We start from the raw sequence: 59,214 nt of genomic DNA on the forward strand, positions 1-59,214 counted from the left end.
TTTAAAGTAGCAAATTCGTGCTACCGTATATGAACATGTGACCGTGACACAAAATCAAGAAATCCAGAATGAACATGGATCCTAAGCACATGACCTCACCGATCGATCACCACCAAAGCCTTTTTCCATTTGTGTGGCAATAATAATTAAAGTTTTGTATAGTTTAGTACATGGCGCCGGCGGGTAATTAAGCTGCAGCCACCTGCATCCGATCCATTCGTGCATATAACCTAACCACCCATTTCGCCTTCTCTCCACTCTCTCTCCTCTCCCTCTCTCTCTCTCTCTGTCTCTCTCTCTCGGGGTATTGCAAGATAGTAGCTAATTAACCAGCCTTTGGCCTTCAGTTTCCCCATCGGTTCATCAGAGCACGCCTTCAATTTCCTAATCAATCTCCCATATAATTCCCCTTAGCTTGTATGCCTATCATTAGTACTTCTTGTGTTGTGTTGTCTTCTTGCCTTCTTTGAGCTAGAGCTAGCTAGGTTTGTGACCTGCTGTACGTGCGTGTGTTAATTAGATAGATGTCTTAGATCTGGGAGAGAGCGAGGAGATGGGGAGGGGGAAGATAGTGATAAGGAGGATAGACAACTCGACGAGCAGGCAGGTGACGTTCTCGAAGCGTCGGAACGGGCTTCTGAAGAAGGCGAAGGAGCTATCCATCCTCTGCGATGCGGAGGTCGGCCTTGTCGTCTTCTCCAGCACCGGCAGGCTCTATGAGTTCTCCAGCACCAAGTAAGCAATCCATCGGATTTATAAGTATATATGTATATTTCCCCTAATTTAATTGTAGTTTCCTTAGTTGTTCTCGGATCTGCTTTGAAGTCTCCTTTTGTTCTTGATTTATTTTTGAAAGAACTCTCCTTGTTCTTTCACTTGATAGGTATATATATCTGGTTCTGGTAATCTTTCATCCTTTTAAGTTTGAGACGTTTTTATCAACAAAATGACCCAAGTATATGTCTGATCAGCTTTTCATCCTTTCAAGTTTTGAGGCATTTTTATCAACACAAAGACCCAAGCTAAGCATATATGTATGCATGGCTATTAGTCATTCTTGTGATCTTTTAGTAAGCTATAGCTACATAGCAATCAATATGTATGCATATAGTGTCAGTTTAATTGTGATATTTTCCCTCCGTTCTCGAAAACAATTGACACTTGGCACTACTAAGTTTTGATCACTCCTTTTCTTTCAAAAAATTTATAAACACTTAAAATATGTTATATTATTAAAGTATGTAGCGTAGAAAATATAACCATACAACTTCCATTCATCATCATATAATTATTTAAAAGTAATTTGTGATCAAAGTAACAGCCGTAGTACTCAACCGTGTCAACCAAGTCAGTTATTCAAGAACTGAGGGAGTAAATATTGAATGCAAAATTAATATGAAAATTTTTTCTTCTGCTATATATCCTTTTTCAGCGTACGTATGTTCACTCTTCTGAATTGATTACAACTTAGAAACTCAAGGTGGATATATAGCGAAGAAATATTAACATGTTAACGTTTAATAAAATTAGATGAATTTGTTCTCTTTTTTTTTGTTTCAAGTGATGTTGATTTGTACCAAAATCAGATGGCATGTGTCACGGTCAAACTTATTAATTAAAGAGATTTAGCATGCAATCTTGACAATCAAATCTTTACAGAGAATGGCATTTCTATATATGAAGCCTTACATGCATGTGCATAAATATTTTTTTGGAGCTAGAGTGTGGTAGCTTTACGTGCCACTGCATCAAAGACAGATAGATATTTCCAGATTTTTAAATATCTATTTATCTGTGTGTTTTGTCTAAGTAAATTGAAGGTTTTTTAATATAAGCTGTATGTTTTAGCTAAAAATGAAACAACTGACTCAACCATTTGGCTTTACTTGCATGCTAGCATGAAAACTGTGATAGACCGGTATACCAACGCAAAGGAGGAGCTACTTGGCGGGAATGCAACTTCAGAAATTAAGGTATGGTTAAGAAGATAAGCTATCTTGTTAATTGTTACTATACGAGAACACGCATGTGATCTTGATCTGACGACCAATGACAGCTTTTAGTCTCTTTAAGATTGATTTTATAAATAAGATGCTGATTGGCCAACTAGTTAAAGTGCTGAATGCACTGTGTTCTCATGCATGCATGCAGCTGGGCATGGTGCACTGCTCACGCTGAAGAATATAGTGAGAAATTATTTCTGAACCCCTCTGGCTGATGCAGGCATGCAGCAGGGGTTGTTACTGAATTACATATACATTGTTTACTGTATATATAGACGCAAACCTTTTTATAAAAAAAATTCATGAGAATTTTAGATGTTATCATTTCTAGGAGTTTTTTTTTTCTATATAGTCCTTTTTAAATCAAAATAATGAATTATATGAAATCTTACAAAATTCCTATGGAATGTCTTTTTCTCGTATAAGTTTTGGAGGAATTCTTGTGTTTTTCCAATGGCATAATCAAACGGTCATTTATATATTTTTTTCATGTGTTTTGTAATCATCTGTTTTACACTTAGACTTGCATTTCTGTGATTCAAAGCGCCCTCAACATTTTCCTATCTTCTCCTTCCAGATGCCATATATAAAAAACTGATGCGTGTTGTGCCTAATGCTGATAGTACCAACTCCTATAACTGGAGAACTCCAGCAAACTCCCCTCAAAGGAGCTGAATATGCGCACAATATATGCGCACAATCCGATAGTACAGAATCTTCTGAACTTGAGGTTGGCAAGAGCTGCAAGCCACGCATGGGCCAAAGGGGGCAGATTGCTGCAGGTTCCTAGATTAGGACACTGGGCCCAACCATAATCTAACTAAGCCCCTGCAAACTCCTCAATTATCAAGCGTGTTCTGGAGCAGGAAGAAGCACTAGTCGATCTCCCTCGGTTAATGCATCAACAGTAATGCATAGGACGAAAGTAACCGAGCAATTCGTAATCTCAACATAAGCAAAAACAAGCATACTTTAAACAAGATAAAACAGTGTACAATACAAGAGCTTGCAGAGTATTGTATAGGCAGGAGAAGCATTTGATGGTAGTGCAATATAATGCTGTACAAGTTGCTTGAAAATAACATGCTCAAGTCTTAATTTCTCAGTAATTAACTTTCTTCATAGTGGCCACACTGGTACTCACTCCCGTTACTCCACTACTTAGCTTCTCACGTTTTCATGAACCACACACTTCATCAGCATCTGAGGGCATCAGGGCAGGCCATCCTCAAGTTTGCAAATGATGGAAAATCCATGCACATCCTGACATCGAACGTTCAGCCAAAGAAGCGTATGAAGATCATAAGGCGATTCGCGAAAAAAAAAAGGGGCAGATTATAGGTGCATACGTACCTTTTGGCACGATAAGGACTTCGCTGATTGCATTGGTCCAAGATACAGCGCAGTAATTTCGCTGCATCTTATGACAACCACAAACTCAGAAAACAACACCCAACACATACTGAACCTGTCTGAGTATCTAACATCCATATTTCAGAGGGGGGCAAACTTACTCGGTATATTTATGCATTATGTGGCAACTTGGAGGTTAAAAACAGTTGGAGACTCGAAAGGAAATCTAAAAACTGTTAGAAAATGGTTTTCTAAATAACAGATGCCAATAGCGTAAGCAGAATGGCTGTAAAGCAACAAAGCCAGAACAACAAGGATACATAGCAAACCAAGTGATATTAACAGTTAAAAGTACCGTTGTTGCTCAATTGACCAGTAAACTCGACAGACAATTGTAAACATAAAAAATATATACCTTAAGAAACAAACCGTCTACGCATAAAAATTTCACTGCTGCTGATGGTATGATATTCATGTTACTGAATCATGGGGGAATATGAAGTGATATTTTCAGGAGTACTAGCTTATGTACTCCTTTATGAATTTCATTTCCATGTCATCATTTATTTAATGTTTATTCTTTCTATATGTTAAGGAAAAGGTCAAAACAAGCATCCACACCTACATGGTCTCAAAGAACTGTAGTACATAGCATGCCCCCACAGAGATCCTTCTCTTTCCCTCTATTTTGGGTTCAAAAATGCCATCGCTCATGAAAAATACAAAAAGATACCAAGCACCAAAAAGGGATAAATCTGATTTGCCCTGAGTTTACATTGGAGACTGTACTCATCATTACTACAGTATAACTGTTATATCAACAAAATGGTTGAAAACAAAGTCCTGATTAAAGATACAATTATACATAAGTACCTCCTATGTCTATGCGTAAGTTTTGTGCCAACAAAGTGATCAGCAGTTATGCATTATGCACTCCAATGGCCAGTCCATAATACAGATCAGCAAGGTTATGTCTAGATTTTTTTTTTCCTTAGAACACAGGGAAGTTCAGTGTGCAAATTTTTCAGCTAGGAGTTTAGGACCAAAGGTTTAAAAGTCTAATGATGATGAAACAACCAAGCTACTGGAGCACTAGACAAAAACAAGTGTCAGCTGAATTGACAAGTTGGTCCAAATTAATCTAGAATAATAAGTACTGAAGACTGAACAACTATAACACTCTGATGCACTTGTGCTACGCATATCCCACATCTTGAGATATTGGAACTATGTGAATCAGATAGCATTTTACCTCATCTCAAATGCATATGTGATTGAGTTGTGTGTGATTTTTGGCAACATACTGCGTTTCTAGATTAATCATATGTATATAGTTCAAGGAAACTGACATGATTTTCTTTTTTTGCTGATAGATTTGGCAGAGGGAGGCAGCAAGCTTGAGGCAGCAACTGCACAACTTGCAAGAAAGCCACAAGTAATCATCTAATGATTCTGCAATGGAAATTGATCATACATTAATATAAAATTCATCAAGAAAGTAGTTTATCAACAATTTAAATGCCACATGGAATTGTATAAGAACCACCAAAAGATGCTTAAATACTTGAAGGAAAACTTTAGGAATATAATCAGAATATTCACTGTCAGATTTATCAAGAAAGTAGTTTATCAACAATTTAAATGTCACATGGAATTGTATAAGAACCACCAAAAGATGCTTAAATACTTGAAGGAAAATTTTAGGAATATAATTAGAATATTCACTGTCAGATTTATTTTAATAGTATTCCTAAGTTTCTTTAACAAATAAGTTTGGCCTGTCTCAAACCATGTCGACAGAAGAGAGCTGTAGTGGCATATAGATTGGGACTTCTTGAACTGCTGAGATTACTCTTTTGCATGGTTGTAGGCAACTGATGGGTGAGGAGCTTTCTGGCCTAGGTGTTAGAGACCTACAAGGTTTAGAGAATAGGCTTGAAATAAGTCTACGTAATATCAGAATGAGAAAGGTTATATTCCTTGTGCTCTTCAATATCCGTATTTTTGCTTTTGATTTGCTATAGGCTAATGATGATACAGTAAACACCTATCAAACAGGACAATCTTTTGAAAAGTGAAATCGAGGAGTTACATGTGAAGGTTTACCCCTTGCACTTAATGTCATTTCATTATTTCAATGCAAAAGAACATGCATGGAATATTGTGAATTTTGTGTACTAAATATTAACTTTACTTCAGGGAAGCCTAATTCACCAGGAAAACATCGAACTTTCTAGAAGCCTAAATGTCATGTCGCAACAAAAATTGGAACTGTATAACAAGGTTCGATGCAAAATTCTCTTAGAAACTTGTGACTACATGTTAACACATTATCCCAAGCAACTAAAGGAACAACTTGATTTCAGCTTCAGGCCTGTGAACAGAGAGGTGCCACAGATGCAAATGAAAGTTCCAGCACTCCATACAGCTTTCGTATCATACAAAATGCTAATATGCCTCCTAGTCTTGAATTGAGCCAATCACAGCAAAGAGAAGGGGAGTGCAGCAAAACAGCTGCTCCAGAACTGGGGTAAGTATTTCTTATCTAGAATACATAAATTGCATTACTCAAAGAAGGGGAAGCTCAATCAAGCACGTATGTTTTCATATGTAGCAGACTTCATCTGCCTTAAGACTATGCCGTACAAGCTGGACGATAAGTGATCAATTTCAAACAAGCACAAAGCCTTTCAGATGCAAGTAGTATTTTTGTGATAGCTGAGACAATAAAAAAGTGTACAGACTACAGACTGGACAGATTATGTTGTCGGATGCTCATGTAATGACTGTGGTGTAATAAGAAATACGTAGTATAAGTTTGTAACCCTGCTTACTCTCTATTGCTTTCTAGAAAAGCTCAACCAAAACTCTGAAAAGTCTTTGGACTGAAAAGGTTGTAACAATGTTTACCAGGAAGGTGCTTTGGTGATGAAAAAAGAGTTGTCACTATGCCTAAGAAGGAAGGGGTGTGAGCTACTGGCGAAAACTGTTATGTATTGCACATGGTGAATAATGGCTGTTGAACATGTCTACTCAGACTTAACAGTCAGCCCTTACTCATGGCTGTTCAAGTGGTGTTACAGATGAAGGTGCATCCAACCCAATTCAAAGCAGCAACACTCATACTGGTGCTGCAAATACCGTGTATGCTAGAGAGAGGTGGTTGGATAGAAGGCCCATGTATCATGTCATGTCATTGATTCACAATTTCACGTGTCGCAACATTTATTATTAGTAGTATTCTACTGCAAGTCTGCAACTAAGAAATAAATCTTCTGTTAAACATGAACGGCTCCTGATGCAATACACTGGAGTTAACCACTAAAATCTCAGCAATTGAAAGTTCCACTTAGAAAAGCCCATACCACATTAAAATGGTAATGCCTGTATTTAATTGATTTTGAATTAAAAGTGGTGCTATCAACTTTGAGTTCCAAAACTAATTATTTCCAAAGAAAAAGGTAATTCAATAATTACCATCACTTGGTATAGATTGGTCTTCTGTGACAACCACGGAAGAATTACACAATACATATAAGAATGAGCTACATGAGTTTACTGTCTTACTTGTGAGAGGTCTTACTTGTGCCTTTCTTGCAAGTAATGCAGTTGTTGCCTCATGCTTGGTGCCACCATGTGCAATAACTAGTCAAGCAAAATATAAAAAAATATATATATTTGAGAAATGCACATTGAGTGACCTACAAAGCAATAAGCACAGAATATAGCGTAGCTGCTACTTGAAAATTGAATCAGTCATAAACAAATAATTGCCTATGCTCGAATGGATTCTAGAATGTCGATAAACGGCACAATGCTAAATACTTTAATGGGTCATCAGCATGAGGCAAATTCAGCTAACAAAATGGAGCATGCAAACTGGCCAATCTCAGTTAGTTTATTTCTTTTCCCAGAATACAATACTGGATCAAATCAGATATTTGAGTACGAACTATGATTCCGAAACAGATATCTGCAGTGCGGACTTACAGTTTGTAAGATCTGAAGGAATCTAGCAAATCATCTACAAATGTCGTTAGAAACAACCCGAGGTTTCCAACCCCTTGAAGCCCGGAATCCCCCCTACTCCCCCATGATAATCCAAACGCGAAACCCTAGAAAACCAGACCCCCAGATCTCCCAACGAGCTCATGATCACCGTAACGCAAACCACGCCACACACGAAATCCAAACAAACGAAACCGAGATCTAGCTGCAGCAGAAGAAGCAGAATGGGGGGTCTAGAAACTTCTCTCCGTACCTCGAATCCGCCGCGGGTTCCAGCCATGGTGCGGCAAGGGTGTGGGCGACTGCGACTGCGACCGCGAGCGATGAAGCGACGGGTGGGAGGCCGGCGCACTTTAAAACGGGGGCGGAGAAGGGTCTAGAAGGATCGAATCGATGTTTCCAGAATTCCAAGTGGGGGGTAGAAAAGGCAGGAAAATTGGCGCAGTGGAGTTCGGCTTTTTTGGCGAAGGGGACGAGAGGAGGGAGGGAACGGAGCGCGGCGAAAGGGATTAGGAGGGGAAGATTTGGGTTAAGCGGGGATTAGTTTAATTACGTCGCGGGGAGAGGGTTGTGGCCGCGCAGGCGGCCACGTCGGCCCGGGCGGATTTTAAATGGAACAGGTGTCGGATGCGTAGCGTGGAAAGAGAGATCTGTGCTCGTTAATCAATTCGGGTGTAACTTTTGTAATGTTGTCCTGGTGAAGGGGACTCTGAACTGATGAGGGGAATAGAAAGTTCCAGAACATCTAAGAATGCGTGTAAAAAACAATGGATTCTACTCTCGAAAGTTCGAGAACATATGGACATGAAATAATGTGGAATGACGAATCGTCGAATAAACTTGCCGCACTCGGGTTTAGTCGAATCAGCTGCTCCAATAACAAGGCCCGTTTAACTTGGTAAAATGAAAATTTTTTGGTGTCACATCGGACATTTGATCGGATGTTGGAAGTGATTTTTGGACACGAATGAAAAAACTAATTTCATAACTCGCTTGGAAACTGTTAAACAAATCTTTTGAGCCTAATTAAACCGTCATTAGCACATGTGAATTACTGTAGCACTTTATAGCTAATCATGGACTAATTAGGCTCAAAAGATTCATCTCGTGATTTACATGCAAACTGTGCATTAGTTTTTCTTTTTATATATATTTAATGCTCTATACATGTGTCAAAGATTCGATGTGATGTTTTTGCGAAAAGTTTTTGGGGAACTAAACAGGGCCGCAATGCGTCGTTTGGCTGTGGAACCTGAAAAAAATGCCCGTGTGTTGCAATGAGTGAAAGCTATTTTAATTTTATTATTGCTATACGGTTTAGCTAAAATGAAATTTACCATGTGAATTCACTTTTATATATATATATATATAGGACACTCATATGGGGCACCATGGTGCCCGGGCACCATGGTTTCAAATGCACAAAATCACTCAAATTTTTCAAAATTTTCAAATTGTGAGTATATACCTAGTTATAAGAATTCGATTCATACCTATACCTATCAACAAAACAACTCAAATTTAACTTTATTTCACAATCCATGATTACATACCTAACTAATTATATGTATGGATGCTATATACCTAGAATCAAAATCTAACAAAAACAAGTTCAAATTCAGTTCAAACTTGCTTTCAACTAGTTAGTAAAGTAGTTAATATTAATACCTAAATATATATATATTAACTACTTTAGGTATTAACATTAACTACTTTACTAACTAGTTTAAAGCAAGTTTGAACTGAATTTGAACTTGTTTTTGTTAGATTTTGATTCTAGGTATATAGCATCCATACATATAATTAGTTAGGTATGTAATCATGGATTGTGAAATAAAGTTAAATTTGAGTTGTTTTGTTGATAAGTATAGGTATGAATCAAATTATTATAACTAGGTATATACTCACAATTTGAAAATTTTGAAAAATTTGAGTAATTTTGTGCATTAGATACCATGGTGCCCAGGTATATATATATATATATATATATATATATATATATATATATATATATATATATATATATATATATATATATATATATATATATATATATATATATATATATATATATATATATATATATATATATATATATATATATATATATATATATATATATATATTCATGAGCTGCAGTCAGGAGTTCGATCGTCTCGAGTTAGCATGAAAGTTTTTTTATAGAGATTTATTATACGAGTTCTTCTGTATTTCTAAAAGCGGACGAACTTAAAAACCGACTGAAAATACGGATATATATTTCCTAAAGGGAACGAAATTAAAAACCGACTCATATACAGTTTTTATAACGGTAGAGAAGAAAAGGATTAAGTACCGCAGTTTCGTGGACTGGAGTTCGCCGTGAATGCCAGGCCGCAGTTGACGAGAATTTATTCGTGGACTTTGAGCCTCTGACTAGAACAAAGCCCAAAAGGGCCCATAATTCACAGTTTATACGGGCCATCGACGGACGCCATCATAGACAAGCGGACCCAAAGTAGTCATTTGAAGTTGTCCCGTTTAAATCTAGCCCATGTCCGACTTAAGCTGAGCTGCCAAGTGCAAAGGACTGAAGATTAGTCCTCCACTCACTCCCATACTGACGGTGGAGATAGCGATATAGGATCGATATTCATGTTAGATGGAGTATAGGTCATATAACCACACGACGATATCTGTTACCACCCGCACTGACCTAAGATCTTTATGTTTTTTTAATAATGGATTTAAATAAAACCCGGCCTCTACATCTCAAGAGATGTACACAGCCACATCTAACATCTTTATGTGTGGACATATCTACCACGATGCATGCGACAATCATGTTGTAAGATGATTTGATTTCTTTTTCTAATTATTTTTTAAGTTTAGTTAAGTTTATGAAAAAGTCAATAGCATCTACAACTGCAAATTAGATTCATTAAATCTAATAGTATTGGGTATGTTCGGTAGCCTGTTTTCGCAGCTGTTTGGGTTGTGCTGCATAGCCTAGCCGTTCGGTTGCAGTGGTCTGTCTGTGCTGCACAGCCCAGCTGCTGGGCTGTGGAAACGGCTGCAGCCCACTCCACTATAAGCATGTAACGATGGAGAGAAAAGGTTAGTTTCTGGCAAAAAAAAATATGACACCCCTCTTCTAGTTCACATCTCCCATCGCATCGCCCACACTACACCCTCCCTCCCACTTTTGAATGTGAACAAATTTAGCATTTTGCAGGCAACCGTTTTTGTCTAGTTGCAGCTAGAACAACTGTTGGCTGGCTGCTGTAGCCACTATAGCTGTTACGCTGCAGCAGTCAGTGCCACCGAACAGGCCGATTGAGTATACGTTGGATAGTATATCTGTTTTGTGTAAAAAAATGTTATTAAGTTCTTTTATAAACTTATTTGAATTAAAGAAATTTGATTTTAGAAAAGTTAAAATATCTTATAATATAAAATGGAGTGAGTCCCAACCCAATTACTAATTTAAGTACCCCCAATAATTTGTCACGATATCCGTAGTTTAGTTGACCTGCAGTCTACACTACAGACGTGAAACGTTGGACGACACAGCTCAATCTGTTCGCCTCCCAATATCATGGGAGACAACCAAGGTCCGTCCAATTAAGACGAATCATTTGTCCTTAAAAACGGCCACGACTACGAGGATCGCGGGTCAGATAAGATCATGGATCTCAACCACGCACAAACAGCCAAACAGGTGCCATCTTGAGGGTTTCCATGAACTATGTCGGCGTCCAAGCACGCGGCTCGTAAAGCGTAAAATATGATCAAAGACATAATTGGGGGATTACAGTAAGTTACGGGGCACTAACCTGAGATTATTTCTGTGTGGACGCATCTACTACGCGTCTTCAACAAAAAGGAGTAACTGCTGCAACTGGGGAGAAACAAAATGATAACTCTTCGCGTCCACGACAAGTATACTCCAAAGATCGGTTTCCTGCTCTGCAACGAAATGAGAAAGCTGCATCTGCACGAGAGAATTTTTGCACTGCAACATTTTAGGGCAGATCATTTGTCTTTACGATAAGCAAGATCGAGTAGCTCTCTAGAATCGCCGCGGAAAGTGAGCAAAAATCACATCCAATCAAGCAAAGCAGATGTGCAAAGCATCCGTGTGTGGGGAAGAAGCCAACAAGAGGCCTCAGGAGAGCAGAGCGCCCAATAAACTTGTGCATTTTTCTCTGCCCCCTGCCTCCTCCTAGGCGATCTCACATTTTTTGTTGCGTTTCTCCGCCCTTCGGCCACACCGGCCGGCTGGTTTACATTAGCTTACTAATCAAAGCGCGAGACCCTAGCTGCTGCCAATGCCGGGGAACCCCGGTCTCACGCGCACCCACCCCCACTCGCGCGCGCTCCCATGACAAATTAATCCGGCTGCACGTCACGAGCTCGCGCTATAAAACGCCACGCCGTGGAGGTCAGCTAGCGCAACTGAGCAGCTAGCTCGATCCAGTGTTCAAGGTTCAGCCGAGTTCGATCGAAAAACCACCGTGCGTGTTTGTTCGATCGATCGATGGCGGCTCGGGGAAGAGGCAGTGCATGCAACGGGGCAGCCGTTCTTGGCGCGGCGGCGGCGGTGGTGATCGTCGGGTTCCTCGTGATGAGCGCCGCGCCGCTCGCCGAGGCGGCCAGGTACACCGTTGGCGACAGCAGCGGGTGGAGGTTCTACGCCGAGGGCTGGGCCAAGGGCAAGACCTTCCGCGCCGGTGACGTGCTCGGTAATATGCCCGCGGCCGCGCGCTCTGCATCTGTTCTAATCTGCGTGCTGGTCTGGTCTATCAGTATTGATCAATTTATGTATGCATGTATGTGGCATTGTGGGTGGCCTGCAGAGTTCAAGTACAACGCGGTGGTGCACGACGTGGCGGCCGTGGACCTGGCGGCGTACCGGAGCTGCACGGTGCCGAAGGGCGTCAGGAAGATGCGGAGCGGGCGCGACAAGGTGACGCTCCGCAAGGGCACGCACTACTTCATCTGCACCGAGCCGGGGCACTGCAAGGCCGGCATGAAGCTCGCCGTCAGGGCCATCTAGCTAGCCTATTCTGTTGGCTCGCAAAAGAAAATGGTCAGTCTGAGCTAGTCCGCCCTGTTCGATTGCTCGTTAGTCTTTTCTCAATGCGTAGCCATGTGTGTGACTGTATCGGTTAGTACTCCTACTACGTTTCATGGTCAGTTTGCCGGCGTTGTCGTGGTCATGTTTAATTAGTTAGTTTGGTCTGGTTGTGATCTTTTCGTGCTCTGCAAACCGTGATAAGTATCCATCTTAATCGCAAAGGTCATGATACCAAATTCTCCTGGTTAATCCAGATTTAGATTTGTTTGAATCGGATTTTTTTTTTGACGGAGAATCGGATATTTTCCCAGGGGATGATATGTTTTTTGTTCCTGCAAGGTTCCAAGTGTTCCACACGTGGTGTCAAATTCACTATAGGAGAGAATGAAAATTGTAGTACTACGATCCTGCTATCAGATAGTGTTTGTCGAGACTTCATGTGGTAAGGGCCCCTTTAATTCGTAGGATAGGAAAAACATAGAAATAGGAAAAACGCAGGAATTGAAGTAGTAGGTTTCTTAAATCCTATAGAAATCAGCAAACACATGAAAGACAATAGGAGTCCTTTGATAGTGCTATGGGAAAAACAAAGGAAAGTTTACAAAGAGGTCACACCTCTTGCTATTTTTCCTATGAAATGTGAAGCATAAGAATACAATTGTATGGAAAGTTTCATTTCTTTCCTATGAATCAAAGGGACATGTAGTAAAAAATCCATAGAAATTTAAATACTATAAAAATTCTTTGTCAATCCTATGAATTAAAGGGGCCCTAGAAGATGAAAGAGATCCTATTCTGACAACCAGTAAGCCAGTAACTGAACTACAAACACAGTGAACCCCCCCCCAAAAAAAAAAGAAAAAGAAAAAAGAAACAGATTGTCATGGACGATGGTCATGCACCCGCGACTATGGCTGGCTTCTTGTTCGTGTAGAGTTCTTCACGAGGAATCTCGTCGCAGCGCAGCTCCTCGTCGTCGTCGCAGTTCCTGCGGCTCAGGCCAAGCGTCATGCTGCTACCCAGAGAGCCGGTGTGGAGCAGAATCAGATACAGCAGCTGCGTCAGCGTCAAGATCGCGATGAACGCCTCCAACGTCCTCTGCTCGCAAAGACATGCCCATAAAACGTTCGTAATCGAAATGACAGGAACAAAAGAAAGAAACGGCACGTAACAGATGCGAGCGAGGAGTGGTGCACTGTACGTACCAGCCGCCTTCCTCGGTTCCCTAGAGTGATGTGCTTGCACGCGAGGCTGCGAATGGTAAGAACAGAGAAGCACCATATGAGATTACGGATCAAATCTCCAGCCAAGTGTGGTTGGATTGTAGTAGTGTGTAAGGCTGTAAGCTGCCGGAGTGAGCGCGCAGAGAGCGGTTAACCCGAAGGAGAGGGCGGTGAGCGCCCAGGAGACGAGTCCGGTGGACGCCGCCGCAGCCAGGGTCTCGCCGCGCCACGCCCTGACATGGAGCAGCCTGGGGAGCACCGAGCACACGCCGACCACCCCGGCCATCAGCGAGAAGACTAGCAGGTACCCCGACGACGTGTTCCCTCCAAGATCTGCAGGTAGATGCACAAGCACAGGGCGATCGCGTCAACGCGCGGCGCTCCGGGCGGCCGGGCGGCGCCACCGCCAGGACGCCACCAGATGTCACGATCGATAATACGTGGTGGCTGTTTGGTACGTACGGTGGTGCGTCTCGCCGTCGATGAACTTGTTGAGAGACCACCCGGCGAGGCCCAGGACGGCGGCGTGCATGACGAGGTTGACGCACAGGAGTGGCCCGATGTACCGCCGGCACGCCGTGCCAGCCGCCATCGATCGCTCGATCTCTCGTTCCCTCTCCTCGTCCACGAAGCACACAGCAAACCGACCCGCAGTGGCACGCGCGATGGATAAATCGAGACTGGCCGTATGTAATCTGGTCGCTATGTAGTACTCCTACGTACTATGCGAGGATGATGTACCAATGCTATCGCAACATGCGAGGAAGGGTGGCAGTTTCAACAGCAACGGCAGCGTTGTTGTACACGCCAAGCTACGGAGGGGGCCCGTCTCGCCGTGGGCCGTGTGGCGGCGCACGCAGGACAGCGAGAAAGGCCGCGTCGACACGCAAAGGCGTACGTTAGATCGACGAGAGGCAGTTATCAAAGCGACACGAGACCGGGTGTTTTAGATTAAAAAAAATGGTCAAAAATGTCACATCAAACGTTTGGACATATGTATAAAGTATTAAATGTGGATGAAAAAAAACCAATTGCACAGTTTACATGTAAATTATGAGTCGAATCTTTTAAGTCTAATTGCGCCATAATTTGACAATGTGATACTACAGTAAATATTTGTAATGACGGATTAATTAGGCTTGATAATTTCGTCTCGCAGTTTACACGCGGAATATGTAATTTGTTTAGTTATTAGTCTACGTCTAATACTTAAAAGAAAAATTAGGCAAAGAACTAAACATGGTACTTTTTTTTTGGACTGCGGCGAATTTAACCGATGACCCGTAAGGTAATAGAGTGGTCTGCTCTTAAAAAAAATAAAGTCCGAATCAGCCGTCCTCCCCCCGGGCGCACTGTCCCCGGCCGTTGCGCAGCAGCCATAGCCCCAAGTGCCTCTCCATTTCTCTACTCCCCAACTCCTCCATATCCTCTCTGCCCCTGAGCAGGTTCACAGTTCCGACGAAAAGCGGTTGAATTCCACGAAATTTTGACGTTTCAACACGGCTCGGTATTAAGTTTCGATTGGAATTTCGAAGGTTAAACAATAGATTTGGTCGAAATTTATCGAAAACCGTGATACCGATGGAGCTCGAAATTTAGTGGTCAACAGTTAATGTAAACCCTGACCCTAAGTGTTAGGGGTTGTTTCGGGGAAGCTCAAGATTCTGAGAAGCAACTAGTTGGTACATAACTTCTAGGAATATGGAAAAGTTGAGTTTCCCAGTTTCTGGCTTATAGTTTATTTTTTAGATTCTACCACTATAACTTTTTAAATCTGGAAAAAAAAACGGATTATTTGGGGGGTTCTGATTCAGTGAGAAGCTGCAGCAGTTAGAAGATCTCTCAAATAGACACTTTTAGATTTGGGTGAGACCACCATAGAAAGAGGGAAGTATTTGTCACGTTAGTTTTCAGAAGAATATTCATTTTATTCATATAATAAATAGATAATCCGTGGGTGATCATAAATACTTAAGTTTCTTCAAATAGAAATGCCAACTAGAGCTGCAAATTTCTAATCAATTTCAAGGACAGTTTGCCCATGTCGAACTCATGCGACTTTGATAATCACAACATCGTATAGTAAGATTGTCCAATAATCCAAGTACTTGAAAGGGAGGAATGGATTATAATTCTCAAGGGAACGTCCCTCGTTTACATTTTTCTTTTAGATCCAATGTAAAACAGTTATGTAAAATTCTGATAAAAAAAGTTTGTTCATGTAAAGTATGTTGACGTCTATCAGCATACACACAGAGGAATAAAAAAAAAGATAATTTAGCGCATGAATATTTTTACTAGTAAATAAAAAAATGGTTAACCTGAAACGGGCTGGGGACGTTGAACGATGGAATTGGCCAAGCCAAAGCTCTTTTTGAGCAAAAATCGTCAATTATCAGCCACCAAACCGACACGAGGCTCGTAGGAGGTCCTCCTGGGAAGCCAGGGGCGCAGATTTTTCAGATAGGGGACGAACCAATCACTGCCCACCATCTTGCCACGTGGCCGATCACTACACAGATCATCACAAAGAGGCTCAGCGCGAGCGCTACTGTACTTTACTGTTCCTGAACGGGACGATAGCCGCGTAGCCAAGGAAAAGAAAGCAGAGGCCAGGGAAGAGCCAGGTAGAGCCGAAGAGGGTCCACGACTGACATGGCCGCCACGGCGTGCTCCACGGCGCCTCTTCTCGGTGGAGCTCGCCTCCCCGCCGTCGGCGCCGCCTTGCCGCCGCCCTCCGTTCTCCTCCTCCCCCAGCGCAACTTCCCCTCTCCTCTCCGCCTCCATGACGCACCGAGGCTATCTCTGCTCCGGGCGAGGGCGTCGTCCGACGACACCTCGTCCTCCGCCGCGACCGGCGACGAGCTCATCGAAGACCTGAAAGCTAAGGTACGTGACCGATGCATGAAGTATTGAACAGAAGTTAATTAGCTCATGAGTTTTATGTAACTGTGTCTGTGTGTTTTTACCTGTGGCAGTGGGACGCCGTTGAGAACAAGTCCACCGTCCTCACGTACGCCGGCGGCGCCATCATCGCCCTCTGGCTGTCGTCCGTCATCGTCGGCGCCGTCAACTCCGTGCCTCTGGTTCGTTTACATTATATTGCTCCTGTTAATTTCGTATCAGTACTAGTAGAACAGTGCAGCAAGTTCACGTGCATGTGGATATGCTACCTGCTACAGCTTCCCAAGTTCATGGAGCTCGTCGGGCTCGGGTACACAGGCTGGTTTGTGTACCGCTACCTCCTCTTCAAGGTATTCGATTACGCGCTAATTAAACCTGAATAAACTGAATAGTCGCATCTAGTAGTAATAGCTGTTGCAGCACTGCTGCTGACACGGCGATCTTGGATCCTATTCGATTACAGGAAAGCAGGAAGGAATTGGCCGACGACGTCGATTCTTTGAAGAAGAGGATTGCTGGGACAGAGTAAAAAATGCCGTCGTCTGCACCAATTTTTTGGAACGATTCTTTGGATCGCACATTGCAGAGACCAAAACCCGTTGTTTAGAGTACTAGTGTTTGGTACCGCGAAGCTTTGTTTTGTTCCTTTCCTTGATGGGCAATAACAGTGTCTTCACGTGTAGATCGAATTAATAATAATTACGAATTGCGTCTCGACTAATTAATAATAATTTGCCTTCACTTAACCAGCGAGAGCCAGCGGTCGCGCGGCAAATTGCGTCTCGACTAATTAATACTCCCAAAATGTTTGAAACCGTTAACTTTTTTAAACATATTTGACCGTTCGTTTTATTCAAAAACTTTTGTGATATGTGTGAAACTATATGTATACATAAAAGTATATTTAACAATAAATTAAATGATAGAAAAAGAATTAACAATTACTTAAATTTTTTGAATAAGACGAACGGTCAAACATTTTTTAAAAAGTCAACGGCGTCAAACATTTTGGGATGGATGTAGTAATAATTTGCCGCGCGACACCGAGCGTCTTGCGTTTTCATTGTGCGAGATCGTAATATCAACGGTATATTTGTGCAAATAAAATTATAACCCGAATATTTCTGAGAGAAAAAAATAAAAGGCATATTTTCAAAAAAATTTCACCAATATATCCAGGAGATATCGAGCACTGTTGCAAGTTGCAACGTGCAAATTCAAGCTACTACATCTGTTTTTGCTATCGTAACAACTCCTACCTTAGGCATAATCATTTTTGAAAGGGGATTAATTTATTCATGGGGCAATATAATCTTTCACGAAAATTGTTCATCATACATTGTACTTTATTCAATCCCCAGAAATTGATCTAAAGAAACTGGCCAACATGCTGTCGATCCTGCATGTTAGCGGACAATGCTTACAGCAGTGATTTTATGAATGTGATTATCATGAACACTTTTGATCGTCCCGGTAAGTTTTCAGATACTTGTCCAGTTATCTACATGCAAGAAAATAATTAAGTATGTACTGATTACTCAATGTACATGGGTGTGGCGCAGGCACAACCCAGTTTACATATACAAGTCATTTTGTTTCCTTTATGGAGTGTTTCTACAAAACCATGAACACCAATGTTTACACAAGTACAATCGCCTACTTTCTCTCCGGTCGATGGAACAGAGATAAAAGAGATCCAAAAGCACCGAGCCAAACACCAACAAAACCGAAAAAAAAAAGGAAGAGAAAAACTTTTGAATTGAACAACGTTATACTACTTGAATCGTGCAGCTTCGACAAATTTTGCGTGAACTTTTGTGCCAATCGAGTCCATGAGGCATACGATCGAACGCAGGCAAGTCTCGACACCGGACACGTACGCATGGTGCCGCGCGCCGGGCCGTGCGCGATCGTACGTCTAGGTGACGGCGCACGGGGCGGCGGCGGCGGAGGGGCGCTTGACGAACCGGCCCTTCATCCGCGGCCGTTTCTCGGCGTTCAGCTTCCGCACCTCGTACCGTATCTTCTTGGAGAACAGCCGCGTACGCCGCTTCTCCCTGTACCTCGTCACCCGCGCCTCCCGCCCCGGGCCGTCCATCCGCGGCCTCACCGTCATCATCCCCACCTCCGCGCCATGCCCGCCCCCTCCCGCAGCCCACAACCCCTGCACCAACACAGTTTTCGATTCAGTATGCATGTCGCATGCGCTAGCATGAGAGTATGGACGACACGGTATTGAAATTGCAAAAATCACGTACCGAGTAATGGTGGTCGTTGGGCCAGAAGTCGTCGAGCTGGCCGTGCGGCGGCCGGCCGTCGGTCCACGGCGAGTTGCCCCAGCTCTCGATGATCGCCTCGTAGTTGAGCCTGAGATCCAGGCTCCTGTGGAAGAACTGCGAATCGGCTGCGGCGCCGTTGCTCGCCGACGACTTCTGTTCGTCCGGCGAGGTGCAGTTGAAATCGATGTCCAGCACGTCGGCGGATTCGACGTCCTCCGGCTTCGGATGAGCGCGGCATGATGGGAGAGATACCCTGCTGTTGGAGGCAACACCGCCGTCGAGCTCCATCTTCACCCGGCCGGATTCTTCTACCGGCGGCGTTATTAGCCCTAGGGTCTCCATGTAGAACGAGTCCTGCAGCTCGTTGCTGTCGTCCAGGCCTTGTCCGAGTAGGGCTTCCATGTCGGCGGCGAACTCCCTCAGCTCGGCGTCCGTCGGTTCGAAGTTGACAAAGCTATCCGGGAGCTGCTGCACGGGCGACGACGCCGCAGCTGCCGGATACTTTGCGTCTTCCACGGCGCCGTCGGCGGCGTCCTCCTTGAAGCACGATGAGGATGCGGCCGCCGCGTCATCGATCGGGGGCGGCGAGCAGAACTCGGCGAGGGAGGGGTCAAAGACCGGAACGCGGTACAGCAACTGCCCCTCGAGCTCCTCGTGAGCTCCGTCTTCGTCGGCCTTCCGTTCGTCCGACGACTCCACCGCCATCTCCGGCACGACGAGCCGCCTCGAGAGCAGCTGCCCGACGCTCTTGACCTGCGGGCGCCGGGTGCGCGCCTTGCGCTTCGACCATGCCGGCGTGACGCCGCCCTCTCTCTTCGACGTCGTCGTCGTCGTCGTCCCCACCGCCGCCGCCGCCTCCTCCTCCACCGACGCCCGCGCCGTCAGCGGCGGGGGCGACGAGACGCGCAGGCGCAGGCGCTCGTGCCGCCTGGCGAGCGGGTTGGCCGAGTGCACCGACGTGTCGCACCCCTGGCACAGGAAGGCGTCATCCGCCGCGCAGTACCACCGCGCCCGCCGCCGCAGGCAGCTGTCGCACGCGCGCGCCGCCTTGCCGCCCACGGCCCCGGCCGCCTTCTCCGAGCTGCAGCTCATGCGTCACGACGAAACAAAAGAACAAACAGAAGAAATCTCCCAGCACAAAAGATGATTCCACAAAAAACCTCTAAAAATCTATGCAGCTCACTTGCACTCGATCTGTACAAAGTGTGTGTTAACCTATTGTACGAGTTGCGACGAGGGCATGGTATGATACGCCAAAAAATGACAAAAGTACCACCGGATAAGGGCCATACTTGAGAGATATGTCCAAGTGGAGTACTCTTTTCCGGAGGAATCCTAGCAGTGTAGTGTGCTTTGCACTTTTGGTGTTGTGATGGGGCCCAATTGCAGGTCTTATCTGGAACGTGATTGGTCTGGTCGTAAAGCCCCATCCGGTTCACTGCTCTGCGATTGGCTGCAGCGATTTTGGCGGGCCCACTGTAATGGTTTATGACACGTGGGTGGAACTCCTGCGGGATCCACAACCAGCATCGCGGTCTCACACTCTCACTGCGGGCGGCTCAAAAGTTGAACGGTAGATTTTAGAAAACCTCATATTATGGTTAAAATTATAGTAAAGCACATGTATTATGATATGTGATACTTAATTTTAAAACTAAATCTTAGAGTTGATTTTGATCTTTTCAATTATAGTTTTGCTTTTAAGTTGCTAAAAATGCACTAAAAAATTTCTCATAAATTATTTGCTTATCGTTAATAAGCGTAACGGCTCATAATTAGTAGGCAAAATGATGTAACTGAAGTTTTATGGTTTACAATTAATCAATAAGCTTTTGAAATGAAAACAATTTTTAATCATGTTTTTCACCTCAATGTTACAGTAAGCATATCGCATCATAGTGAGCCCCACCGATAAGCCTATGTTTCTTTCGAGGGGAGAGTATGATAATTCTGTAAAATGTCTGGAACATGTTTTCGTGACCGTAGGGAGTATTTAAACACGACACTCATGAACAATGATCAATTATTTTCCTTGCAGTTGTGCTATCCCTATCTTGTTGAAATGATCTCAAAAGTTGTATTGGAACTGGAGAAAGATGGTTAATCTAATCACACTTCAACAGTAATATGTATGCGTGTTACTATTTATAAGTTTTGTGTTAGCGAGATATAGTACCATGATTTGTCCTTTTCATGAGAATCTGCATATTCCTGGGTTGTGGAGATTTATATTCCAGTGAAAATACGATCCTCACTCAACAATTCATGACTTGTACCCTGTCTTGGGGCTTATGACTTTGCAAACGATGTAATGCTACACTCATCTTAAAGTATAACAACTTTTAGCTATGTATTTGAATAAGAATGTGTTCATATACATAGCTAGAAATTGTCATAATTTTAGATGGATATACTAGTATATATAAGTGACTGCACTTTTGTTTAAATAAAGGTCAGGATTCCCATTATTTTTTTTAAAAAAAATGACTTGTATGGTTAGCTAGATAGATAAGTTGTACCAAAACCATTGACTTATTTGCTCTAGTTATAATCTGCTACAAGCTAAAGAGATGAACTTGACTGATATCTAAAAAACAGGAAAAATATGGTTCTTGAGAAAGTACCTTGAGATATCTAATTTTTATATAAAAAATTTGATACCTCGAGACATTTTGTACGTGGAGGTACTAAACTTTACGCTAGAAAATATGTACCTCTTGGTACCTCCTTAAAAATGGTAAGTCTCCGGTATCTTACTTACCTTCCAGCATGCTGTTCCCACCATTCCTGATAAGGATTTCAGAAAATTGCAAAGCGGAGACTTGGTATCATTGAAAGATACTGCTTACATATTGATTCGCCTTTGGAGCATAGCAGAGAGGTCAGCATGAGGTTCAAAAAAGACTCGCACTACAGGCTCCGGGCGTATCTCTTATCCTGTTTGGATAATGCATTCACTCTCCATATACATATACGTAGTATGTCTCTGTATTGTTCCTTTTTTTTTCATGCCATTGGCTTGTCTCATTATCTGCATTTTGGAAGCCACACAGAGATACAGAAGAAGAATGCATGCATATGCACCTCATGTTTAGCTACTGTTCGCCGTCAGTCAGAAAATATCATATCAGTTTCAGACTTCAGAGACGAGGAAACGATAACATCAGTAGTATTATTCAGAGTATTATGTATACATATATTTGGTTCATGCAACATAAGGAAACCGGGTGAACTGTTAACTGAATCCACATTTATGGAGTCCCAAATCAACGCTCTAAACATTACTCACATTGACTATTGATAACTGATTAGTACTCTTGCTTGTGTCACATTCTTATCTTGTTTTCGACTTTCAGTGACAACTGACGAGCGAAAACACTGTGGATTTGTCCACTGGAAAACTACGAGAACTCGTCACACTTCACACCTTGCTTTTCCCATCAACTGGGGAAAAAATGTATACGCTCCTATGCTGTTCCGCCTGGAAACGAGCAAGTCGACTTTAACCCAGCCAGTTGCCATCCTACTCCATCCGTGGCTCCAAATATATCTCTGTCTAGAAGAAACTTTTGGGGCTAACGACATTCAGAAACATCGTTCATTAGTTTCAGAAAAGAAACATCATTCAAAGGGCAGCGTATAACAATTAACAACCTCCTGTTTGTACATGGATCTGCCATCGCCTATTTTTCTAGACGGTACGCGTACAAATCTTGGCGCAGAGCCGACAACCCGAGTGTCCATTTCTACTACTATTAACACGTCATAATCCCAATTTTCTCGGAGTTGGGGGAGGATAGTAGATGGGAAAGCCAAGCATAGAAAAGGTCTAATAGGATACCAATCCACACATGTCGCCGTTGATCCGACGGTTATGGATGGGAATGCTCTATTACAACGGACCAGAAGAGTCCGAACATATGCGGATCAAAGAAAAATGACTGGAAAAAACGAGGCCGTCGCCATGCTCCGGCCAGCGCGTACTGTCGCCAATTTCACCTTCATATCTTGGCTCCTTGTGCCGCCGGCCGCTGTACGTGTCGCCGTCGGAGTCATCGTCGTCTTAACCTGGATGCCATCCCGGTCATGCATACCACACAGACCGTAGCTAGCGAGCCGGATGTAAGCAACTCTCTTCTCAACGCATTGTTTTCTACTGCTGCGTACGCGGCAGGGGCTCCAGTGTCTATCCAATGGAGTCGCGTCCCTCTCAGCTGCGAGACATTTGTTACGGTCGCAAGAAGAAATTATCAGAACTTCGTATTCGTACTAGTATCTTCAAAGGGGCAGAGAAATGCGTATACTCCATCAGCACGTCCACCACAATGTCGGCCCATTTGCAGGTTAAATTCCTTACGGGATGGCCCAAAGTATACCGGCCCAACTTTTCACCTAACCATTGCATTTGCATATACTCCAGAATGATTATTTTTTTATATTTATATTTATCTTTTAAAAGTTTTAAAAAATAAATCACAGTTTTAAAGTTTTGCGAAAATATACTCCTCCCATCATACCATAGGGCGGGGCTATATAAATTGCCCTATCGTAAGACGGGCTATGTGATGTGGCACAAAGTGGAAGGCGCACACTGGCCTCTTCTCGCCTCCCCGTAGGCCGATTTAATTTGGTGACAATAGTAACAGTTTGGTGATACATGGAGCATGCCATGACAATTTTGCAGATGGCTCCCTCCCGGCGATAAATTTCCCTCCCCTAGGGAGGGCGATTTATCGCTAGGAGGGGGCACCTGCAAAACTGACATGGAATGCTCTCCCACGGGGTGCATCGTCAAATAGATTGCCGTACCGTAGGGCGATTTATATGTCTCAGCTTACGGTACGCTCGCCCTACGGTACGGCGGGAGGAGTATATTTATATAAAACTTTGAAATATAATTTTCTTTTTAAATCATTTTTTAAAAATAATATAAAATAATAAATCCCATTATGATAGTGACACACCCTAATATTTTCATAGTGCAAATAAAATACTAGTAATAATTAAAAGGGTTTAATATTGGAGATCTTTGAGCCTCCATCGTTTCGCCAACAGCTCATTATAACCATAATGCTTATTAATGATAAAAAATAATCCATATGTAAAACTTTTATACATGAACTTAGTGGGAAAATAAACTGTTACGATGATAAAAAAAATCAAAATCAATTATAAAAAATAAGTTTTAAAATTTAATTTTTAGTTAGGACTGATAAGCTGAAGAGAAAATGATAAACGAGTGTCTAATATACCTTTTTCAGTTATCGTTGAGCTGTCAAGGTAAGGTCATCCATTATCTTTTTTACACTATCTACAATTATACTTCGAGTTTAAACTTATACTACATTTTTAAAGTGGTATATCACGTATTGGTATATCCTACTAAAATTTTCTCTTTAGGTGACACGAAGGAAACAGGGAGATGTTCCCTTGATGAAAAACAACACCTCTACATTCCGTTCCATCAAACCCACTGCCCACTGCCCACCTTATGAATGTGCTCAATGGCTGAGCTTATTAGTGTGGCTCGCGAAATAAGGTACTAGGTTGTTAGCATATGCTTTGTTAAGTATTAATTACTCCTTTAATACTCCTTCCATTTTGATATATATAAGTATTTCTAGATTCATTAATAAAGATTAAGGTATTAATTACTCCTTTTATTTTGTCATAAAAGTATTTCTAGATTCATTAATAAAGATTAAGGTTGAGAACAAAATATTTTAGTACACCTCGGTAAATAAGGGATGTATGGAGGTGAGAGAATATGTGGGGGTAAGATGAGAGTAATTTTGAGCGAGAGATGATTGATGAGATAAGTATACTGTAAATAATGCTAGAAATCACTATTTGTCGAAACAAGATTTCGGCAATAATAAAAGGGGGTGGCTATCAAACTAGGAAAGTGGATGGGTTTGGAGACAAGGAATTTTATACAGGTTCAGGCCTTCTTATTCAAGAAGTAATACCCTACTTCTGTCCGGGGATGATTCCGCCGAGTGTGTTATTGATTGTATGATTGGAAGAAAAAGAATCGCCCCGAGAGGAACCCGGACCCCTCCTTATATAGGGGAAGGGATCCGTAATACAAAGTACAGTCCATATTCTAATAGAATATCAATATTTGGTACCGTATATTCTATCTATATTTGGTACCGTATATCCAGCTGGAATATAACCGTCATGTAGATATGGGGTAACCATAATCTCCACGTAGCCCCCGAGACCTTCGCAGTTGACCAAAATAGTCTTCTCGAAACAAAAAACAATAATCCGAGTGCTTCAATTCAACTTGCTCCGGCTTGCCGAGTGCTAAAAGACTGCGAAGGGCGAAAATAAAACATGGTGCATCGAGTAGATGCACCTAATTAGGTGTAGCCCCCGACTATGTGATTAGTTGAAAAACTAAACATATAGTCAAGAACCGAGCGATTTTATATCGAAGCATGCATGGTACTCAATAAAATACCCACCCGACTGCTTCTCACTTGAATATATCAAGGACAAAAAATATGAAAAGGGCCGAATGATAAACACTCAAAAGGTCCAAAAATAGATATATTTGGTAGGAATCCGAGTAAGAAACTCTTAAAATGATTCATCAAATATGATAAAGATCATGGTAATTAAGAAGTTCATTAGCCTAGGCTATAACCCTTACCATAATCAAAATAAGCATATAACATGCTAGGAGAATGACTACTAATAAACCAGTCATCTCAAATTAACCCAACAACTTTTGTAACCTAAAAAAGCTTACAAAAATGGTATAACACCTTTCTGTCAGGCACATTTTCATGTGCATCATAATAATTCCAAATAATTATTGAATCGCGTTAAAAAGGATTTTAACAGCATCGGGCCGCATCATTGTGAGCACATATTGCCAAAGCAAAAAGCGCCTAAGTCCCTAGGGATCACAACGGGCCACGCTGAAAACATAATTGGGCTGAAGTACTGTACAGGCCCAGGCCCATTAGTACTCCCGATACCCTAAAAACACCGAAGTCCAAACGTCGTTTCGTCTTCCCCGCCGAGACTCTCGCCATTCCCCACTCCGTGCTACAGTACAGAACCGCGCCGACGAAGCTAGGGTTCATCAATCTGCTCCAACCCACCCTCAAAAACTTCACGAAATTTCTCCCCGCGTCCACCGCTCCGATTCCCCATTCCTCTCCAGCCATATCTCGGACCAAATTAAACCATCCAGTTCACATTCATGGCGGAAGAAAGAGAAAGCTTCGAGAGTCAGTGGGCGCTCTCCGATGTGACAGAAGATAATCTGAAGGAGATGGTGGCGCACGGCGTTCTCCCAGCGAAGGAGATTATCGGGTGGCGACCGGCGTTCGGCGAAGTATTCCCGACCCCCGACACACACGAAATCATGGTATTTGCTCATTTCTTCTATGGCGGATTTTCTCTTCCAACATCAAGATTCTTCCGGGGGATTCTGAACTTCTACGGGATTAGCTTGCATCACTTGAATCCAAACTCCATAGTGCATATTGCCAATTTTATCCATGCCTGCGAAGCTTTTCTGGGCATTAGGCCTCATTTTGCCTTGTTCCGCCGCATCTTCTTCCTCAAGCCCCAGCCAAACAAAAGCAAACCGTGCGTTGTTGGGGGAGCTGGTTTCCAACTCAGAGGAACCTTGAGCCAAAAATATTTCTCCATGCCCTTCAAAACCTCAAACAAAGGCTGGCATGCAAACTGGTTCTATGTTCAGAATCCTTAGCCCGCACTCCCCGAGTACTGCTGTCTTCCTCCGTTTTACCAGGACACATGGAACTCATTGCCTATGGGAGATGAAGCTGCTCAGGCAGTGGAATTGATGGAACGCATGCTAAAACTGAAGGAACAAGGTTTGCAGGGAGAACAGATCACTCGGCACTTCATCAAAAGTCGATTAGCTCCAATCAAAGAGAGATCCCACACAGCTTTTGAGTTTGATGGCAAGCATGATCCAAATCGGGAAGATCCAGATTCTCTTGACTTTAAGGTCATGAAAGAAAGAATGTACAAGATCTTCTCAAACGCTATTGTTGTCAGCTATTCACATCTGCTGCCCGTTGTGCCACTCAATGCATTCAACCCTCCTCCACCGGTATGCACTCAAACATTTCAACCTTCCTCAAAAGTATGCTTTTACCCCCTGTTAAGCTAATTGAAAGTTCGAAATATCATGCCCAGGAATTTGCTTTGATGAAATCGGATCCTCCAATTGCTCAACGCTGATCACCTCGCCAGCAGACTGGTCAGGCGAGTGGAGGACCAAAAATTCGATCTGACGCTCGACCAAGTGCTTCCGATCCAGTCGGCCAGTCAGATGCTCGCAAGAGGAAGCTGGTTCTAAGCGACGAGAAAGGCGATGATACCGGAAGGCTCGGAGACAGAGAAGCGACCGGAAAATCCCCAAAGCCAACTAATCCGAAGAAGAAAACCTCCAGTCGTCCTTTGCCAAAAATCAGAAAGTCTTCTAGGTAAAAATCATTTGGCCATCTTCCTTGTCTTGCAGCTTACCCACTGTTGAAATAATACTAACAGCATAACTCAAACTCGTAGGAAGCCGTCTGACATAGATCCTTCTGAAAAAGACCCCGAGCCGGCTGACATAGAGGCAAACCGTTCAAAAGAAACCGGGCCAACTGCAGAGGATCGTCCGAGTAACAAACAACCGGCAACCAACAATGTAGAACCCAGCAACGAGCCCCCGACTGGGAACCAGTCGGCCGAAGCTGAAGTCGGTGCTAACCAGGAGCCCCCGACTGGAAACCGGTCGGATGCAGGGCCAAGCCAAAAGATTCCCGAGGTTGAAGCTCAAACGAACAGTCCTCTCGGGAAGGATGCTGACAGTGAATCAGAAACCAGATCTCCTGTGAAGACACCAAAGTCCACTCGTCCCCGACCGGGAATCATCACAGGTAGACACGCTATCTGAAATCATTTTGATCCAACAGACTTTATTTGGCTGCTTCATCTTCATTCATGGATACACTAGGGCCAATAATTGGTGATGAAGAAGAAATCCTCCGGATACAAGCAGCTGAGGATTCATGCCCTCCGATTCTGGTCAAGTGGTGGGATGACAACATGCAGCCTCAAGGGATCGTGATAAATAAGCAAAAAGAGGACGAAGAGTTATGCCTACTGAAGAAGGCACTTGGTCAGGCAACCCGCATTGTAAATGTAAGCCCTCTGGTACCTGATCTCAACCATCTTGTTTGCCATTTAATTCATGCGCTAATTAAACTGTCTTGCAGAGGATTCATCTTAGGAACGAAGCCAAAACGGTAACCTTAGAGAGGTTAGTCCCTCATCTCGGAACCCTCGAAGCCACCAGGAATCAACTGCACGAAGCGAAAGAACTTGCCAGGAAGAATGAACATGATCTGAGGGATCGGATTGCTGAGCTCCAGGAATCAAATTTTGAACTGAGTGGCTCATCAAAAGGTACGCACAAACTCTGCTCAACTGACTCATACTGTTATCTTTGCAATCTTGATTAACCGTAATCAATGTAGTGCAAGCTGCCAAGATATCTCAGTTGGAGAAGCAGATTCAAATTCTGGAAAATGACAAGGCAGAACTGGCAAGACAAAGAGACCTGGCTTTAAAGGAAGTTGAAGGTATCAACAATCAATACCTCAAAAGCCATTATCCTCCATATGCTGACTTATTAATGTAAATCTGTTGATGCAGACGGCAAGATCAAATCTCAAACTCAATTCGACATCCTGGTTGGCAAGATAAAAAAACTTGAAGGAGCCCGGGATGAGGTTGCTAACGCTGTTGCCCCATTTGTTCAAGCGATGTTCTTCAATAACAACGGCCCGAGTGCACTTGATGCTTCTGAAATTTTCGACAAGCTGAGAGTTGCTCCGGATACATATTTCAAGAGCATCAAAGAAGCTGGAAGTATGGGAGCAAGTTTGGCGTTGGCGATGACCAAATCTCTTTATCCGAGGGTTGACGTTGATGCCATTGATGGCTTTGCATACGGGACGAGCGAAGGAGCTGCTCTTGACCTCATCAGCGATGCACAAAAATCTGCTGATAAGATAGCAGTTGATGTAGTTGAGAGATTTCAGGACACCGATCTTCGACCGACTGGTCCTGATAATTCTGATGATGAAAAGACTGATACTGATTAATGTACCAATGATTTTGATGATTAATGATGATGGAGGCACAATTTGTACAATACTGATGAATTTATGTTGTGCTTGATATCTTAACTTAGTTCCTGATTTCTTAAAAGTTTTTGTCAAACCTTGTTGAGCCTAAAACCCGCAAAAGTTGTTAAAAAACTTTCAGTCCTCATTGACTAAGCCAAGAAATCAAACAGGGCAATGATACATCAAGTAAGCAAATTGAATTAATAAAAATCACACTCCATTATTATTGTAGTAGCCCCCTGACTGAAAACTTCAAGGAAAAACTTGAAGTTAGCAGTCAAAGAGGAAAGATACAAACGAAATGCCTAAGCGTAAAATCGACGAAGGTGTTCAATATTCCAAGAATTGTTGATGAGAGTACCGTCTTCGCGCTTGAGTCGATAAGAACCCGGCCGAGTGACTTCAGCAATTATGAACGGTCCTTCCCATAAGGGAGATAATTTATGCCGATCCTGTGTTGTTTGAATTTTCCTCAGAACCAGGTCACCGACTAAAAAGGCTCGCGATCGAACATTCCGATTATGATAACGGCGCAACCCTTGCAAATATCGAGTCGACTGAATGAAAGCTGCTTCTCGGGCTTCTTCTAATCGATTGATGTCGTCTACTCGGCCCTCTTCATAGCCCTCCTCGTTGAAGTTCCGAAATCGTAGTGATTCAAATTCCACTTCACTCAACAACATTGCTTCTGCGCCGTAAACCAAAAGGAACGGCGACTAGCCGGTAGCCCGACTAGGAGTAGTGCGTAAAGACCAAAGTACGGACGGCAACTGATCTACCCACTTACCAGCATAGGGACGTAGTCGGTCAAAAACTCGTGCTTTGATCCCTTGAAGTATCATGCCGTTAGCGCGCTCGACTTGTCCGTTACTCATAGGGTGTGCCACGGAGGCGTAACAAATTTTAATGCCGAAGTCTTCACAAAAGTCTTTAAATGCTCCGCCAGTGAATTGAGTGCCATTATCAGTGATGATCCGATTAGGTTCCCCAAACCGATGCACAATGTTGATGAAAAAATCTCTAGCTTTATCTGCTGTGATCGTGATGACCGGTTTAGCCTCAATCCACTTGGAGAATTTGTCGATAGCCACAAAGAGATGCGTGTAACCGCCGACTGCCCTTTTAAACGGGCCGACCATGTCAAGCCCCCAGACCGCAAACGGCCAGGACAACGGGATGGTTTGCAACTCTTGGGCTGGCAAATGAGTTTGTCTGGCAAAAAATTGACAACCTTCGCATGTCCGCACAATCTTGTCCGCATCGGACACAGCTGTAGGCCAAAAAAACCTTGCCAGTAAGCTTTGCCGACAATGGTCCGTGCAGCAGCATGATTACCACAAATACCAGAATGTATATCCTTCAACAATTGTCTCCCTTCCTCCAAAGATACGCAGCGCTGCAGTATTCCTGATGGACTTTTCTTGTACAGTTCAGCTTCATGAATAATGTAAAGTCTGCTGCGCCTGGAAATCCGCTCGGCTTCATTTTTGTCTTGAGGGAGTTCTTGTTTGGTCAAAAATTTTATGAGAGGTTCTCTCCAGTCGGCTTCAATCATGCTTACGCCTTGAGTATCCATGGCTTCAATTGCTTCTTTTCTGGGCACGGTTGGTTCATAAAGATGCTCAACGAACACATTAGAAGGGGCTGCTTCCCGTTTTGAACCAAAATTGGCCAGTCTATCGGCTGCCTCATTGTTATGTCGAAGGACATGGGTGAGCTCGAGTCCATCGAATTTATCTTCCAGCTTGCGTACCTCTTGTCGGTAAGCGGTCATATTATCATCTAGACATGACCACTCTTTCATGACTTGATTAACAACCAACTGAGAGTCTCCACGGACGATTAATCGGCGAATGCCTAAAGAGATTGCAATCCTTAATCCATGGAGTAGCGCCTCGTATTCCGCCACGTTATGGGACGCAGAAAAATGTATCCACAATACGTAGCTCAATCTTTCTCCAGTCGGGGAAATCAAGACGACCCCAGCTCCAGTGCCTGTGAGCCTCTTCGACCCATCAAAATGCATAGTCCAATATTCCATCTTTTCCTCTGGCATGTCTTCTTGGCACTCGGTCCACTCGGCAAGGAAATCAGCTAAAGCTTGTGACTTGATCGAAGTTCGTGGCTTGAACGATATGTCCAAAGACATCAACTCTAAGGCCTACTTCGCAATCCATCCATTTGCTTCGCGATTGTGAAGTATATCTCCGAGTGGAAACGATGTGACCACCGTGACCGAGTTACTTTGAAAGTAGTGAGATAATTTCCTGACGGTAATTAAGACACCATATAATAACTTTTGAACCTGAGGATATCTTGTCTTGGAGTCGGCTAAAACTTCGCTAACGAAATAAATTGAACGTTGGACTTTTTGAATATGGCCTTCCTCTTCACGCTCGACAACCAGGACTGTACTCACAACCTGGGTGGTCGCCGACACATATAACAGTAGCGGCTCTTGTGGATGTGGCGAGGCCAAAACTGGTGGAGTAGTGAGAAGTTTCTTGAAGTCTTCAAAGGCTTTCTGTGCTTCGGGTCCCCACTGGAAATTGTCAGTCTTCTTCAGCAACTTGAAGAAGGGCATCCCCCGCTCGCCGAGTCGTGAGACGAACCGGCTGAGCGCCGCCATGCAACCAGTCTGCTTTTGGACGTCTTTTTGGGAGCTTGGCGGTTTCATGCTGAGGATGGCGTTGATTTTCTCCGGGTTAGGCTGTATGCCTCTTTGAGATACCATAAATCCGAGCAACTTCCCTGACGGTACTCCGAAGATGCACTTTTCCGGGTTTAGTTTCATCTTGAAAGCACGAATGCTTGTAAAAGTTTCTTCTAAATCCGCAATCAGGTCATCCTTCTGCTTGGTCTTGACGACTACATCATCAACATAAGCTTCGACATTGCGACCGATCTGAGTTGAAAAACATCTTTGAATCATGCATTGATAGGTTGCTCCTGCGTTCTTCAATCCAAAGGGCATGGTGATGTAGCAGTAGGCCCCAAAGGGCATAATAAACGAGGTCTTCAAGCAGTCGGATTCTTTTAGTCGGATCTGATGATCTCCCGAGTAACGGTCCAAGAAGCTGAGTAACTCGCAGCCGGCCGTTGAGTCAACCACCTGGTCAATGCGAGGTAACCCAAAAGGGTCTTTGGGACAAGATTTGTTGAGGTCGGTATAATCGACACCATATGCGCCATTGCCCCGTCTTTTTCCAAACCAGGACTGGGTTAGCCAGCCAGTCGGGATGAAGGACTTCCTTAATGAAGCCTGCTGCTAACAGCTTGGTTAATTCCTCCTTGATCGCATCCTTCCTGTCCTGTGCAAAACGGCGGAATCGTTGTTTGATGGGTTTGGTGTCTTCCTTAACATGTAAAGAGTGCTCAATCACCTATCTGGGGATACCAAGCATATCGGATGGTTTCCACACAAAAATATCTTTATTATTCTGAAGAAAGGTGGTGATGAGCGCGCTTTCCTATTTACAATCTAACTCAGCGCGTATTACAGCAGTCTTATCAGGATCGGAGGGATCTAAGGGAATCTTTTTCGTCTTGGCATCACTTTCTTCGGTCTTCGTCAGCTTGGTTGCAGGCACTTCTCCCTCGCTTGCCGTGGTCTCAGCCAGTCGGATCTCTTCGCAGGCGAGAGTAGTCTCGTGGGTTTGGGCCATCTCGCAACTTTCTTTGTCGCATGTGACGGCCTGCTTGATGTCGCTCCATAGTGATATGACTCCTCGAGGACCAGGCATCTTCATCATCATGTAGGTGTAGTGTGGGATGGCCATAAATTTAGCTAAAGCCGGTCGTCCAAGTATAGCATGATATGCTGTCTCGAAATCAGCAACTTCGAAACAAACATTTTCTGTGCGAAAATTCTCCCGAGTGCCGAAGCTAACTGGAAGAGTGATCTGGCCGAGTGGTGTAGCTGACAATCCTGGGATAACACCGTGGAAGGGTGTATTACTCGGCTTTAATTCCGTGCGAGAAATCTGCATATCGTCCAGGGTCTTAGCGAAAAGAATGTTGAGTGCGCTGCCACCATCGATGAGAGTCCGTCGGAGCTTGACATTGCGAACCACTGGGTCTAGTACCAGGGGGTACCGCCTCGGGTGGACCACTCGGTCGGGATGATCCGAGCGGTCGAACTTAATTGCTATCTCTGACCACCGAAGATATTGGGGCGTGTTAGGCTGAACCGCATTGATCTCACGTTCTGTTAGCTTCTGTTTTCTCTTAGACTCATAAGCCAGGGGTCCGCCGAAGATGTGATTAAGTTCTTTGCGATGATCTTGAAAACCAGTCGGGGCATCGTCTTCATCATCTTTCTTCTTTGATGTGCCTTGATCTCCGTCTGAAGGTTTACGTGCGTTCTTGACGTATTGCTCCGCGAACTGTTTGTAGACGAAGCAATCTTTGGCCACGTGGTTGGAGTTGGGATGATGTGGACATTGGGAGTTCAATATCTTGTCGAAGGTGTTGACGCGGGAACGTTGTCGGGAAGATGGAGAGGTGGTCGCCACAAGTTCTTCGGGCTTACGCTTGCGATCCTTGTGGTTGTTACTTCCACTCCCTCCTGCGGTCGCCGTGTCCTTCTTTGGCTTCCAAGTGGTGCCCGACTGTTTGGACGCGGTAATAGCATCTTCGGCTTTGGCATACTCGTTGGCTTTTTCGAACATCTGCTTAACCGTCCTGGGAGGTTTACGTCCGAACTTGCCGACTAGGTCCTCGTGGCGAATGCCTTTAGTGAAGGCGGCGATGATGACGTCGTTGGTGATGTCGGAGATCTTGTTGCGTTGTTCGGAGAAGCGTCGGATGTAATCTCGAAGGGATTCTCCAGACTTCTGAACGACGTTGTAGAGATCAAACTGTGTGCCGGGGCGTTCAAAGGTGCCCTGGAACTTGGCCATGAAGTGATCACGAAGTTCCGCCCATGATCCGATCGTGCCACGGGGTAGTCCGTGGAGCCAGGATCAGGCGGAGTCCGCTAGGGCCACAGGTAGATAGTTTGCCATGGCCTTGTTGTCTCCTCCTGCTGCGCGGAATGCGAGTCCGTAGACGGTGAGCCAAGACTCCGGATTAGTGGTGCCGTCATACTTCTCGATTCCAGTCGGCTTAAAGCCGGCTGGCCAATCCACTCGACGCAGGTCATTAGTGAAGGCAGCTACTCCATCCACGTCGTCGTCGTAGTGATTTGGTGAATGGCAGTGACCTCGTGCTGCACGGCACTGGTTGATCGTGTCGCGAAGGTCGACGGGACGCTGGTGAGGTGGAGAGCGAGGCCGTTCGACTCGGCGCTCCCTGTGACGTTCGGGAGGCGAGTGAACAGATCGTTCGTCGTGACCCCTGCTCCTGCGACTAGATCCTGTGCCGATGATGCTGAGGCTTGTCTGATGATAATCATGAGATCGGAGGTGAGGGACTCAGCTACCAGTCGGGGTACGGGTGCTTGCGGAGTTGGCTGGAACCGAGGCAGCGATCATGGTCTTCGTCTGGTTCAAGATGTTGACAACATGATCAGCTTGGTTGAGTGCGTCTTCCTTGAGGAGGGTGTCGAGGAGAGTGATTGCTGCAACCGCGTTCTATTGGGGGGTGCGAAAAACCGCTGTTCCATCGACGTCTTGTTGCCCAATGAGCTCTCTCGCTCGGCACCCAGATTCCAAGGCGCGTTGCCGTCGATCTTCAGCCTCCTTTGCAATCTGTTCGCGATCTTGTTGCTCACGCTGTAGTCGTTCTCGCTCCTGTCGCTGTCGCTCTTCGTCCAGTCGGCGACGTTCAGCTTCTTGCCGTGCGCGATCTTGGTCCGCTTCTCGGGCTTGGCGTTGTTCCTCCGTTTCGTTGTCAGCCATGAATACGCCGAAGAAGAGGGGCGTGTAGTTATCCTCATAGCTATCGTCGAAGTTGTCGAGGTCGCCGTGGTCGTAGTGGTAGCCGAAATCGTCGTAGTCGAGGATCTCGGTTGGTCGAGAACTGACGCCGGGGGAGCTAAGGTAACCATCCAACTCTTCCGTCGAGACTGTCCCAAGAGGTTGGAGTATAACGCCAACCTCTCTGGATCTAGATTGGATCGGGGCCGAAGCCGGAGCTCGCCTAGATCTTCGAGTGGGAGATGTCTTGGCAGTGAAGACAGCGGCCAAATCATCAGGAAGTTTCATCAAGATTGAGGGATAGGACCCGTCGTCTTGATCTGGTCGCGGAAGAGTAGATTGGATCTCGTCCGAGTGGTTTGAAGCCGACTCGGGAGAGATGATCTTGGAGTAGGCCTCGGCCGAGTTCGGAATACCGAATGGCACGGGGACCTGGTCTCTTCTCGACTGGTTTGAGTCCGAGTCAAGGAGAGAGATCTTGCCGAAGTCGTTGGTGATGAAGTTGAGGCTGCCGAACCAGAACGCCTGCCCGGGAGGGAAGGCGAAGTCGTCGATGCCAGAAACGAAACCCATCGCACTTAGTCGGCGAGAACTTGACGCTACCCCTACCTGGCGCGCCAACTGTCGAAACAAGATTTCGGCAATAATAAAAGGGGGTGGCTATCAAACTAGGAAAGTGGATGGGTTTGGAGACAAGGAATTTTATACAGGTTCAGGCCTTCTTATTCAAGAAGTAATACCCTACTCCTGTCCGGGGATGATTCCGCCGAGTGTGTTATTGATTGTATGATTGGGAGAAAAAGAATCGCCCCGAGAGGAACCCGGACCCCTCCTTATATAGGGGAAGGGATCCGTAATACAAAGTACAGTCCATATCCTAACGGAATATCAATATTTGGTACCGTATATTCTATCTATATTTGGTACCGTATATCCAGCTGGAATATAACCGCCATGTAGATATGGGGTAACCATAATCTCCACACTATTTTTAGAATAAGATTTATGTTAGGGTTATGGATACTATATACCTAATATTAATCGACTAAACTCGACGGAGCCACCATATACCCAGTCTTATACAGAATCATACCTCGTATATAGAATGAGTTCCGAATAAGGAATGACAAATAGAGTTCAAGTTGGAAACGACAAGTACTACTCGGATCATATCTATATTTATCTCCTTAGTCCTACTTGGACAAGGGGACATTTATGGGTATAAATACAAGACCCCATAGGAGGAGATGGGAGACATAGATCAACACAAGACAAGCTAGAACAAACCAATACGCCGCCAAACATCGACATCAGAGATTAGCCTAACAGACCCAATCTGGTGCCTGCGGAGGCCGACAAGAGGGATCTAACGCCATCTCTGATCTCGCTGAGTTCATATTCAAGGAAAAAGACTACCATATCATCGACTACGTGTTGGTGTTCGTGCCGCCATGTCGATGATAGCTAGATAGGTTATCCCAAATATGATACTCATGTGATTCAGATGAATAAAGAGGAACACCGGTTTCGGCCAACAAGAGTAGGTTGTTACCTTCCTGTGAAGGAACCAAACCTATGTAAAAATCCTTGTCTCCGTCTCTTTTACCTCAAGATTGCATATATCCTAATACCAACGAACTCCATACTATACAAATACCATAGTCGTGATCTAATACGCCGATAATTTAAATATTAAAAGTTATTATATTTTAAAACAAAGGAAGTAATACAAACTTTTAAAAAATATTTGATTTTTTTAAAATAAACTTCTTTGTATATTTTTACACGAAATATGTCGTTAAAAAAGTGTGTTCATAAAAAAATTGAGAGAGCATCAAAGCTGAGTAACGGAATAAAACAACCCTAAATGCTTTATACTACCTCAGTTCCATAAAAAACGAATCTAAGATCAGATGTAATATATTATAGCACTATTAATTTGGATATATGAATGTACAGATTTGTAGTACTATATATGTCCAGATTCATAATACTAGGATGTGTCAAATCCAGTAATAGGTTGATATTTTATAGGACAGAGGGAGTAGTTTGTTTTTACATCTCCTGGAAGCTTTTACTTTAGGAGTATTTTTTTTTACACATTTTACAAATTGTTGAATGGTACTCCCTCCGTCCTAAATTATAATCATTTTTAGCATAGTGTCAAGTCTGACTATTAATTGCAAAGAAATAAAAAGAAACAAACTATCATAATATACAACTCTTTTTATTTAAAACATCTTATTTTTATAAATATTGTTGGTCAAAGTACCACCTCGAAGGCTGTGGCAAAGTCTAAAAGTGGTTATATTTTGGGACGGAGAGAGTATTGTTCTTTATATACTGTATTTATGTTTTTATTTTAAAAAATCAAATAATTACTCCTCAGAGAGATATGTCTAGATTCATACTCCCTCTGTTTTAGATTATAAGACGTTTTTTACTTTGGCTAAAGTCAAATCGTGTTAAGTTTGACCAAGTTTATAGAAAATAATAACAATATTTTCAACCCAGCACAAATTTATTGTGGAAATATATTAAATTATTGATTTAATAAAACTAATTTAATATTATAAATATTACTATATTTATACATAAACTTAGTTAAATTTAAAGTAGTTTGACTTTGACCAAAGTCAAAATATTTTATAACTTGAAACAGAGGGAGTATGTCCCATTAAGTTTTAATTTGCTAAAGTATATTTTAAGACATATGAAGTAATTTATTTTATTTTTGTGTAATTAAAAGTTAATTAATTATCTAGTAATGATTCGCCAATCCCACCCTCCATGCCTCCATGCCGGCCATGATTCATTTAGCTAGGTCACGCCTACCGCGACTGCTCCGATTTGAAAAACATGAGTAATTAACTTAAGATTCGAAAACTTTCAAGTACAGGTTTAAAAAAATTAAAAACTTTCAACTCAAGATTTAAAAACTTTTAACTCGAGATTTGAAAACTTTCACGTTATTATGATTTAAAACTTACTAATTAACGTGAAAAAAATCAGAAAAAAAGAAAAAATATCGCGAAAAAAAAAGAAAAAGACGTAAAAGATGACGTGGTGGGGGCCGTGCGCGCCAATTAGCAATCCTGCACGCCTACCGCGACTGCTCCGATTCCTCCAGGAGCAACGGACGACGGTTTGGCTGTGTTCTGTTCACCTCCAGCAAGGGCCGCGTGCGGTACCGATCGATCCATGCCGTTCCACGTCTGCCGCATGCACGCCACCCACAGCCTTCCGAAACGTAAGCATCATCGGCTCACCAGTCACGACCTTTACGTACCGCTCGATCGATCAATAGGCCCATCACGTACGCAACGGCAATAATCTAGGCCGCCGGTGAACTGCTTGAGGGCTCGAGCTCAACACCCATATGCCACTGCATTTACACATGGGTTCGTTGATCATCGCTCCGGTCACGGGTGACGGCAACACTGCCGGTAGTACTTGGCTTGTAAAGATTGGACACGATTGCCTTGAATTTATGATCCGGTTCCATCAATCGCGATTCATAGTTAGTTTCTGGTTAACAGGAGGTAATTAAGTCGCGGTTTACTTCAAGTGTTTAGTATATATCCTCATTAATTCTATCCCTCTTGTTCGCTCTAGAGTTGAAGTTTTAGTTGCGACGTCAATTTGCGTGTACTAGCTATCACAATCATACTGACGGAGACATCAATTAATTATTTTTTTTCCTACTATAGTGCGTGCACACAGTAATACTCCGTACTACTATAGGTCTGTTTAGATCGCAACAAGTTTTTTCATCTTGTTACATCGAATATTTGGATACATGCACGAAGCATTACATATAAACAAAAAAAATATTTATACAGATTACGTGTAAATTGCGAGACGAATCGTTTTTAAGCCTAATTGCTCCACGATTTGACAATGTGGTGCTACAGAAAACATTTGCTACTGACAGATTAATTAGTCTTAAAAAAATTAAATTTTCGTCCCTCCGCCCAGGGAAATAAAATAAAATAAAATGTGCGGGCGTGCCAGTGTACTAAGTACACAAAAAATAAAGTGGACGAAGGAAAAAATGCATTTTATTATAATTCTCGAAGAATTACAAAAAAAAATACAGAATCCTCGGTCAAATACGCTCCACAGCCCATAAGCAAGGTGGATTTGACTTGGCGATTATGATCTCCTGGTTCCCGGGGTCTCGGAAGACACCCGGTTAATTACTCTCGCGGGTTAAACCCGTGAGATACCTCCGATTAAGCTACACTGGTCGTCGTCCTCTGTCTTCGCTTCACGTTCTCCCATGCATGATGGTGGTGGTGGTGTAGATGTGCGTGAGTGGGCGCCGGCGGTATTCGCGGCCTCGTCGGTCCGCACGCCGGTGTTGGTGACGTCGTCTTGATGTCGACTCCGCCCGCCCTGCCGTTTAGCCTCATCGGTCTTGGACGACGTATTGGTTTATATTGTTGTTGAAGAATGCATGGAATTGTGTAGCTTGGATGACCCGATGACGCAGGAATTGCATCGGAATTAGATTATAAAAGTAAAATGATCAACGCGAATAATAGCCGAATTGGTCGTGGCTTGGAAGTTTAATACGGAGCAGCCCCAAATGAGTATGAATCTGCAAACTCATTTTGCTTGTCACCGTGTACAGTAGCATGCATGCATGTCTTGTTTTGTTGGCTTGCCACCGTATACAATAGCATGCACAAGACAGTCAGCATCCGCGACATAGGACGGCTCTGCGGCGTAGCGCCCTGGCGGCTGCCTTGACTCCCTTTGGCGTGCTCCGGTGAGGCAAAATGACAAAAACCTTCTCCGGCAAGCAGCGGATGATGGCGAGCATCGCTTGGCAGCGTTGCATCGTCTACGGACTCAGGCGGCTCAACGACGTCCCCGGCAACTCCGACGAGATGGCTTGCGACGTAGCTGGAGCTGGTGACGCCTTGCGGGCACCGAGTAGTGACGCTCCGGCCGGCATTCTCCTCGAGCAACCAGCCGATGAGTTCGAAGAAGATGGTAACGTCGACGAGAGCGAGCGGACGTCAGTAATGTAGTGTAGGGGAGGCTGCGACCGGCAAGGCGACGACGTCCAACGTCTCGGCGACATCACATCGCCAGGTAAAGACGTCGTGGGATAGAGGTTGTGGCCGGAGCTATTTGGATAGAAAAATATATTTTTGCAGGCGGGTTTTTTAAAAGTCTGCCCAGAAGTTTAAGTTATCTCCTCTTTCCCTGTTTAACACTTCGATTTTTTTCAACTCATCCTCTCTCTCCTACCGCATCCTTATCTCCTCTGCATACTCTTCTCTCTCTTTCTCAAACTCTCCCGGCCAGGTAAGTGGCGGCGGCTAGCGGGAGCACGGCGAGGGGCACGTGGTGGCGGGCAAGTGGGCAGTGGCGACGACCGTGCCCCGCCCGGATCCAGCGGTAGTGGCGGGAGGAGCATGGCCGCGTTAGCGGTGGGAGTAGCCTGGCGGCGGCGGGAGGACCCCGGCAGAAGCCGGCGCGCTCAATTTTTGTGAATTTATTTTGGATTTTTGTTTTCGCGTGCAGACGACATAAGCACCCAAACACGAAAAATCGATTTTTGCGTGAGGGTACACCACCTGCATGAAAAAGTTAGATTTTCACGGACCTTTCCAGCTCCACATGTCAAAACCACTTTTGACCCGGAAAAAATGTTTTTATATTAGTGAGGTACCAATACTCAGCTACTTTACTCAATTGTTACCGTTGATACGGAAACAAGTGGACCGGATCAAACTTGACGGCGATTGGTTATTAAAGCATACGCAAACCTCAATTGAATTACGTTGTACCAGTGCCAATTTGGGAACGACAGGGCTGGACACTTGGACAAAAGTTTTTTTTTTCCTGAAAGAATTCATGATTAGACTATAGAGTGGGTAACTGGGTACTGGGGGAGAGAAATGGAGGATACCGTATATCCATGTTATTATAGGGGACACAGGTATCCCTAAAAAAAAAGGGGGACACAGGTAGAGTAGATCGTGTGCAGAATTATTAGGGGACAAACAATTGCCGGAATAAACAGTTACTAGTATAAGCCAATAGACTAATATTCATTCCGTCTCATTTTAAACACAGCCATCAGTTTCCGTTCCGACTTGATCGTCTGTCTTATTTAAAAAAATTTATAATTAGTATTTTTGTTGTTATGATATGATAAAACATGAATAATACTTTATGCGTTAGACATAAAAACTCAAAGAATTCACAGTTGTGTTTAAAATGGGACGGAGTGAGTAGTAATTAGTAACATGACCGTGATAGTCCTTTTATTACTCCTACTAGATCACGTCTCATTCAGCACAGTTGCACAGGCTTTTGTTGCACGCCATTTTCGCCATCCTCGTTTCATTTAAACATGCCAGTCAAATTTTCTTTATGAACCAAAAACTTTAGGTAACTGATGATTCTGCTCAACTGCCAGTCATGTTTGCTGGGATTATTGGTAAGCCCTATAAACGTGGGGTTTTGTTTTCATTGGTAATAATACGGACTGGTGGTCAAGCTATCAGTGAAGGACATTGTAAAGGTAGCCATGTTGGTTGTGGCACAACCTCAAAGCTGTATAAATATTCTGATGAAGCTGTCGATAAACGTACTACAGTCGAACACCGAGAGGCCGGTGTACTACATATTCCATTTTTTAGTGCACAACCTCAAAGCTGTATACTATGGCCTGGTTTAGGGGGGTGTTATAGATTTAGGGGTGTAAAATTTTGACGTCTTACATCGGATATATGGACACACATTTGAAGTATTAAAAATACTATAATAACAAAACAAATTACATAATCCGACTATAAACTGCGAGACGAATTTGTTAAGCATAATTAACCTATCATTAGCAAATATTTACTGTAGCACCACAATGTCAAATCATGGAGCAATTAGGCTTAAAATATTCGTCTCATAAATTAGTTGTAATCTGTTCAATTAGTTATTTTTTAGCCTATATTTAATACTTCATACATGTGTTCAAACGTTCAATGTGACAGGGTGAAAAATTTTGGAGTGAGATCTAAACAGGGCCTTAGTTCCTAAAATTTTTTCCCAAAAACATCATATCGAATCTTTGGAGACATGAATGGAGCATTACATATAGATAAAAAAAACTAATTGCACAGTTAGGGGGGAATCGTGAGATGAATCTTTTGAAGCTAACTAGTCCATGATTAGCCATAAGTGATATAGTAACCACATGCGCTAATGACGTATTAATTAGGCTCAAAAGATTCGTCTCACGGTTTTTAGGCGAGTTATGAAATTAGTTTTTTCATTCGTATCCGAAAACCCTTCCGACATCAGGTTAAATATCTGATGTGACACCTAATTTTTTTTTCTTTTTTTGAACTAAACAGACCCTGTATATGTTATCCGGGGAGGAGACAAGTAAATAAGAGTCGGCAATCAGCAGCAGATGGGTAAGAAGTAAGAACCCAACGATGATTATGTTTTAACTGTGCTCAAGCTACCTAACGAGAAAATTGCTATGCATATGACAACCGTCCGACTCACGTACAACTAAATTCGATCAATGTTGTAAACAATTACAGTGCATATGAATATGTTCTTATTTAATTGATTTATGATTGTATATTTGTAGTAATAAATGAGTTGTACAAGTAGATCGTATGTATAGCAACCCACGACGCAGCTGAAACGGAGGTACGGTTAACGCAGACAAGAAAAATGTCGCATGAATGATACTGTTTTCCTCTCCCTTAAAAATGGAGAGGTTCTGTTTGGCTCTAAACAGTTCATGCCAAACTCGGTGTTGGCCATGACAGTACGATTTGTTTGTGATGTACGAGCCATTCCCTAACGGCGACAACATTTTGAAGCTCTGTCTCTTCCACTGCTAATGTGGTCCGTGTCATGGTGCGCATCAACAAAAATCGTTGTTAGAGCTTCTGTTAAATATATGTAAAGAAACTAGTTACATTTTGCTCATAAATTCTATTAAATGTCAGGATTACAAAAATTAGTCAATATTTGTCTTAAACTCTCTCTTGAATATATAGAAGAGGGACAATAGGTTAGTAGCCTAGCCGACCGATGGTCGTGAATACCCTACTACGCTAAAATTATATTGGATCTAGGAGAAGTACGCACATTAAGTGTTTTGGAGATATAGGATTTAGTTGAACCTCGTTAATAAATAATCACATCTCAATAGCATTATCATGTTTAGATATTTTATAATATTTTTCACATTCGGTTACCAATATCGATTTTAGGATCGGTTTTATAGCAATTATACACCACATATTAGTACTAATATGCTTCGTAGGTCTTGAACAGTTAAACTTCATTTCCATGTGTAGGATTGAAATTTATTTTTGCAATCGGATTCCCTCCAGTTCTCTCTTCTTCAGTTTTCCAATACGGGAACAGCGGAACAGCAGCTGGTGTTTGAAATACTTCTAAGTCATGTGCCTACTACTGTAGTAGCGAGTAGTAACCTCTATTAATCTCTCACTACTAGAAAAACGATCTTTGTTGGATCGAACTAAAACCACAATAATAAAGATGATCTTTAGTCCCGGTTAAAAACCCCACAGCTATTTTATGATTTTTAATCCCGGTTAATATCTTTAGTCCCGGTTCATTCCCTGTCAGTAGGATGTCAGGGGGCCGAGGATCTTTAGTCCCGATTGGTGACACCAACCGGAACTAAAGATCATCTTTATAGTCCCGGTTGGTATTATATTGAATGTTTGGACATATGTATAAAGTATTAATTATGGACAAAATAAAAAACCAATTACACAGTATGTGTGTAAATTGCGAGATGAATCTTTTAAGCCTAATGGCCATAATTTAACAATGTGGTGCTACAGTAAACATTTGCTAATGACGGATTAATTAGGCTTAATAAATTTGTCTCGTTGTTTTCTGGCGGAATATGTAATAAATTCGTCTCGTTGTAATTTGTTTTTTGGCGAAATATGTAATTTGTTTAACACTTTAAATGTGCGTCCATATATCCGATATAACAACCAAATCTAAAATTTTTCTCCAACTGAATAAGGCCTACGTGCATGTGTGCATGCGTGACGATGTCATGCTTGTGTGCCATCGGTGGCGCGCGGCTGGACCACGGGACCGACGCGGTGGCGCGTTACCACGGTGCGGGATCGTCCCGGCTATCGGTCCCTCGCGTCCACGCCGCGCAAACGAACTGGTCGCGCGCCCTCATTCCGCGGCACGCATATATTTTCACATCTTTTTCAAAAACACGTGTATAACTGCAAAAAGTTTAAAAATAGCGTATATTTTCAAAAAAAAAATCGTATTATTCAGCTGCTTGAGATGCGCCGATGCCTAATTGCCTATTGGCTCGTTCTGGTTAAATTCATCGTTTCATCGCACGGTACGAGCACATGACACGGACGGACTGGCTCACTTGACTGGCTTCGTTAATGGACTCGCCACCTCACCTACTCACCAGGCTTACTTTCATCAATCTCACTGGCTTCTCTGCAGCCTCTGAACCGGGGAACAGAAGCCGGGGCCTGGGCCTGGGCCTGGGCTCTCGCTTCTTTAAATTCTCCCACTCCTTCACTCGCTTCGTACACGAGAGCCAAGCTGCGACGCCACTCGAGGGCACGACACAAGCTGACGTTTCCCTTAACCCAAACGGCGGCGCGAGGAAGCAGCCAATCAATTTCCTCGTAGAGGCATGACGAGCTCGTCGGGGCAGCTCAAGAGGCTGAAGCCGCTGTACCAGCTGGCGGTGAACAACATCCTCGCCGTCGTCGCCGTGCCGCTCGCGGCGGCGGTGGTGTTGAAGGCGGCGGAGCTCGGGCACGAGGAGATCCTCGCCAGGGCGCGCGCGCTCCCGCCGGCGCACCTGTTCTTGGCCGCGTTCGTCCCGGCCGCGGCGGCGGTTGTCTACCTCATGCTCCGCCCCCGCGCGGTGTACATGGTGGACTACGCGTGCTTCCGCACCAGCCCCAACTGCCGCGTCCCGTTCGCGACGTTCCTGGAGCACTCCCGCGTGTGGCCGGGCTTCGAAGAGCGGAGCGTCCGGTTCATGACGCGCCTGCTCGAGCGATCGGGCCTCGGCGAGGAGACCTGCCTGCCCTACGCGCAGCACTACATCCCGCCGTCGCGCGACCTCGAGTCATCCCGCGCCGAGGCCGAGCTCATCATCTTCTCCGCCATCGACGACCTGCTCGCCAAGACCGGCATCTCCCCCCAGGACATCGACATCCTCGTCGTCAACTGCAGCCTCTTCGCCCCGACGCCGTCCTTCACCGACATGATCATCAACCGGTACAAGCTCCGCAAGGACGTGCGCAACGTGCACCTCTCCGGGATGGGCTGCAGCGCGGGGCTCATCTCGGTGGGTCTCGCCAGGAACCTGCTCCAGGTCGCGCCCAAGGGCGCGCACGCGCTGGTGGTGTCCACGGAGACCATCACGCCAAACTACTACATGGGCCAGGAGCGTGCCATGCTGCTGCCCAACTGCCTGTTCCGCATGGGCGGCGCCGCCGTGCTCCTCTCCACCAACGGTGCCAAGGCGCGGTTCCGGCTGGCGCGCGTGGTGCGGACTCTGACCGGCGCCCAGGACGGTGCGTACCACTGCGTGTACCAGGAGGAGGACGGCCGCGGCAACGTTGGGATCAACCTCTCCAAGGACCTGATGAGCATCGCCGGCGACGCGCTCAAGGCCAACATCACGACCATGGGCCCGCTGGTGCTCCCGGCGTCGGAGCAGCTCCTCTTCGCGCTCTCCTTCATGGCGCGCAAGGTGCTGAGCGGGCGGATCAAGCCCTACATCCCCGACTTCCGCACGGCGTTCGAGCACTTCTGCATCCACGCCGGCGGCCGCGCCGTGATCGACGAGCTGCAGCGCAGCCTCACCCTGTCGGACGAGCAGGTGGAGGCGTCCCGCATGACGCTCCACCGGTTCGGCAACACGTCGAGCAGCTCGCTCTGGTACGAGCTCGCCTACGTCGAGGCCAAGGGCCGCATGCGCAAGGGCGACCGCGTGTGGATGATCGGCTTCGGCTCCGGCTTCAAGTGCAACAGCGCCGCGTGGGAGTGCATCCGCCCCGCCGCCAACGCCGACGGGCCATGGGCCACCTGCATCCACCGCTACCCCGTCGACATCCCCGACGTGCTCAAGCACTAACCGAGTCACTCACAACTCCAGCATCCTCTCTGTGTTCGTGCCCGATCACAATCGATTCGTGCAAAAATAATTATCACTAACAGTTTGAGAGACACCGAGGGCTGACGTGTGTAGTTGCCGCGGTGATCGTCGTGTCAAGACAGGTCATGGTACGTCTGCGGCGCGGCGCGGTTCAGGCTGGTGCGTCTGCGGCGCGGCGCGGCGCGACGCGGGGGGGGGGGGGGGGGGGGGGGTTTTAATTGGTTCGATCGCTTTACCACTCGCTTCAGCTGAAGTACTCCATATATTGATACACAAGTTTGGTGTTACCCGTGATGTACTTAGTAGTGGTCCCATGTGTCTCGCTTTTATTTTCTTTTTCTCTTCATTTATCTCTTCCTTGATGTACTGATACTGTTTATCACAGGGAAAAGGGCACCATCGATCACTCTATCCAAAAGCATGTAACTTTGACAGAAATGAAACTTCCAGCGGTACAAAGTTGCTCCTATACTGTAAAGCAGACCTATAGTTGCATACATTCATGAAGAATCTAGTAAGGTCTGGCATGTTCCTGAATGTTGAAAACCTGCTTCCCTGTGTTAATTCGGTGACCCACGTCGTCCGTCGATTTACCGCACGCACATTGGCTGATTGGCAGCGAGGATGCTGTGCCCTGCAAGCCCGCCCCCGCCATGTCAACATGTCACCCCTCGATCGGTTTTTAATCCCTCCAGTGGCGTCGCAGGCTCGGATTTATGGCCCTGCCGGCAGCCACAGTGCAACTGCGCATAATGGCTATACTAGCGTGTATCTAGCGCATGAATTGAAAGCGCCGGTACTTAACAGTAAAAACACCACAGTCATGTACTGTCGCCGGCGGTCCGCCCTGCGCACCTGAGCGCATGGACCGTCCACATCGAGCCCACGCGGGACGAGGACGACATCCTCCTCTCTGCACCAGCAGATCAGAACGCAATGGAAAGAATCGATCGATTCCCTTCTCTGCTCCTGATTCCTGAACTCCACGAGGATTAACAGATCGGTGATGGTTTCATTTCCTGTGTTGCGAATGCGAGCCCCCACCTGAGGCACGCACGGCACCGCCACACCGGCGTCAAGCGGGTTGGCATGTCGTTGTCACGCGCCCGCGTCTCCCTCTTCTGTTCTAATCCCCATTTCATAAAAAAAACCAATCTAGTATCGGACCAGATGTGACATATCTTAATACTACGAACCTGAACATATATATATCTAAATTCATCGTATTAGAATATGTTATATCCGATTGTAGATTTGTTTTTTTACATGATGGAGGGAGTACCTTTCGCTTTCTTTTTTCTGCTGGCATGCATGCATTTGCCACCACCGGAAACAGGATCATGATGACTTCGATGATCAATCATCGACCTGTAGCGGAGTAAATGGCTGCAAAGCTCTATCCAATCCAGCAGGCAGGTACTCCCTCGGTCAAAAAAATCAAATCCTGGGTTTCCGTGTCTAACTTTGAATGTCCGTCTTATATGAATTTTTTTTATAATTCGTATTTTCATTGTTGTTAAATGATAAAACATGATTAATATTTTATGCGTGACTTGTCTTTTTATTTTTTTTTCATATTTTTTTAAATATAAGACGGACGGTTGGACATAAAAATTAGGGTTTGCCTTTTTTTTCAGGACAGAGGGAGTAGTATTTTACTACTGCCCCCACCCCCAGTGGTTCGTGTACGGTGATGATAAATTAGTGATGAAGCTGCTTGTCACTCCTCATAAACGGCACCACCGTCAAATAAGAACCATCGCCACCACTTTCAGTGTCGGACAGTAGAGATGGAGAAAGGCTGCTAGAAACGAACACACACTCACAAAAAATCTGCAATGTTGGCATGACCACATATAGTCTGGCCTCTGTATAAAGCACAAATGATCTGAAAATGTGCAAAATTATCGGCACATGCATCTACACTATTATTTACGTGCCAACTGCTTCTTTGACTGCACGATGTGTACGTCTTTCCAAATATGCATATGTAGCAATGTGCATATATACACACACAATCACGCATGGCTGTATGCAACTATATGCATACGTGGGGATTTTGGCTCCGAGGAGATGGGAGCCTAAACAAAATAACTCGGAAAAATCGGCTTCTTCGGAAACACCGATATATATTTGTCTGAACCTATGCATATGAATAGGGCTATCAACGAGCCGAGCTAGAGCGAGCTCGCCCGCCTAGGCTTAAGCCGAGCCTATAAAATGTTCGAGCTTTCAAACAGGCTCGGTTCGAGCTCGACTACCGAGCTCGATTTTTAATTAGAACAATGTATATTTTAAAGGATAATTTTTTAAAAATAACTAATTTATGGTTTATCATATTAGTAGAAGAGGAAAAAGGATAAAATAAATATATGATGCCAATACAAGGCATACAAATAACATATTTGATCTACTAATTTATTAAATAGTAAAAAAAATCATATATTACTAGACTCGTTTGAAGCTCGAGCTCGACTCGACAAAGCTCGCGTGGGACAGGCTCGGGCTCGGCTCGTTTGGAGCTCGAGCCGAGCTCGAATCGAGTTTAGGATGAGTCGAGCTCGAGCAGCTTGCGAGCCTCGAATTTTTTTTGACAACCCTGTATATATGAACAAACAAATATATGTGAAATATGTCAACTGTTCGTCGATGCTGGTGATGGCAGCATGCATCTTGCCTGACCATGAACGTTGGTTGCCTTGTCTCATTGCGAAACTGTAACGACGTTCCTGATGTGATGTTTCGTCGGACACTCCGTACAGCAAGGCTGCCTGGTGCACAGTATTCTGAGATGGTGTTCAAGCTGAAAGTCATCAGTACTACTGACATACTTTAACAGTTGACATCAGGGATTCGTACCTGTACATGAAGATCGGTGCATCAATTCGCACAAGCACACACAAGCGCACAGCACTAAGGCCATGTTTCTTTCAGTTTGAAATTATTATAATCTAAATTATTAAGTCAGATTACTATAAACTATATTATTATAATTTGTAGTAGAATAAACGGTTAGTTGTTTCTTTCCTAGATTATTAGAGCCTAGATTATTGGGTTTGCAAGTCTAAAAAGGGAGTGGGGTGGCATGGTGGGTAATTTTTCACCCAATAATCTAGAAAAAGCTCACCTAAATAAGCTTATCAGATTATAATAAGTTGGGCTCCAGATTATAATAAGCTACTTCAATAAGTTGTCTGTTTCTTTCAGCTTACTTCTAATAATCTAGATTATAATAATCCCAAGCTGAAAGAAACAGCGCCTAAGTATAATTGAGAGCTTTTTTTCAGAACAAAGCACAATAGTACTACTCCTTAGCAGTTAGTGATCCTTTTTTTTTTTTGACGGAGCAGTTAGTGATCCTTAACAGTTAGTAACCCTGTTGCGCGCTGTGTGGATTTCTTCAGGGACAAGGGCGCCAAGAACTCCAGTGGATAGAATGTGGGCTGGGCCTAGTCCACTACTGGGACAGGCTCGCACCTGTCATGGTCTCATGGACCGGTGGTGTTACAACGGCTGTGTACTGGGTCCAGCTCTGCATATCTGGGCCCATATGTTATTGTCTCTTGGAATAAGATCACTTTGACTCCCTCAACTGACCATCAAATCTAAATTGTATCTCTCAACTGTAATACCAGAAATCTTTGTTAGAATAGGTGTCGAATATACTAGTCCTATTTGGTTACAGTTGGACTTGGAGTTATAATAGGTGTTAGGGGGTGGAGTTAGAGTCGGACTCTGTAACCCGGCATCTCTCTTAAATAGAGAGGGGGCACCACAATGTAACCATGGCGACTACAATGTAGCGTAGACACGCAGGGAGAGGATGGCGGCGATGCCATGGACTCGTAGCGGCTAGGAGCTATATTGGTTGGGGAGGAGCGCCCATAATCAGAGCCCCGGGGATGTATGCTCCGGCTGAACCTCGTTAACAAATATCATGTGTTCCTGTGTCGTTATCTGACATGTCTTGGGTGATCGATGACTGAAGCAATCGGGAAGGTTAGTCGTCGTTCCGCTATATCGACTAATTTTTATAACAAGTGGTATCGGAGCATAAGGTTTCAGCATTGGATCAAGAAGACATGTGGAGGAGGAAACACGAGGTGGGGATCGCGCATCGACAGGAGATCGTCAGCCGTGGCGATGAGATCGATGGCGACAACGAGGACGTTGCGGAGGCGGCGAGCTCGCTCGCGATCAGACCGGCGATGGCGGAACGTGACCGGAAGACGGGGCCGGGCGTGGCCGAAGGCGACCCGAGAGATTGGAGGGGTAGCGCCATGGACGGCGCGCCCGACGCACACGGTGATCGCGGATCCGCGGCGGCAGTAGGCCAGTGACGGAAGGGCGAAACCGACGAGCGTGGCGCGGCGCGGCGGACGTGGAGGGCCGGGACGACGGGGTCGTGGATGGTGAACACAAGGGCTGCGACTGCGGTGCGTGCATAGGCACGGACAGATAGCACAGGTGCTGTCTTATATGTATGGCGTGCAAAGACTAACTAGCAAAGGCAATAAGAAAAACCAAATCGAGCAGGATACAACAATCACATGCGCATGGACCTGGAAGCTGCGGTCTTGGAGATTGTACATACTTCGAAAGGCCACGTGTATATGCAGTTGGCTTGCATTGATATATGGCTATCGTACAGATCAAGGAGCAGCACTAGCGTCTGCATGCATGTGTGTTTATTGTATGGCAGGGCCATGAAAAAAAGCTGACAGAGAGAGATTGGTGGGCCAAAAGAAATCGGCTGGAGGAGTTGGCGGAAAAAATCGACTTGTCAGAGTCGGATATGGCTAATTCGACCGCAGTTGTTACGGAATCGGATGCAGTCGTGTATGGACACCGACTCGTGGCCACATCGATTTCCTATTGGTTGTGCTTTAAATAGGCAGCCAAGGAGGGAGACGAACCAAAGCAACAAGAAGTGGCAGCGTTTTTGAAGGCTACACATCTCGGCGTCAGCAATCAAGCGAAGCAGGTGGCTCGGCGGGATTGGTCAAACGTTGTACAAGGGGCCCTATAGGCTTGCTGTGTAGAGGCTCGTGGCAAAGCGCACACGTACGGGTGGACCAAGCCAGGCCGACAAGATCGTGCGGAGCAGAGGCACATCGAGGGCGGAAGATTGGTCACATCGGATTATAGCGAACGGGGGTTTGCTAGTCTATGTCTGAGATCGGATCACAAGACGAGATTGTGAAGACGAATACAGACGGTACTGAGAAAGGCGAGTATTCTGGTGGCGACAGACCAGTCAGGTCGCGGGTTGGCAAGATGGCGCCGACAGGTATGAAATTTGATTTGGTGAAGTTTGACGGCTCCAGAAATTTTGGCTTGTGGCAAACTAGGGTCAAAGATTTGTTAGCTCAACAAGGAGTTTCAAAGGCTTTGAAGGGTGTCAAACCGGCCAAGATGGAGGATGACGATTGGGAGGAGATGCAGTTGCAGGCGGCTGCGACAATAAGGCTATGTCTCTCAGATCAGGTCATGTACCATGTGATGGAGGAGACCTCACCAAAGATAATTTGGGAAAGTTGGAAGCTCAGTTTATGTCCAAGACTCTGACCAATAAACTGTATCTGAAGCAGAAGTTGTATGGGCTAAAGATGCAGGAAGGGGCGGATCTGACAGCACATGTGAACATTTTCAATCAACTAGTCACTGATCTTGTGAAGATGGATGTGGAAGTTGACGACGAAAACAAGGCCATAGTTCTTTTGTGTTCGTTACCTGAATCATATGAGCATGTGGTGACTACTTTGACGTACGGCAAGGAGACCATCAAAACTAAAGATATCACTTCTGCGTTGCTGGCTCGTGATCAGATTAGAAAGAACAAAGAGGGTGAAACATCTCAAGCGGAGGGTTTGCTAGTCAAAGAAGATCATGCTGGGCATAAGGTAAAGAAGAACAAAAAAAGAAGAAGATGGTGCAGTGCTTCAGATGTGATGAGTGGGGGCATATAAGCAAGGAGTGTCGCGACTTCATCAAATGACTCGGATAGCGATGGTTGTGATCTTCTCACGATGTTAAGTGCACAGTCTAAGGATGCAGAAGCGTGGATATTGGATTCAGCTAGCTCGTTTCATGTGACGCCAAGGAAGGAGTGGTTCTCTTCATATAAGTCTGGTGAGTTTGGTTTTGTCTACTTAGGTGATGACACAAGTTATCCGGCCATGGGAGTAGGTGAAGTCAAAATCAAGCTAGAAGATGAAGGTGAACATGTTCTTCAGGGAGTCAGGCATGTACCAGGGCTAAAGAGGAATCTGATTTCGCTTGGAACCTTGCATGAAGAAGGGTTAATATTCCGCGGTAATCGGAATAGGAAGACCATTGAGATCATGAAGGGCAAGATGACTGTGATGACTGGAGAGAAGGTGGAGTCGCATCTTTACAAGCTGCGAGGGTGCACTGTTGCAGGTGGAGTCTAGGAGGAAGCAGTTGCTGGGATAGCAATTGCTTTTGGTGGCGGCGGGTCTGGCGCAGACTCGTCGGGCGGCTTGCGGTGAAGCTGCAAAGAAGACAACCCAAGTCTGGAGGACCGGTGGATCGGCATGGTGATTCTACTACTTCTAGGTGGCGTATATTCGCCAAGGTGGAGTTTGTTAGAATAGATGTCGAATATACTAGTCCTATTTGGTTACAGTTGGACTTGGAGTTGTAATAGGTGTTAGAGGGTGGAGTTAGAGTCGGACTCTGTAACCCGGCATCTCTCTTAAATAGAGAGGGGGCATCACAATGTAACCATGGCGACTATAATGTAGCGTAGACACGCAGGGAGAGGATGGCGACGATGCCATGGACTCGTAGCGGCTATGAGCTATATTGGTTGGGGAGGAGAGCCCATAATCAGAGCCCCGGGGATGTAGGCTTCGGCTGAATCTCGTTAACAAATATCATGTGTTCCTGTGTCGTCATCTGACAAGTCTTGGGTGATCGATGACTGAAGCGATCGGGAAGGTTAGTCGTCGTTCCGCTATATCGACTAATTTTTATAACAATCTTGACCCCCGAACTTACAAAACCGGTGCAATTTAACTTCCTCGGTAGTTTTGGAGGGTGGTTTTGCTGACGTGGCGCATATGTGGCAGTGTTGACCCGGTCTTTGTGCCACGTGGCATTGACATGGCGCTTATGTGGCATTAAAATAAAAATATATACGCAGGGCCCATTTGTCATTCACACAAAAAAAATTATAGGACCCACTAACATGTAGGTCCCACGTATCATCCTCTCTTATCCCTTCTTCCTCCTCTCTTCTCTATCTCTCCTTTCTCTTTGTGCGTGGGGAGGGGCGTCCGGATCGGCGGCAGCGACGGCGGGCGATGGACGGCACGTGTGCGTGCGCCCGCCGCCGCCGCCGGGGAAGGCGGAAATGGCGGGGGCGGCGGAGGGAGGGAGCGAACCCTACCACGAGGCGCCACCGGTGGACGGCGATCAACATATCTCCTCCTCCACGGCATGGCGTGGTGGCGCCTCGCCGGAGTGCGCGGCGGCGTGTAGGCGTAGCAGCTCAGCTCAGGCTTCGTCCTAACTCTGGATCCCAATCCCCCATGCGGCGTCTCTACCTCTATCAATCAGGTCAGGCTCCGATCCCCATTCGCTCGTGCTCTCGTCGGCGTGGAGCAGCAAGTGCAAGAAGCTGGGCAGGCTAGCCAAGATGTCCAGCGCCGACGTGGAAGGGGCCGAGAAGGTGGAGGAACTCCATCTCGTGATGGAAGAGTAGCTGCCTAGCTAGAGCAGCAAGTGCAAGAAGCTGGGCAGGCTAGCCAAGATGTCCAGCGCCGACGTGGAAGGGGCCGAGAAGGTGGAGGAACTCCATCTCGTGATGGAAGAGTAGCTGCCTAGCTAGATGCTGCATGTTTGATTGGTTTCAAGTAATTTCATGGGTCTTTTGTTTTTTGAGACAGTCCATTTTGCTCAGTTTGATGTAGTGATGTTCATGGCGTACAGAGTCTGAGCAAAGTCTGAGGACTTCTCTCATTTTGCTTAGAGAGAATTAATCCATTTTGTGCAAGGTCTGAGGACTTCTCAAGCAGATGATTTTAACCAAACATTGCAAATGATTTTGTGCAGAGCCTGCCGCCGGCTCATGTAAGGGCGGGAGAGAGAGAAATAAGGAGAGAGGAGGAAGAAGAAGGGTAGTGAGAGAGAGGATGACATGTGGGACCTACATGTTAGTGGATGCCACAATTTTTTTTAATGACAAATGGGCCCACATATATATTTTTATTTTAATGCCACCTAAGCGCCACGTCAATGTCACTTGGGATAAAGACCAGGTCAACATTGCCACGTTTGTGGCCACGTCAGCGAAACCGCCCTCCAAAACCACCAAGGGAGTCAAATTGCACCGGTTTTATAAGTTTAGGGGTTAAGATTTCTGGTATTACGGTTGAGGGATACGACTTAGATTCGGTGGTAAATTGAAGGAGTCAAAGTGATCTTATTCCTTGTCTCTTTCTTGTGATCCAAATGTTCTGCCATAGAGTTCTACGTGGGGGGAAGTTTAATTTGCATCCCTCCTCATATGTGGGTTGAGTTTCAATCACATCTCCCAACCCAAAACCAGATACAACACATCTTTCATCACCTAAAACCAGGCAAATGTAGTCTTAAAGACGGTATTGAGAGAGCGGTTTTAGTTGTGTGGCATTCACGGGCATATTAACTAGATCATCCGCGTCCCACATGACGTCTACGTGGCACTTATAGTAAACAACATGAAATGTGGGACCCAAGTGAGGCCCACATGTTAGGGACTCACCCTTCTTTCTCTAGCCTCCCCTCTCTCCTCTCTTCGCCATCTGTCTCCACTTCTCACATGTCTTCTCCAAGATAACGTTCGGCAGGAGAGGAGCAATGCGGTGGTGGCATCACCGAGCAGCGTAGTTTCATACTCAGAGGATTCTGAAACTTTAAAGAAATCTATGACGAACAAGTGGAATCATACTGGAACAGGGGAGGGTGAAAATGGAAGGCGCAGATGTGACAATATTGGTTGGTTAATGATCATCGGAGGGTGTGGAAGCATGTGGTCCTGAGTCCTGACACGCAAGCAACGGCGCCTCGTCCGGAGAGGTGGAGGTCGAGCAAGGTAGGCGGTGCCCCTCGACAACCAGACGCAGCGGGAAGTTGGTGAGCTTGAAGATGCTTAAGTGACAACGCCGAGGAGCCCTCGACCAGATCTGGAGAAGCTCCGAGCCGCTCCTAACCCCACCCCTCATGAGCTCACCAAGTCGGGCTTCGTCTGCCTTTCCTCATGACTTCGAGCTCGAGATCCATAGTCGCCGTCGAGTGGTTGAGCTCGAGTCTTGTGCCGTCGCAGCTAACCTCGTCGACTCTTGTTCTGCAAGAGCGAGACATATAGCACGAATCTTAGGGCATGTTTAGCACTGGAGCTGGAGCTCAGCCAAACAGTTTCAGCTCCACCAGAACTGGGAGTGGAGTTGGGTGAAGCTCTCTCACAATATGTACTAGAGTTGTGGAGCTGGGTTTAGGCAGCTCCACAACTCCATTCCAGACTCAACTCCTGAAGTTATATTTAAGAGTTGGAGCTGTACCAAACAGACCCTTACGATCAAAAGAATGCGGCAGGAGTGCTAGGAGTATTCTACGGAATAACGGGTATAGATCGATCAGGAAACTCGTCGGAAACAAAGGCCGGCGTGAGCTATACTATAGCATAAGATAGACAGCCGGCCGATTGCTGATTCCTTTTTGTTCCTCTCCGCCGCGCACAAATAATGGCAGGCGTGTCGGACGACCGGTCGGATGCATCCGTCGCCCCGGCGTTGCGCCGTTGCTTCTCCGCACCTGACCGTATCGAAGCAGGGGAGTTGGGACCAGCCAAAGTTGACGCGCCCCACGACGGCAACTAACGCCAGGCCAGACTGTGCGATCTTATTAGCCTGTCTCCAACTATAAAACCCATCCGTTTGCCACCCTTATCCCCGATTCCCTGTGGCCTGTCTCCAGTGCACCGACGTGTGCTGCCATTACCGGGATCATTGGATGGTATTATGTGTTTTTTATGGTAAGTAGTGCTAGTAGTTTAGTGTTTTATACGCGGGCTGTCGGATGACAAAATGCATGATAGTAGTACTAGATGTTTGTTTAGCTGATGTTATATCCTTTTGTTTTTAGAAAATACAATGTTATGACTTATGAGTTTCTCCTATTATTTATACATGTCACCTTATTGTGATGTTAATATTCCTTCTACATCTAATATAAGAATAATCTTGTGCCGGAGTATTAAAGAATTGGTACAACAAAAAGATGCACGACCCTTGCTATGATCTATTATGGTTAGATGGAATCGTCAACTTCACATCCTACATGTATCATGCTAATTTTGCAATATCTTATATTAACTAGAAATATCTTGCTAGACTGTAACGTTCCGCTTTCCGTGAGACGTTAAAAACTAGTTTAATAAAATCCTAATTGCGAAAATTTCCGTTCTTTGTGTGAGAGTTTAAGCCGTGCCGTGGATCTCAATTTAAATCCCGTTGTTCCCTCTCATCGATATCAAAATCCTCCACCTCAAGATTTCAATTCCGATTCAAGTCTCCGAAATCAAACTCCGAATTTCAATCGCCTCCTTTGAATCCTTGCCAAATATTCGCCCCGACTCCAAAAATATCCAAAGTTCCATTTTGAATTCTTCTCCAAACCCAAATCTCTCCAAATCAATCTTTCAGAAAAAGTCTATTTTACCTCCCTCAAGCTCAGTGGGCCGACTCTTCCTCCCCGGCCCATCTCTCCCTCTCAGTCTAGCCCACCTCTCCCCTCGCACGTGCGTTGCACACGATCGAGTCGAGAGAGAGCGCCGCTCTCTCCCTCTCTCTCTCTGTTTCTCTCTCTCTCTCCCGACGAGTTTCCCCCAACGCCAAAACTCCCGCCGCCGCCGTTTGAACCCGCGCTCCGCGCGCGCGCGCGCTCCCGCACGATGGACGACCGCCCTGGCGCTAGCCGCGTCGCGCGCTGCCGCTCTGCCGCTGCCTGCCGCGAGCTCTGCAGCGCGTGCCCAAGCCGCTCCACCCGCGCGTCCGTCCAAAACCGAGAGGCAGAGCCCTCTCTCCCGCTTCTCTCCCTCCCAAAATCGGCATGGCGCGAGCCCCCTTTCCCCCCTTCGTTTTTCCCCTTTCCTCTCCCGGACCGGCCCCCTGCCTCCTCGCTCGGTTCCAGCGCCATGGCAGAGGAGCAGCCGACGCCAGCGCCAGCTTGTCGCCCGCGCCCTTTGACCGCACCCGTGACGCCTTTCCTTCCCCTCAAAGCATCCCCCGCGCCTATAAGAGTCGCGTTCCTCTCCCCCTCTCGCTCGGTTTCCATTCGCCTCCTCGAGCTCGCCTCACCGTGCCCTTGTCGCTGCCTTGTTGCCGCCCCTGCCCTGTAGTCGCCCTCGCCGTCCGTCGCAGAAGCACCAGGGAGACTGGTGCATGCGAGGACGCGAGACGAGGACTATGGGCACCCCTCTTCTTCCCCTTCCCCGGCCCGAGGCCGGAGAGCTCGCTCCCGCGCCGTCGGCCGCTCCTCACAGCGCCCGTCTCGGCTCGGTAGTGCACACTCTCCGTTCTCCCTCCTCGCTCCCTCTCCTCCCCTTAGCTCCGGGCAATAGTGCGAGTAGCCTTCCAGTAGCTAGTTGGCGCCGCCCCGACCGCCGCCGCCGCTCGCCGTAGGCTCGCCGGCCATCTTGCTCTGTCCCGGAGGCCGCCTCTCGTTGTCGGCCTCTCTCAGTGTCCCTCCGTTCCATCCGAGGTTGGGAATGCATTCCCTCGGTCCCGGTGGTGCTCCCGCCGCCCGGAATCGAGCCCTCGTCGACCGCCACCACTTTCCCTCTTTCCTCGCCGCCGACGATTGCCATCAAAATCCGCCGCTGTCGGCTTCCCTTTTGTCAATTCCTCGTGCCGCCACCCTCCTTGAACCCCCTTGACTCTCCCCGAACCGCCGCCCCAGCCGCCGGCCTTCTCCTTTGCTTCCGTGCCGTGCCGCCTTCTTCTGCCGCCGCATAGCGCCGCCGCGCGCGCGTCGCTGGCGACCTTCGGGTCCCGCGTCACCGCGTGCGTGTCGCAATTCCTTTCCGCGTCAGCTAAGCCCAACCCCGCACCCCTTTGTCCATTTTCTCGCTCATCCGCATCGGCATCCCGGCGAACTTCGTCACTGCAGCCGGCCACCGTCCTGTCCCCTCTCTCCAATCCAAGCCATGGAATGAGTTCCCCGTCTCCTCCTCCTTTTGCTGGTGCCCGCATCTCCCTCCGGCTCGCCGCCGTTCGCCGGATTCCGCCGCGCGCCGTGAGCCGTCCGATGAGCCGCCTGGCTTCCTCTCCCTTCCCACGTTGGCGCCACCTCAGCCGTCGGCCCCGCTTGACCGGGTCAAGCCGGCGCCCAGTCAGCCGCCCCCTCCCTCCATCTTCCCTCCCGTGCGCGCGGTCCACGGCAAGCCGTGCGGCTGCACGTGGGCCCGCCGCCATCCGTCCACCCGGCGCGCCGCGCCCGAACCACGCGCACCTGAAACCCTAGCGTCCGCCCCTGCGTGCGCCGCTTCTACCGTGCACCGCCTCACCGACAAGCGGGCCCATCTCGGGACCCCGCGCGGTGGACCGCGCCCAACCCGTCGGCCTCCCTCTCTCCCCGCGCCCCCTTGGGCAGCCTCTCCGGGCCGGCCGGCCCATTAGTTCGGCCGAGCCGTGCCTCTCCTCTCGGGCCGCACCCAAGCCGCCCGAGGAAGTCTAAATCATATCCCTCCTTCAATTTCTTTCCAAAAAGGGTTTAATAAATTATTAAATCCTTTTTCCTTTGATTAGAAAATCCAATAAACTTCGAAAATTCATATCTTCCCAACCGCTCATCCGATTGACCCTGTTCCACTTCCAGTAATTCTGTAAAATTGAGATCTATTTAATGGCACTGTTAATTAGTCTAAATAGGGCCTTTCTTTTGGTCTTTTGTTTAGGTTTTGATTGTTTGCGTATAGTTGCGGTTACTGGATTTTTCGTCGATCGCGGGTTTTCTCAAAGATTCGTGAAGCTCCGTGAAGACCTTGAGCAAGGCAAGTCACCCTTTGATCAATTGCTCCTATAATTGGAAAATCATTATTATTTTGTTTGTAACTTGCATTATTAGAATCACACACTTAATTTGCTTGGCCTCGGTTTGCGTGCCAAACCG

The 59,214-nt window shown here is 45.6% G+C and overlaps 6 protein-coding genes, 1 long non-coding RNA gene and 1 pseudogene across 12 annotated transcripts; 5 read left to right on the plus strand and 3 right to left on the minus strand.

Annotated features, from left to right (window-relative positions):
• Positions 1-219: 219 nt before the first annotated feature.
• Positions 220-6,388, plus strand: LOC4330621 (MADS-box transcription factor 57-like). 3 transcript variants are annotated; one of them, NM_001401968.1, is made up of 8 exons: positions 220-735; positions 1,898-1,973; positions 4,730-4,791; positions 5,227-5,326; positions 5,415-5,456; positions 5,556-5,639; positions 5,723-5,886; positions 5,974-6,313. In NM_001401968.1, exons 1-8 carry the CDS (start codon positions 554-556, stop codon positions 5,987-5,989), a joined length of 726 nt encoding a protein of 241 aa, NP_001388897.1. In that variant the 5' UTR covers positions 220-553; the 3' UTR covers positions 5,990-6,313. The 3 variants fall into 3 exon arrangements, with proteins under 3 accessions (NP_001388897.1, XP_015626794.1, XP_025878665.1); XM_015771308.2 differs by having other exon boundaries at positions 257-735; positions 5,971-6,388; XM_026022880.2 differs by lacking the exons at positions 4,730-4,791; positions 5,227-5,326; positions 5,415-5,456; ... (1 more) ...; positions 5,723-5,886; positions 5,974-6,313 and adding an exon at positions 2,581-3,112 and having other exon boundaries at positions 257-735.
• On the minus strand, positions 2,956-7,694 carry LOC9272559 (uncharacterized). 4 transcript variants are annotated; one of them, XR_003240526.2, is made up of 5 exons: positions 7,618-7,694; positions 6,940-7,001; positions 5,146-5,269; positions 3,357-4,808; positions 2,956-3,266 (listed from the first exon to the last, which is right to left on the minus strand). It is a non-coding gene; the product is annotated as an uncharacterized lncRNA (long non-coding RNA). The 4 variants fall into 4 exon arrangements; XR_003240524.2 differs by having other exon boundaries at positions 6,924-7,001; XR_001543762.3 differs by lacking the exon at positions 5,146-5,269.
• A 4,103-nt stretch (positions 7,695-11,797) lies between these two features.
• LOC4330623 (basic blue protein) lies at positions 11,798-12,672 on the plus strand. Its single transcript, XM_015767694.3, has 2 exons — positions 11,798-12,088; positions 12,203-12,672. The coding sequence occupies exons 1-2, from the start codon at positions 11,884-11,886 to the stop codon at positions 12,400-12,402; spliced, it is 405 nt and encodes a 134-aa protein (XP_015623180.1). The 5' UTR covers positions 11,798-11,883; the 3' UTR covers positions 12,403-12,672.
• Positions 12,673-12,969: 297 nt separating this feature from the next.
• LOC4330624 (membrane protein PM19L-like) lies at positions 12,970-14,322 on the minus strand. The gene is made up of 4 exons (XM_015767693.3): positions 14,109-14,322; positions 13,802-13,979; positions 13,629-13,674; positions 12,970-13,521 (listed from the first exon to the last, which is right to left on the minus strand). The coding sequence occupies exons 1-4, from the start codon at positions 14,236-14,238 to the stop codon at positions 13,318-13,320; spliced, it is 558 nt and encodes a 185-aa protein (XP_015623179.1). The 5' UTR covers positions 14,239-14,322; the 3' UTR covers positions 12,970-13,317.
• A 1,426-nt stretch (positions 14,323-15,748) lies between these two features.
• Positions 15,749-17,281, plus strand: LOC4330625 (protein CURVATURE THYLAKOID 1A, chloroplastic). Its single transcript, XM_015767174.3, has 4 exons — positions 15,749-16,535; positions 16,625-16,732; positions 16,829-16,900; positions 17,014-17,281. Exons 1-4 carry the CDS (start codon positions 16,302-16,304, stop codon positions 17,077-17,079), a joined length of 480 nt encoding a protein of 159 aa, XP_015622660.1. The 5' UTR covers positions 15,749-16,301; the 3' UTR covers positions 17,080-17,281.
• Positions 17,282-18,056: 775 nt separating this feature from the next.
• LOC4330626 (zinc finger protein CONSTANS-LIKE 16) lies at positions 18,057-20,147 on the minus strand. Its single transcript, XM_015767173.3, has 2 exons — positions 18,809-20,147; positions 18,057-18,714 (listed from the first exon to the last, which is right to left on the minus strand). Exons 1-2 carry the CDS (start codon positions 19,919-19,921, stop codon positions 18,469-18,471), a joined length of 1,359 nt encoding a protein of 452 aa, XP_015622659.1. The 5' UTR covers positions 19,922-20,147; the 3' UTR covers positions 18,057-18,468.
• A 24,238-nt stretch (positions 20,148-44,385) lies between these two features.
• On the plus strand, positions 44,386-46,507 carry LOC4330627 (3-ketoacyl-CoA synthase 6). Its single transcript, XM_015768056.3, has one exon. It carries the CDS (start codon positions 44,560-44,562, stop codon positions 46,015-46,017), a length of 1,458 nt encoding a protein of 485 aa, XP_015623542.1. The 5' UTR covers positions 44,386-44,559; the 3' UTR covers positions 46,018-46,507.
• A 4,700-nt stretch (positions 46,508-51,207) lies between these two features.
• LOC136355290 (uncharacterized) lies at positions 51,208-52,550 on the plus strand (annotated as a pseudogene).
• Positions 52,551-59,214: the final 6,664 nt, after the last annotated feature.

The sequence above is a fragment of the Oryza sativa genome, chromosome 2, assembly GCF_034140825.1.
Source record: "Oryza sativa Japonica Group chromosome 2, ASM3414082v1".
Lineage (NCBI taxonomy): Eukaryota > Viridiplantae > Streptophyta > Magnoliopsida > Poales > Poaceae > Oryza > Oryza sativa.

Bases quoted from the DNA above. Each gene is read 5' to 3' on its own strand.
- LOC4330621 (XM_015771308.2), top strand. From the start codon at position 554: ATGGGGAGGGGGAAGATAGTGATAAGGAGGATAGACAACTCGACGAGC. The intron at 1,974-4,729 runs GTATGGTTAAGA...TTTTGCTGATAG, and splicing joins ATGCAACTTCAGAAATTAAG to ATTTGGCAGAGGGAGGCAGC. The intron at 5,457-5,555 runs GTTTACCCCTTG...ACTTTACTTCAG, and splicing joins TCGAGGAGTTACATGTGAAG to GGAAGCCTAATTCACCAGGA.
- LOC4330623 (XM_015767694.3), top strand. From the start codon at position 11,884: ATGGCGGCTCGGGGAAGAGGCAGTGCATGCAACGGGGCAGCCGTTCTT. The intron at 12,089-12,202 runs GTAATATGCCCG...GGTGGCCTGCAG, and splicing joins CCGCGCCGGTGACGTGCTCG to AGTTCAAGTACAACGCGGTG.
- LOC4330624 (XM_015767693.3), bottom strand. From the start codon at position 14,238: ATGGCGGCTGGCACGGCGTGCCGGCGGTACATCGGGCCACTCCTGTGC. The intron at 13,675-13,801 runs GTTAACCGCTCT...TACCATTCGCAG, and splicing joins CTCACCGCCCTCTCCTTCGG to CCTCGCGTGCAAGCACATCA. The intron at 13,522-13,628 runs GTACGTACAGTG...CTTTGCGAGCAG, and splicing joins GGAACCGAGGAAGGCGGCTG to AGGACGTTGGAGGCGTTCAT.
- LOC4330625 (XM_015767174.3), top strand. From the start codon at position 16,302: ATGGCCGCCACGGCGTGCTCCACGGCGCCTCTTCTCGGTGGAGCTCGC. The intron at 16,536-16,624 runs GTACGTGACCGA...TACCTGTGGCAG, and splicing joins TCGAAGACCTGAAAGCTAAG to TGGGACGCCGTTGAGAACAA. The intron at 16,733-16,828 runs GTTCGTTTACAT...TACCTGCTACAG, and splicing joins CCGTCAACTCCGTGCCTCTG to CTTCCCAAGTTCATGGAGCT.
- LOC4330626 (XM_015767173.3), bottom strand. From the start codon at position 19,921: ATGAGCTGCAGCTCGGAGAAGGCGGCCGGGGCCGTGGGCGGCAAGGCG. The intron at 18,715-18,808 runs GTACGTGATTTT...GTGTTGGTGCAG, and splicing joins CCAACGACCACCATTACTCG to GGGTTGTGGGCTGCGGGAGG.
- LOC4330627 (XM_015768056.3), top strand. From the start codon at position 44,560: ATGACGAGCTCGTCGGGGCAGCTCAAGAGGCTGAAGCCGCTGTACCAG.